This window comes from Bufo bufo, chromosome 1, assembly GCF_905171765.1.
Source record: "Bufo bufo chromosome 1, aBufBuf1.1, whole genome shotgun sequence".
Taxonomy (NCBI): Eukaryota; Metazoa; Chordata; class Amphibia; order Anura; family Bufonidae; genus Bufo; species Bufo bufo.
In genome coordinates, this window is record NC_053389.1 from 650,889,432 (window position 1) to 650,961,520 (window position 72,089).

Sequence of the window (72,089 nt, forward strand, 5' to 3'; positions counted from 1 at the left end):
CATTATTCCGGACTTCCTAAATCGAACCAACCTGGATAAACCGCAGTTATGGTCCTACCTAGCATCGACTAGAATTAGTGAAGTCACTCCTGATGTGGAGCTCTCCATCCTTGGAACGCTCCCGCGTACAATTGTTGACTCGCCTGGGTTTTTTCTCATGAAACCCCATATCAGAGCTGTGTGCAGAGAGTTGAAAGAGCAGTACTCCCTCCAAAGGTCTCTAACTGACTTTGAGAAATTGGTCTCCTCACCACTCCCTGTTTCTAGGAAAGTGGCGAAGCTCTATCCATTGGTGGGAGGCTTGGGTGAACCTCGGAAACCTCTGTATCTCAATGAGTGGGAAAAGGAATTGAACAAAGTTCTAGATGATGCAGAAGTCAAAAAGGTGCTAGCAAACTCACATGGATTCTCTACGTGTACTTGTCTACAGGAGAACCATTTCAAAATACTAACAAGATGGTACAGAACCCCTGACTTTCTCTTCAAGAAAGGTCTGTCTGCTACAAGATAGTGCTGGAGGTGTGGAGAGGGAATAGGTTCTTTGTCACATATTTGGTGGGACTGCCCCCAGATTAAGTCCCATTGGAGAGAAGTGGAAGCGTTAATCCAGAAACTTACAACCCCAGATTTCAAGCTTAAACTAGAGATGGTGGTCCTGGCCCTCCCCATACCCGATTATGCCCCATCCAAACGGAATCTAGTATAGCACCTTCTAGCAGCAGCCAAAATGGTAATTCCCCTAAATTGGCTAGACACGAATCCTCCTTCCATACCAGAATGGAAAGCTAAGGTCAACCAAATTTGTCGGTTCGAAGAGATGTCTGGGTAGATTAACAGGACTCATGATAAGTTCCTGAAGTTGTGGAGCCCTTGGAGATCTCTGGCGGAGGTGACCCCTGGTTGGAAAAAAGCATCATCTGTCGATGTACCCCTCCCCTTCCATCCCTGCTTCCCCTTGACTTTTTCTTCTCTTTATTCTTTCTCCTCCACATACTTTCTTTCTTGCCTCTTATTTCTGTTTCCCTCCATGAGCTCAACACTGATTTCTTGGGGAGAAAGTCAGATCCGCTGAATCTCTCTCTCTTATAGTGCCTCCCATTTTAGAGGGAACTGAACAACAATAGCAATAACAATAATCCATGTCTGTTTATGATTTGATCATTATGCCTATCACTGTATGACAATGGATGCTAATTCTTCATGGCTATTCCTGTACATGTCATGTTACTCTGTCTTTCTTAATTGAAAATTGGAAAATAAAGAATTCATAAATATCCTTCTAAAAAAAAAAAAAAAAAAAACAACCTCTTTTTTACAATCATGTTTCCTGGCTGCTGCTGTCCTGTGCACTTAGTTGCCAGCTTCTTGTGGGTGAATTAGGGCTTGTATTCATTATACTTCTGTCTTCAGCACTTCTAGGGTTAATGCTACGTGAGCTGCTGCTGCATGTGTCCACATGCTAATCAGCTGCTCCTATATATACCTGGCTGTTTCCTTCAGTCCTTGCCTTAACTATTGGTCTCTACTAGTGTTGAGCGAACTTCTATTTTAAGTTCGGCGTCTAAAGTTTGGCTTCCGGTTAGCGGAGAATCCCGATATGGATTCCGAATTACGTTGTGGTCCGTGGTAGCGGAATCAATAATGGTTAATTATTGATTCCGCTACCACGGACCTCAACGTAATTCGGAATCCATATCGGGATTCTCCGCTAACCGGAAGCCGAACTTTAGACGCCGAACTTAAAATAGAAGTTCGCTCAACACTAGTCTCTACAGATCTTGCTAGGGTCTCGCTTGCTTGCTTATATAAGAGCTATAATGCATTTGTCTCTCTGTGTACCGACCTTGCATGATTCCTGAATTCTTATTGTGCCGCAGGCCCTGACCTTTGGATTGTTTCTTGGATTCATAAAAACTCTAATGCTAATCTTGCAAATTTAGGTCGATTTAAAAAAAAAAAAGACAGAAAAATGCTCTTGCAGTTCTTTAACAGCCTTTGTCTTTAAACCAGTATACAGACCATAACAACTATAATAACTTTACTAGAACATATTTCTAAAATTGCTAAAAATGGTATACTTGATGAACTCCATTCCTTACACAACATCATTGGGCTGATTCATTTGAAGTACTCTTATTTTAAGATTTTATTCTAGAATGAGAAAAGAGAGTACCATAACAAGCAGCACTTGCTGTTCGTGAGATTCTATGCAAGAGCCCTGGGGCTTCCTAAAAAAAAGACACTATTCTGAACTCTGACTTTTTATTTCAGATTTCTAAGATAATAAGTCAGACTTTATATCTCTGATTTTTGTTTTAGAAGGCCTCGGGGCTCTTCTGTGAGTTTCAGTTAGGAGGGAAGTAAGATCAATCCTCTTGAAGAGAGCGACATATAATAACAAAGAGAAAGAGCAGTAGTAAAAATAGTAGTAAAAATGCTAACCAAAAAAAAAAAAACCATTAACAAAACTTTATTAATAATTTGAAAAAAATATATAAATATTGACACATAAAAAAACTGTATTTGCTTTCGGACAAGGCGATTATATATGAGATCATTTTGCAAATGGAAAATCAGTAATTACTTTTGTCACAACAATACAACAATGAATTCCCTAGGATAAGTATAAGTGCCTGATCTCGGGAGGTCTGACTGAGGAGTACTGCCCAATATAATGCAGTGGACACACATGCATGCCTGCAGCTCCAAACAAACAAGGAACATAGGCCCCTTCTAATGCCTCATTCACACAATCAGTGTTCGGTCAGTGATTTACATCAGTGATTTTGAGCCGAAACCAGGTGCGGCTCTAAACACAGAACAGGTGCAGATCTTTCTCTTATACCTAATCTGTGTGTAGGCTTCACTCCAGGTTTTGGCTCAGAATCACTGATGGAAATCACTGACCAAAACACTGACGTGTTAATAAGACATAATGATCAGCAGGACCGCCTATTATTTCGATAGAGGATAAGTTGTTTTCATGGGACAACCCCTTTAACCCCTTAGGGACGCATGACGTACCAGTACGGCATGTTTCCTGAGTCCTTAAGGACCCATGACGTACCGGTACGTCATGGCTTTAAAATGCGATTAAAGCGCCGCGGGGGTTAATTGAAACGGGATGCCCGCTGAAATCATTCAGCGGGCATCCTGTCACAACGCCGGGGTGGGGGGTCATGTGAATTCAGACCTGCGGTTTGCAGCGCTTTCTGCAGTTTCTGATCCCCGGATCAGAAACTTTAAAATGCCCAAAATGTAGATTTTTTCACCCCCCCCTGAATGATTTTATGCCGGCGAGTGGTGCAGGGTGGGGGGTTGCAGGCGGTGCGGGAGGCGGGCGGTGCGGCAGGCGGGATCACGATACCCCGCCCTCCTCCTCTTGAATATTCATTGGTGTCCAGTGGGTATAACAGAGTGTCAGCACATTGCTGACACTCTGGTATAAACGGCTGACATCTGTGTTGTGATGTCAGCCGTTTAACCCTTTCCATACCGCGGTCCATACGGACCGCTGTATGGAAAAGGTTAACAGTCAGGGAGCTCCCTCCCTCTCCCATTGGGGGGCTGCTGTGCCTTTGCAGCCCCCAGACAGGATGGGGTCACAGAGGGAGGGAGCCCCCTCCTTACCCTTCCCCTTCTGCTCAGTTGTGGCAGACGGGGAAGGTTCCCATGGCAACAGGATGCCTTCTCAGGCATCCTGCTGTCTATGGTGCTGAACAGATCTGTGCTAAAGGCATAGATCTGTTCAGACAAAGTGTAAGTAAAATACAGTACAATACACTATATAGTGTACTGTAATATACAGACATCAGACCCACTGGATCTTTAAGAACCAAGTGGGTCTGGGTCAAAAAAATGTAAAAAAAAGTGAAAAAAGTAAAGATAAAAAAAAACACATTTATCACTGAATAAAAATTAAAAAAATTAAATACACTACACATATTAGGTATCGCCGCATCCGTAACGACCTTATCTATAAAACGGTCATGTTACTTTCCCCGCACGGTGAACGCCATAAAAATAAAATAAAAAAAACTATGAGAAAATTGAGCTTTTGCCCACCTTACTTCCCAAAAAAGGTAATAAGAGTGATCAAAAAAGTCGCATGTACGCCAAAATAGTACCTATCAAACTGTCATCTCATCCCGCAAAAATCATACCCTACCCAAGATAATCACCCAAAAACTGAAAAAACTATGGCTCTTAGACAATGGAAACACTAAAACATGATTTTATTTCCCAAGAATTAAATCATTGTGTAAAACTTAGATAAATAAAAAAAAGTATACATATTAGGTATCACCGCATCCGTATCGACCGACTCTATAAAAATATCACATGAACTAACCCCTCAGGTGACCACCGTAAAAAAAAAAAAAAAAAAAAACGTGTAAAAAAAGCCATTTTTTGTCATCTTACGTCACAAAAAGTGTAATAGCAAGCGGTCAAAAAGTCATATGCACCCCAAAATAGTGCCAATCAAACCGTCATCTCATCCCACAAAAAATGAGACCCTACCTAAGATAATCACCCAAAAACTGAAAAAACTATGGCTCTCAGACTATGGAGACACTAAAACATGATTTTTTTTGTTTCAAAAATAAAATCATTGTATACATATTAGGTATCACCGCGTCCGTGACAACCTGCTCTATAAAAATACCACATGATCTAACCTGTCAGATGAATTTTGTAAATAACAAAAAAAAGAAAGTGCCAAAAAAGCTATTTCTTGTTATTTTGCCTCACAAAAAGTGTAACATAGAGCAACCAAAAATCATATATACCCTAAACTAGTACCAACAATACTGCCACCCTATACCGTAGTTTCTAAAATGGGGTCACTTTTTCGGAGTTTCTACTCTAGGGGTGCATCAGGGGGGCTTCAAATGGGAAATGGTGTAAAAAAAAACAGTCCAGCAAAATCTGCCATCCAAAAACCGTATGGCATTCCTTTCTGCGCCCTGCCGTGTGCCTGTACAACAGTTTACGACCACATATGGGGTGTTTCTGCAAACTACTGAATCAGGGCCATAAATAATGAGTTTTGTTTGGCTGTTAACCCTTGCTTTGTAACTGGAAAAAAATATTAAAATGGAAAATCTGCCAAAAAAGTGAAATTTTGAAATTGTATCTCTATTTTCCATTAAATCTTGTGCAACACCTAAAGGGTTAACAAAGTTTGTAAAATCAGTTTTGAATACCTTGAGGGGTGTAGTTTCTTAGATGGGGTCACCTTTAACTGCCACCCTATCCCGTAGTTTCTAAAATGGGGTCACTTTTTTGGAGTTTCTACTCTAGGGGTGCATCAGGGGGGCTTCAAATGGGACATGGTGTAAAAAAAAACAGTCCAGCAAAATCTGCCTTCTAAAAACCATACGGCGCACCTTTCCCTCTACGCCCTTTCCCTCTTTCCCCCTTCCCTACCTTGAGGGGTGTAGTTTCTAGAATGGGGTCATTTTTGGGTGGTTTCTATTATGTAAGCCTCACAAAGTGACTTCAGACCTGAACTGGTCCCTTCTGGGTGGCTTCTAAACTTCTAAGCATTGTAACATCCCCCAAAAATAAAATATCATTCCCAAATTGATCCAAACATGAAGTAGACATATGGGGAATGTAAAGTAATAACTATTTTTGTAGGTATTACTATGTATTATAGAAGTAGAGAGATTGAAACTTGGAAATTTGCAATTTTTTACAAATTTTTGGTAAATTTGGTATTTTTTTATAAATAAAAATGATTTTTTTTAACTTCATTTTACCAGTGTCATGAAGTACAATATGTGACAAAAAAACAATCTCAGAATGGCCTGGATAAGTCAAAGCGTTATAAAGTTATCAGCACTTAAAGTGACACTGGTCAGATTTGCAAAAAATGGCCAAGTCCTTAAGGTGAAATAGGGCTGAGCCCTTAAGGGGTTAAGGCTCATGCACACGGCCATTGTTTGGTCATGCCCATATTGCGGCCTGCAAACATCGGGTCCGTAATATGCAGGCACCGGCCACGTGCACCCCGCATCAATGATCTGGACCCATTCACTTGAATGGGTCCGCAATCCAGAGGGTCGGTGCAGAACGGAAGCATGTTCTATTTTTTTGCAGTGCAGACGGATTACGGACCCATTCTAGTTGAGCATGAGCCCTTAATGTTTCATGGTCATACAGATATTGCAATTAAAACATTAACCTTCCATATTGATAGAATTAATAAAAATTTACTCCCTGCATCAAATAGGCTTTTCCCATAGTACATGATGGTTAAAAATTAAATAAATAAAGATTATTATTTTAATAAAAAAACACCAACATAAGCCTCAACGCAATAACATTGCATGCCCCAAAACACAATATATAGTTGCAAGAAAAAGTATGTGAACTCTTTGGAATGATATGGATTTCTGCACAAATTGGTCATAAAATGTGATCTGATCTTCATTAGAGATGGCCCGAACTATCCGACGGCGAACAGTTCCCGGCGAACATAGCTTGTTCGCGTTCGCCTCTGCCGGGCGAACACATGCGATGTTCGGTCCGCCCCCTATACATCATCATTGAGCAAACTTTGACCCTGTACCTCACAGTCAGCAGACACATTCCAGCCAATCAGCAGCATACCCTCCCTCCCAGACCCTCCCACCTCCTGCACAGCATCCATTTTAGATTCATTCTGAAGCTGCAGTCTTAGTGAGAGGAGGGAGACTGTAACTGCTGCTGATTTAATTGGGAAATCGATAGCTAGGCTAGTGAATTCAGTGTCCACTCCAGTCCTGAAAGACTCATCTGATCTCTGCTGTAAGGACAGCGTCCTGACAGCACCCCAAAAAGCCCTTTTTAGGGCTGCAACATTAGTCTGCTTTTTTTTTTTCCTTTATATACATATTGCAGTTGCCTGGCCTGCCTGTGTGTGAAGAGCTGCAGGCCCACAGACTGTAGTGTGCCCACTGCCAGTGCTCACCCCTGTCATTCCGTGTGGCACAGGACTTTGCTTAAAAAAAGGCACTTAATTTTTACACTTTAATCTAAGGTTAGTTGCCTGCCAGTGTGTGTCAGGCTGACTTCCACTGACTGTAGTGTGCCCACTGCCAGTGCCCACCACTCATACCGGCTGGCACAGGACTTTGCATAAAAAAGGCATTTAATTTTTACACTTTAGTGTAATTTCAGCTGCTTGCCTGCTGCTAGTGTGTGTCAGGCCGACTTCAACTGACTGTAGTGTGCCCACTGCCAGTGCCCACCCCTGTCATCCCGTGTGGCACAGGACTTTGCTTAAAAAAAAGGCACTTCATTTTTACACTTTAATCTAAGGTTAGTTGCCTGCCAGTGTGTGTCAGGCTGACTTCCACTGACTGTAGTGTGCCCACTGCCAGTGCCCACCACTCATACCGGCTGGCACAGGACTTTGCATAAAAAAGGCATTTAATTTTTACACTTTAGTGTAATTTCAGCTGCTTGCCTGCTGCTAGTGTGTGTCAGGCCGACTTCAACTGACTGTAGTGTGCCCACTGCCAGTGCCCACCCCTGTCATCCCGTGTGGCACAGGACTTTGCTTAAAAAAAAGGCACTTCATTTTTACACTTTAATCTAAGGTTAGTTGCCTGCCAGTGTGTGTCAGGCCGACTTCAACTGACTGTAGTGTGCCCACTGCCAGTGCCCACCCCTGTCATCCCGAGTGGCACAGGACTTTGCTTAAAAAATAGGCACTTAATTTTTACACTTTAATCTAAGGTTAGTTGCCTGCCAGTGTGTGTCAGGCTGACTTCCACTGACTGTAGTGTGCCCACTGCCAGTGCCCACCACTCATACCGGCTGGCACAGGACTTTGCATAAAAAAGGCATTTAATTTTTACACTTTAGTGTAATTTCAGCTGCTTGCCTGCTGCTAGTGTGTGTCAGGCCGACTTCAACTGACTGTAGTGTGCCCACTGCCAGTGCCCACCCCTGTCATCCCGTGTGGCACAGGACTTTGCTTAAAAAAAAGGCACTTCATTTTTACACTTTAATCTAAGGTTAGTTGCCTGCCAGTGTGTGTCAGGCCGACTTCAACTGACTGTAGTGTGCCCACTGCCAGTGCCCACCCCTGTCATCCCGAGTGGCACAGGACTTTGCTTAAAAAAAAGGCACTTCATTTTTACACTTTAATCTAAGGTTAGTTGCCTGCCAGTGTGTGTCAGGCCGACTTCAACTGACTGTAGTGTGCCCACTGCCAGTGCCCACCCCTGTCATCCCGAGTGGCACAGGACTTTGCTTAAAAAATAGGCACTTAATTTTTACACTTTAATCTAAGGTTAGTTGCCTGCCAGTGTGTGTCAGGCTGACTTCCACTGACTGTAGTGTGCCCACTGCCAGTGCCCACCACTCATACCGGCTGGCACAGGACTTTGCTTAAAAAAGGCATTTAATTTTTACACTTTAATGTAATTTCAGCTGCTTGCCTGCTGCTAGTGTGTGTCAGGCCGACTTCAACTGACTGTAGTGTGCCCACTGCCAGTGCCCACCCCTGTCATCCCGTGTGGCACAGGACTTTGCTTAAAAAAAAGGCACTTCATTTTTACACTTTAATCTAAGGTTAGTTGCCTGCCAGTGTGTGTCAGGCCGACTTCAACTGACTGTAGTGTGCCCACTGCCAGTGCCCACCCCTGTCATCCCGAGTGGCACAGGACTTTGCTTAAAAAATAGGCACTTAATTTTTACACTTTAATCTAAGGTTAGTTGCCTGCCAGTGTGTGTCAGGCTGACTTCCACTGACTGTAGTGTGCCCACTGCCAGTGCCCACCACTCATACCGGCTGGCACAGGACTTTGCTTAAAAAAGGCATTTAATTTTTACACTTTAATGTAATTTCAGCTGCTTGCCTGCTGCTAGTGTGTGTCAGGCCGACTTCAACTGACTGTAGTGTGCCCACTGCCAGTGCCCACCCCTGTCATACCGAGTGGCACAGGACTTTGCTTAAAAAATAGGCACTTAATTTTTACACTTTAATCTAAGGTTAGTTGCCTGCCAGTGTGTGTCAGGCTGACTTCCACTGACTGTAGTGTGCCCACTGCCAGTGCCCACCCCTGTCATACCGAGTGGCACAGGACTTTGCTTAAAAAATAGGCACTTAATTTTTACACTTTAATCTAAGGTTAGTTGCCTGCCAGTGTGTGTCAGGCTGACTTCCACTGACTGTAGTGTGCCCACTGCCAGTGCCCACCACTCATACCGGCTGGCACAGGACTTTGCTTAAAAAAGGCATTTAATTTTTACACTTTAATGTAATTTCAGCTGCTTGCCTGCTGCTAGTGTGTGTCAGGCCGACTTCAACTGACTGTAGTGTGCCCACTGCCAGTGCCAACCACTGATACCGGGTGGCACAGTAGCTTGCCGATAAATAAGGCATTTAATTTTTAGACAGTAGTCTAAATTCAGTTGCTTGCCTGCTGCCAGTGTGTGTCAGGCCCGCTTCCACTGACTGTAGTGTGCCCACTGCCAGTGCCAACCACTGATACCGGGTGGCACAGTAGCTTGCCGATAAATAAGGCATTTAATTTTTAGACAGTAGTCTAAATTCAGTTGCTTGCCTGCTGCCAGTGTGTGTCAGGCCCTCTTCCACTGACTGTAGTGTGCCCACTGCCAGTGCCAACCACTCATACCGGGTGGCACAGTAGCTTGCCGATAAATAAGGCATTTAATTTTTACACTTTAGTGTAATTTCAGTTGCTTGCCTGCTGCCAGTGTGTGTCAGGCCCGCTTCTACTGACTGTAGTGTGCCCACTGCCAGTGCCAACCACTGATACCATCTCCCCGTTCGAAAAATCTATTCAATAAATGGCACCCAGATTGGGGACGTTAGAGGGATTAAACTGATGAGAATAGTACTACAGAAAATACCACTCATATCGGGTGTGACAGTAAATTGCACGGCGCAGACGCAGTCACCGTGGATAAAAACAAAGGGGAGGGAGCCAGCGTTTTTTTTAACCATCTCCCCGTTCGAAAAATCAATTCAATTGACCTTTCGGGGACCCTTGGTGTTGTACGTGGCTGGGTGGAGGAAGAAACCTTCAATGACATCACCGGGACGTGGCTAGCTTGGTATCCAACCTTGTGCAAATGGGGAGTTTGCGGTTGTGCAAATGAACTGTTTGCGGTGCATTAAAAGGGGAGTTTGGTCTGTCAATGTCTGTGATGCGGGCGTAACCCTTACACTACCTGATCGATACAACATCATACCTGATCGTATACACACACTGGATGTTTTAAAGCACGTTATTCCAAACAATTTAGGAATGTTAGTTGATTTATGCCCTTTATGGATTAAAACCCGACTCTGCGTCCACTACGTAATTTTCCATGGGAGTTTTGCCATAGATCCCCCTCCGGCATGCCACAGTCCAGGTGTTAGACCCCTTGAAACAACTTTCTCATCACTATTGTGGCCAGAAAGAGTCCCTGTGGGTTTTAAAATTCGCCTGTCTATTGAAGTCTATGGCGGTTCGCCCGGTTCGCCAGTTCGCGAACATTTGCGGAAGTTCTCGTTCGCTGTTCGCGAACTGAAAATTTTATGTTCGCGACATCACTAATCTTCATCTAAGTCACAACAATAGACAATCATAGTTTGCTATGGTGCATGATGGGCTCCGATATTTTCCTGACAGGGATATATTGGCAAAAGTCTCAGCTTTTAATATCTGCATTTATGACTAGCCAGTATAGTCAGTGGCATATCCGTTTGGTGCATTTTTTCTGTGATTTATATGATCATACAGTATTTTCATCCGCACAATGCTCCATTTTGTGTAGGATGCCTTTGTGGTGCATGTGGACCGCGCCGACATCCTCCACCGTATACATTTTTTTGCTGGGGATAGTCGTTTGCTGCGGTCCACATGCGGTGGGGCTGCTCCCCCAATGAAAAACACGCTACAGTGTTAGGGGTTGAGCAGCTCCCCCAGATTTGCCACTATATTTCTGTGTTTGTGTCTTATTTTATATGTAGTGTATGTGGCATTCAAACACTCTCTTTTGCACCTGGTAACCTCCATCACATGGTCTGATATGGGTGTGGCTTACAGTCATGCTTTGTTCACATTGCATTAGTTGTCCTGCTATGCAGTTGTGTGGAAGCTTGGCTGTGAGCTGGATTACATCACCTTCAGACCTTGTTCACACCATAGGTAGCTTAGTGGTAGGACCCCTTGCCATGCTGAGTGACCGTGACGTGGTGCATGATGGGCTCCGATATTTTCCTGACAGGAATATATTAGCAAAAGTCTCAGCTTTTAATATCTGCATTTATGACTAGCCAGTATAGTCAGTGGCATATCCATTTGGTGATTTAAACTAATAATACACAAAGAATTACATTTGACCATGTTTTTATTGAACACACCATGTACACATTCACAGTGCAGGTGGGAAAAGTATGTGAACCCCTAGACTAATGACATCTCCAAGAGCTAATTGGAGCGAGGTGTCAGCCAACTGGAATCCAATCAATGAGATGAGATTGGAGGTGTTGGTTACAGCTGCCCTGCCCCATAAAAAACACACACCAGTTCTGGGTTAGCTTTTAACAATAAGCATTGCCTGATTGCACAAAAGAGCTCTCAGAAGACCTACGATTAAGAATTGTTGACTTGCATAAAGCTGGAAAGGGTTATAAAAGTATCTCCAAAAGCCTTGCTGTTCATCAGTCCACGGTAAGACAAATTGTCTATAAATGGAGAAAGTTCAGCACTGCTGCTACTCTCCATAGGAGTGGCCGTCCTGTAAAGACTGCTCAATGAGGTGAAGAAGAATCCTAGAGTGTCAGCTAAAGACTTACAAAAGTCTCTGGCATATGCTAACATCCCTGTTAGCGAATCTACGATACGTAAAACACTAAACAAGAATGGATTTCATTGGAGGATACCACAGAGGAAGCCATGGCTGTCCAAAAAAACATTGCTGCACGTTTACAGTTTGCACAAGAGCACCTGGATGTTCCACAGCAGTACTGGCAAAATATTCTATGGACAGATGAAACCAAAGTTGAGTTGTTTGGAAGAAACACACAGCACTATGTGTGGAGAAAAAGAGGCACAGCACACCAACATCGAAACCTCATCCCAACTGTGAAGTATGGTGGTGGGGGCATCATGGTTTGGGGCTGCTTTGCTGTGTCAGGGCCTGGATGGATTGCTATCATCGAAGGAAAAATTATTTCCCACGTTTATCAAGACATTTTGCAGGAGAACTTAAGGCCATCTGTCCACCAGCTGAAGCTCAACAGAAGATGGGTGTTGCAACAGGACAATGACCCAAAGCATAGAAGTAAATCAACAACAGAATAGCTTAAACAGAAGAAAATACGCCTACTCGAATGTGATTCAGACCAGACATTCCAAGAATATTGCTGAACTGAAACAGTTCTGTAAAGAGGAATGGTCAAGAATTACTCCTGACCGTTGTGCACGTCTGATCTGCAACTACAGGAAACATTTGGTTTAAGTTATTGCTGCCAAAGGAGGTTCAACCAGTTATTAAATCCAAGGGTTCACATACTTTTTCCACCTGCACTGTGAATGTTTAGATGGTGTGTTCAATAAAAACTTGGTAACATTGAATTCTTTGTGTGTTATTAGTTTAAGCAGACTGTGATTGTCTATTGTTGTAACTTGATGAAGATCAGATCACATTTTATGACCAATTTGTGCAGAAATCCATATCATTCCAAAGGGTTCACATACTTTTTCTTGCAACTGTATAACCTACAACAAGCTCTCTAAGGGAATAAAGGACTCACTCCTATAAAGTACGGTATGGATAAAAATTCAGGTTTTATTGAAACATACAATAATAGACTAATAAAACTGCATGATATATGGGACCAAGAACATAAGATAATGGAATAATATGAATGAAATTCTGTACTGAGTGTAAGACCCTCCTTGTCACACCGTTCCCCCCAAAACCTGGTATCACATGTCTACTCAATTGTGAGCAACAATACAATAGCAATGCAATATAACCCAAAGTGCCTAACGCACATCAGTATACCAAGATACTTAGATAGGGGAAAAAATCCCCCTCACTCCTAAATCATTGTAGAACTAATGGGAGGAAGACCCAAAAGGTGTCACCATAGTATAGCAATATAAAAATAATTACCCACCAGTAGACATGTTGAGGGAGCATGGATCAGAGGGTCAGAAGAAAACCTTGATGTACATTTCGCACTAGACGTCGTCATGAGGTCATTATTATGATTATTATTATTACAAGTCAAATGTCAAGTTCATGCTTATATGTTCATATTAGATGGCTAATATTATATGAGCCCAATGTATACAAAGTAAAGGCTGTATTAGACAGCCCGATTCTGTAGGCGATTGTCGGGAATTTAGCGTTCCTTGACAGCAATTGCCTGCTCGCTAGTGGAGAAGACTGCAGCTATTACATGCAACAATCTTCTCCACAGTATAGGGAGAAGAGATTGTTATACCATTGCTCTTCCCTACACTGAATCATTGTTTGCCGGCAGCAGATCGTGATTAGACACCATGATCTGCCGCCTGCAAATGATAATTTTTAAACCTGTCAAAAGATTTGGATTGCCGATGAACGAGCTTTTGCTCCTTCATCAGGTAATCAGCGGCAGTATTACACTGCCAGATGATCGCTAACGAGTGTTAGTATGAATGCTTGTTAGCGATCATCTGGCAGAAAATCTGCCTTTGTAATACAGACTTAAAGCTCCATGGTGACGCGGTCATATTCTTTTTTGATGGTTGCAAGGGCAAGGTTCCGGTGATGTATTTAGCACATAGGTTATTGTATAAGCTGTGGTATTGTCATGATTTCATTTTTAATCATCTTGACACCATATGCGACCCTGCTATGGGCAATTGCTGCAACTTTTGTCTTTAATTACATTTTATCTGGACAAGAACTCACATTTCCCCATACAACTTGTCTCCCTGTATGTGATTGAGGTGTTTGGAACCCCAATTTACTAGATGTATACTATACTTTGTTGCAGACTTCATCTGGATTCTATATATCCAACCATTTGTTGTAATTTCTGTACCATACCAGGGGGAACTGATGCTGGAACTGATCCCATTTTCATCTATGGAATTGTTATTGGCATCCATCACATCATTTTTAGCATCTAACAGAAAAACGCAGTATGTAGTGTTTTTTTTCTGTCTGGTGCTTTCAGGCAATAGATATCGGACTGGTACACAAAGGGGGAGATTTATCAAAACTGGTGTAAAGGAAAACTGGCTTAGTTGCCCATATCAACAAATCTGATTCCTCCTTTCATTTTGCAGATTCCCTTTGGAAAATGAAAGGTGGGATCTGATTGGTTGCTATAGCCAATTCTCCTTTACATTCGTTTTGCTAAATCTCCCCCAAAGTGTTCAAACATGTCATCAGTTGTGTCTTGCTCCACCATAAAATGTCTGACCAAACACAACTAATATATGTGGAGCCAGCATTAGGTTGTATTCACACGTAGCAGATTTTGTTGAGAAATTTCTGTGACTGAAAATCTTTTCCATTCATCTAAATGGGGCTATTTTAAAGGAAACCTCACGGATTTCTGCAAACCTATTCAGATGAATGAAACCGTTTCAGTCACAGAAACTTCTTTAAAACATTTGTTACAGTGTGGAATTTGTATTGAAAATCTACAAAAAAATCTGACCTGTATGAACACGGCCTACAGATCTAAAGCCATTAAAGGGGTATTGCCACTAATAACATACAACAGAAGTGTATTTTATACTTGTGAAATCCTAACAGAAACACTGACTGTAAGCTATGTAATCAGGGTAGATACCTCTGTCTATGAAAGGCAAATATGACTTAACTGAACTCAGGCCATGTTTGGTGACTACATCATGTGTCAGAAGCGATTTTCCAGCATGTTAGGAGATGAGTATATTTCTTCTTTTTCACAAAGTGTCTCGCAGACTGCTCCTTAAAACAACCCCATTCATTCATGCTCCATAACCTCTAACCTGCTTTACCTTTCTAGAGACAGCTGTCAGCCGGTGCTGATGTACATGTGGGACACCGGACTTATTAGTGTATATGAAGCGGTGACTGACACCCTGACCCCATCAAGTCCTCATTTTTGTGTACACACCTCACACCTATTGCACTGAAAGCTTGTGCAGTAGAATATAAACTTACTTGCTGTTAAGTAGCAATTGCGATGCTTGTGAATCTCTTCACAAGAGAAAATAAAACTTGATAACTATATTATGACAGAACTTTGTTAAATCTATAATTGTACATTTTATTAATTTATTACACCAGACTGAAACTAAATCCTGAAATATGTTTTGCTTGGTGTGGTTTCTGTGGGTTTAGCTTTATTTGGTCAATGGAAAAATGGAGAAAAATGTTATACTCATTTGTACTTAAAGGGTTTCTATCACTTCGTATGCCATAATTAGCTCTCAGACACTAGCGATCCGCTAGTGTCTGCTCTGGCCAACCATCCTAATATAAGAGCTTTTTGGGCAGCCGTTTTGCTAAAAAAATAACTTTTATAAATATGCTAATGAGCCTCTAGGTGCTATGTGGGCGTCATTAGCACCTAGAGGCTCCGTCTACCTTCATACACAGCCACCGCCCAGCGCGTCCCTCCAGCCCGCCCATCTCCTGATGAATGCAATCCTCCGTGTGACGCAACGGACGAATTCTCGCGCATGCGCCGTGCGCGGCTGTATTCGGCGCATGCGCAGAGAATGTCTGACCGCTTCCCTGCTCAGACATCTCCACTGCGCCTGCGCCGATGAAATCATAGTGCTCCAAGGAACAGGCGCAGTGGAGATGTCTGAGCAGGGAAGCGGTCAGACATTCTCTGCGCATGCGCCGAATACAGCCGCGCACGGCGCATGCGCGAGAATTCGTCCGTTGCGTCACACGGAGGATTGCATTCATCAGGAGATGGGCGGGCTGGAGGGACGCGCTGGGCGGTGGCTGTGTATGAAGGTAGACGGAGCCTCTAGGTGCTAATGACGCCCACATAGCACCTAGAGGCTCATTAGCATATTTATAAAAGTTATTTTTTTAGCAAAACGGCTGCCCAAAAAGCTCTTATATTAGGATGGTTGGCCAGAGCAGACACTAGCGGATCGCTAGTGTCTGAGAGCTAATTATGGCATACGAAGTGATAGAAACCCTTTAACCACCTCAGCCCCCAGTGCTTAAACACCCTGAAAGACCAGGCCACTTTTTACACTTCTGACCTACACTACTTTCACCGTTTATTGCTCGGTCATGCAACTTACCACCCAAATGAATTTTACCTCCTTTTCTTCTCACTAATAGAGCTTTCATTTGGTGGTATTTCATTGCTGCTGACATTTTTACTTTTTTTGTTATTAATCGAAATTTAACGATTTTTTTGCAAAAAAATGACATTTTTCAATTTCAGTTGTAAAATTTTGCAAAAAAAACGAGATCCATATAGAAATTTTGCTCTAAATTTATAGTTCTACATGTCTTTGATAAAAAAAAAATGTTTGGGTAAAAAAAAAATGGTTTGGGTAAAAGTTATAGCGTTTACAAACTATGGTACAAAAATGTGAATTTCCGCTTTTTGAAGCAGCTCTGACTTTCTGAGCACCTGTCATGTTTCCTGAGGTTCTACAATGGCCAGACAGTACAAACACCCCACAAATGACCCCATTTCGGAAAGTACACACCCTAAGGTATTCGCTGATGGGCATAGTGAGTTCATAGAACTTTTTATTTTTTGTCACAAGTTAGCGGAAAATGATGATTTTTTTTTTTTTTTTTTTTTTTCTTACAAAGTCTCATATTCCACTAACTTGTGACAAAAAATAAAAACTTCTATGAACTCACTATGCCCATCACGAAATACCTTGGGGTCTCTTCTTTCCAAAATGGGGTCACTTGTGGGGTAGTTATACTGCCCTGGCATTCTAGGGGCCCAAATGTGTGGTAAGGAGTTTGAAATCAAATTCTGAAAAAAATGACCTGTCAAATCCGAAAGGTGCTCTTTGGAATATGGGCCCCTTTGCCCACCTAGGCTGCAAAAAAGTGTCACACATCTGGTATCTCCGTACTCAGAAGAAGGTGGGGAATGTGTTTTGGGGTGTCATTTTATATATACCCATGCTGGGTGAGAGAAATATCTTGGCAAAAGACAACTTTTCCCATTTTTTTATACAAAGTTGGCATTTGACCAAGATATTTATCTCACCCAGCATGGGTATATATAAAATGACACCCCAAAACACATTCCCCAACTTCTCCTGAGTACGGAGATACCATATGTGTGACACTTTTTTGCAGCCTAGGTGGGCAAAGGGGCCCATATTCCAAAGAGCACCTTTCGGATTTGACAGGTCATTTTTTTCAGAATTTGATTTCAAACTCCTTACCACACATTTGGGCCCCTAGAATGCCAGGGCAGTATAACTACCCCACAAGTGACCCCATTTTGGAAAGAAGACACCCCAAGGTATTCCGTGAGGGGCATGGCGAGTTCCTAGAATTTTTTATTTTTTGTCACAAGTTAGTGGAAAATGATGATTTTTTTTTTTTTTTTTTTTTCAGACAAAGTCTCATATTCCACTAACTTGTGACAAAAAATAAAAACTTCCATGAACTCACTATGCCCATCAGCGAATACCTTGGGGTCTCTTCTTTCCAAAATGGGGTCACTTGTGGGGTAGTTATACTGCCCTGGCATTCTAGGGGCCCAAATGTGTGGTAAGGAGTTTGAAATCAAATTCAGTAAAAAATGACCTATGAAATCCAAAAGGTGCTCTTTGGAATGTGGGCCCCTTTGCCCACCTAGGCTGCAAAAAAGTGTCACACATCTGGTATCCCCGTACTCAGGAGAAGTTGAGGAATGTGTTTTGGGGTGTCTTTTTACATATACCCATGCTGGGTGAGATAAATATCTTGGTCAAATGCCAACTTTGTATAAAAAAATGGGAAAAGTTGTCTTTTGCCAAGATATTTCTCTCACCCAGCATGGGTATATGTAAAATGACACCCCAAAACACATTCCCCACCTTCTCCTGAGTACGGAGATACCAGATGTGTGACACTTTTTTGCAGCCTAGGTGGGCAAAGGGGCCCATATTCCAAAGAGCACCTTTCGGATTTCACTGGTCATTTTTTACAGAATTTGATTTCAAACTCCTTACCACACATTTGGGCCCCTAGAATGCCAGGGCAGTATAACTACCCCACAAGTGACCCCATTTTGGAAAGAAGAGACCCCAAGGTATTCGCTGATGGGCATAGTGAGTTCATGGAAATTTTATTTTTTGTCACAAGTTAGTGGAATATGAGACTTTGTATGAAAAAAAAAATAAAAAAAAAATAAAAAAATCATCATTTTCCACTAACTTGTGACAAAAAATAAAAAATTCTAGGAACTTGCCATGCCCCTCACGGAATACCTTGGGGTGTCTTCTTTCCAAAATGGGGTCACTTGTGGGGTAGTTATACTGCCCTGGCATTTTCCAGGGGCCCTAATGTGTGGTAAGTAGGTAAATGACCTGTGAAATCCTAAAGGTGCTCTTTGGAATGTGGGCCCCTTTGCCCACCTAGGCTGCAAAAAAGTGTCACACATGTGGTATCGCCGTATTCAGGAGAAGTTGGGGAATGTGTTTTGGGGTGTCATTTTACATATACCCTTGCTGGGTGAGAGAAATATCTTGGCAAAAGACAACTTTTCCCATTTTTTTTATACAAAGTTGGCATTTGACCAAGATATTTCTCTCACCCAGCATGGGTATATGTAAAATGACACCCCAAAACACATTCCCCACCTTCTCCTGAGTACGGCGATACCAGATGTGTGACACTTTTTTGCAGCCTAGATGCGCAAAGGTGCCCAAATTCCTTTTAGGAGGGCATTTTTAGACATTTGGATACCAGACTTCTTCTCACGCTTTGGGGCCCCTAGAATGCCAGGGCAGTATAAATACCCCACATGTGACCCCATTTTGGAAAGAAGACACCCCAAGGTATTCAATGAGGGGCATGGCGAGTTCATAGAAAAAAAAAATTTTTGGCACAAGTTAGCGGAAATTGATATTTTTAATTTTTTTCTCACAAAGTCTCCCGTTCCGCTAACTTGGGACAAAAATTTCAATCTTTCATGGACTCAATATGCCCCTCACGGAATACCTGGGGGTGTCTTCTTTCCTAAATGGGGTCACATGTGGGGTATTTATACTGCCCTGGCATTCTAGGGGCCCTAAAGCGTGAGAAGAAGTCTGGAATATAAATGTCTAAAAAATTTTAAGCATTTGGTTTCCGTGAGGGGTATGGTGAGTTCATGTGAGATTTTATTTTTTGACACAAGTTAGTGGAATATGAGACTTTGTAAGAAAAAAATAAAAAAATTCCGCTAACTTGGGCCAAAAAAATGTCTGAATGGAGCCTTACAGAGGGTGATCAATGACAGGGGGGGGTGATCAATGACAGGGGGGTGATCAATGACAGGGGGGTGATCAGGGAGTCTATATGGGGTGATAACCACAGTGATTGATCATGCCCCTGTAAGGCTTCATTCAGACGTCCATATGCGTTTTGCGGATCCGATCCATCTATCAGTGGATCCGTAAAAATCATGCGGACGTCTGAATGGAGCTTTACAGGGGGGTAATCAATGACAGGGGGGTAATCAATGACAGGGGGGTGATCAGGGAGTCTATATGGGGTGATCACCACAGTCATTGATCATGCCCCTGTAAGGCTTCATTCAGACGTCCGTATGCGTTTTGCGGATCCGATCCATCTATCAGTGCATCCGTAAAAATCATGCGGACATCTGAATGGAGCTTTACAGGGGGGTAATTAATGACAGGGGGGTAATCAATGACAGGGGGGTGATCAGGGAGTCTATATGGGGTGATCACCACAGTCATTGATCATGCCCCTGTAAGGCTTCATTCAGACGTCCGTATGCGTTTTGCGGATCCGATCCATCTATCAGTGCATCCGTAAAAATCATGCGGACATCTGAATGGAGCTTTACAGGGGGGTAATTAATGACAGGGGGGTAATCAATGACAGGGGGGTGATCAGGGAGTCTATATGGGGTGATCACCACAGTCATTGATCATGCCCCTGTAAGGCTTCATTCAGACGTCCGTATGCGTTTTGCGGATCCGATCCATCTATCAGTGCATCCGTAAAAATCATGCGGACATCTGAATGGAGCTTTACAGGGGGGTAATCAATGACAGGGGGGTAATCAATGACAGGGGGGTGATCAGGGAGTCTATATGGGGTGATCACCACAGTCATTGATCATGCCCCTGTAAGGCTTCATTCAGACGTCCGTATGCGTTTTGCGGATCCGATCCATCTATCAGTGCATCCGTAAAAATCATGCGGACATCTGAATGGAGCTTTACAGGGGGGTAATCAATGACAGGGGGGTAATCAATGACAGGGGGGTGATCAGGGAGTCTATATGGGTTGATCACCACAGTCATTGATCACGCCCCTGTAAGGCTTCATTCAGACGTCCGGATGCGTTTTGCGGATCCGGTCCATCTATCAGTGCATCCGTAAAAATCATGCGGACATCTGAATGGAGCTTTACAGGGGGGTGATCAGGGAGTCTATATGGGGTGATCACCACAGTCATTGATCATGCCCCTGTAAGGCTTCATTCAGACGTCCGGATGCGTTTTGCGGATCGGATCCATCTATCAGTGCATCCGTAAAAATCATGCGGACATCTGAATGGAGCTTTACAGGGGGGTAATCAATGACAGGGGGGTGATCACCACAGTCATTGATCATGCCCCTGTAAGGCTTCATTCAGACGTCCGGATGCGTTTTGCGGATCGGATCCATCCATCAGTGCATCCGTAAAAATTATGCGGACATCTGAATGGAGCTTTACAGGGGGGTGATCAGGGAGTCTATATGGGGTGATCACCACAGTCATTGATCATGCCCCTGTAAGGCTTCATTCAGACGTCCGGATGCGTTTTGCGGATCGGATCCATCTATCAGTGCATCCGTAAAAATCATGCGGACATCTGAATGGAGCTTTACAGGGGGGTGATCAGGGAGTCTATATGGGGTGATCACCACAGTCATTGATCACGCCCCTGTAAGGCTTCATTCAGACGTCCGGATGCGTTTTGCGGATCGGATCCATCTATCAGTGCATCCGTAAAAATCATGCGGACGTCTGAATGGAGCTTTACAGGGGGGTAATCAATGACAGGGGGGTAATCAATGACAGGGGGGTGATCAGGGAGTCTATATGGGGTGATCACCACAGTCATTGATCACGCCCCTGTAAGGCTTCATTCAGACGTCCGGATGCGTTTTGCGGATCCGATCCATCTATCAGTGGATCCGTAAAAATCATGCGGACATCTGAATGGAACTTTACAGGGGGGTGATCAATGACAGGGGGGTAATCAATGACAGGGGGGTGATCAGGGAGTCTATATGGGGTGATCAGGGGTGATCAGGGGCTAATAAGGGGTTAATAAGTGACGGGGGGGGTGTAGTGTAGTGTAGTGGTGCTTGGTGCTACTTTACTGAGCTACCTGTGTCCTCTGGTGGTCGATCCAAACAAAGGGGACCACCAGAGGACCAGGTAGCAGGTATATTAGACGCTGTTATCAAAACAGCGTCTAATATAGTACCTGTTAGGGGTTAAAAAAAACACATCTTCAGCCTGCCAGCGAACGATCGCCGCTGGCAGGCTGGAGATCAACTCTCTTACCTTCCGTTCCTGTGAGCGCGCGCGCCTGTGTGCGCGCGTTCACAGGAAATCTCGGCCATCGCGAGATGACGCGTATATGCGTGACTCTGCGCAGGGCTGCCACCTCCGGAACGCGATCCTGCGTTAGGCGGTCCGGAGGTGGTTAAAGGGACTCCCATCAGAAAATATTATCTATTAAGGTCAATAGTCATAGAAAACACATTTTTTTTTAGAATTTCTCAGCGTGCACACTTGCTTGGCAGCTTTCAAAACTACCATAGAAGTGAATGGAGCTTGCTGGGAGTTGTAGTTTCCTAACATTTGTGGTACCATAGCGTCACTGCCTTCTCAAACAGCTGATCAGTGGTGGTTTCTGGTGTCAGATCTTCTCTGATCGGATACTGATGACCTATCTACTGTAGTAAGTCTCGGAAAACCTCTTTAACTTCAAAGTTCAACCTAGCATTATTGAGGACTCATATCCAATATTTACTACTGTTTTTGAATAACCAACATATTTATCACATTCCTATTCATAACTTTTTAAGATATTGTCTACATTAGAATGATATGTTACATAAAAAGATAATAAATGATATCTTACAATAAATGAGAATAAGGATACTTTTAGGATCCAGGACTCTTATTGACGTCTCCAGCAATTTAATGTTTTCATTATACTGCAGTTATCTCTGATGCATGTACCAGCTCCGCACATGAGGAGAACTTTTGCACTCCAGATATCATCAACATGAATTTCTATTAACCTACAGAAAAAAATGAAAATATTAAATCTCTGCTAATGCATGCTTTCTACATTGTAGTGTCTTGTGCCAATAATTGCCATTACTTTTTTACAGCAAGTTGGAGATTCCTCGATGAATTGATTTATAATTGGACAAAAATTGTATGAAGTATGAAAAGTTTACCAAAATGTTGCGTGTGGCATGATGGCTCAGTGTTTAAAGGGGTTTTCCAAGACTTTTATACTGATGACCTATCCTCTTGATCGGTCATCAGCATCCAATCGGTGGGGGTCTGACAACCCCGTTAATCAGCTTTTTGGAAAGGTACTGACACTCTCTGTAGTGCCGTGGCCTTTTCACAGCTTTGCCTAAGCCAGTGATGCCTAACTTCCAGCACTCCAGCTGTGGTAAAACTTTGACTCCCAAGATGTCCCCTTGCTTGGCTGTTCTCAGAACTACATGAATGGAATGGAGCATGCTGGGAGTCATAGTTTCACCACAGCTGGAGTGCCGGAGGCTAGCCATCACTGGCCTAGGCCATGTGAAGTCACGCTCATTGGTCACATGGCCTAAGAGCAGCTCAGCCCTATTGATGTGAATGGGGCTGAGCTGCAGTACCAAGCCCTGTGCTTGGTAAGCTAAGAGAAGGTTGTGGTACTACTGCAAATGCCAGTGCCTTCTCAAAGAGCTGATCAGCGGGGATCCTGTGTGTTGCACCCTCTCCCATCAGATACTTATCAGTATAAAAGTCTAAGAAAACCCCTTTAGGACTGTTGCTTTACAGAACTGGTGTATAGTATTGAGCACAAATATTCGAATCGCAAATTTTAATCGCGAATATCTCCATTTCGAGAATTTGCAAATATTTAGAATATAGTGCTATATATTCGTATTCGCGAATAGTGTTGAATATTCTAATCGCGAATTTATCGTGAATATATTACATTGCCCATTTTCACAATCAAGTAAACAATGACCCGAGATCACGAATTCTCGAATTTGCAAATTTATGGCGAATATTCGGCCAAAAATTCGCGAAATATTGCGAATTCGAATATTGCCTATGCCGCTCATCACTACTGGTGTACGGGGTTTGAATTTGACCAAGGAAAACATCTGCAAGGTGTTTGTATGTTATTCCCTGTGGGGGGTCTTGTCTACACTACACAAATATTTTGATAGGTTAATATAGGGTTTAGATTATGGTACAGGGACCAGTGTGAGGGATGATAAGCTTTGTTTTGTTCATATGCTGCAGTATGCATACAAATAAATGTAATCGACCCACTTGATCGACTTTAAAGGGGTTGCGCATTGCAAAGATATTGCTAACCTATCCTTATCCATATCAGATCAGTGGGGGTCTGACTCTAAGCACTCCCGTTGATCAGCTATATGAAGAGAACGCAGCAGTCATGCAAGCGCTGCCTCCTCTTCAAAATTACTTATGCGCCATCTCATTTGCAGAAGCAGTGCAGTATATTTACAACTGCTCATCCCATCCACCTGAATGGGACAAGCAGTTGTAATTACACTGTGCTGCCTCTACAAATGGGACTATACACAGGTAATTTTGAAGCGAAAACGCCAGCGGCGCTTGCGAGAGCACTGCTACCTCTGATCGCCGGGAGTGCTGGGAGTCGGACCTGCCCTGATCTGATATTGATGACCTATCCTGAGAATAGGTCATCAATATTTTTGCACTGTACATCTCCTTTAATCTGATGTTAAAACCAGCAGCAAGTGTTCAGAGCAAGAAATCTTTTTGTAGCATTTTCACCTTTGGTCTATACATGAGGTTCCTGAATGGAAAACATCTATGTATAATTTTCAAATTTCTTAATAGGGAAATTTTTTAACCAGAAAGACCTTTTTATCCCCACCCAGACAAGAGCAGACTTATCATATATGTAACCTGTGTACCTGCATATATTATTGATTGAATCATATAAGCATGAAATTAGAGATAAGCAAATTTCTTAAAATTTGATGCTGGTCTCTCTCACTTTCTCTCTCTTTCAACTAAATTCACCAAAATCTAATCACGCAAAATTCTGGTTAGCTAGAATCAGAACGTTTTGAAAAATTCGGGTTTATTTTCAAAAATGTACAATTTGCTCATCTCTACTGAATTCTAAAATGATTGAGCTTGCAGTTATAGTATGCCTTCACGTCATATGTATGTATTAATTATTTTACATAGGATCATCAGATCATTGCCATTTCACTGCCACATATTCTGTTGACATGCCAATGTCACCTCCACAGCTTTTCTTAAAATGTTTTCAGCTTTGTCTTTTACAGGAGCATCAGATCACTCTCTCAATGGATTTGTACCTTGACATAATTTTGCCATTATCTTGACATCAAACTCTGACTTATATGATATTATGTTGACATTACATGCTGTCTTGATTTTCTCTCTAAGGACAATTTTAACACTCTTTTTGACATTTTGTTTCCTGACAAAATTATCACTCAAAATTGCCATTGTGGTTTTTTTAATATTGGGTTTGAGATTTTTTTGTGAAAAGCATTTCATGTTAAATATACAGTACATGTAATTACCTTGCTGGGCATCAAAAATACCAAATAGAAGTTAAAACACCTACTTTCGAAAATTAAAGAACCCTTACGACAAACTGGCAGCTGCTTTATTTGTGTTTAATCTTACCTATACATTACAACTATTAATCTTAAGCAAGTTATAGAAGAGCAATTATCTGCTGGCCCATAAATGTTCTCCAATATCTGCTAATTGTTTTGGGCTAGAATGTCTCATTTTTATTTGGTTATAAAAAGGTTTTAATGGCATCTCTGCTCACAATACAAATATGATTCGCATTAAAATTAGTCCAATGCTTTTAAAGGGAGAACTCGAAGCCAAAGTGAGAATCCAAGTCAGAGGTCATGACCTTCAGTATTGATTCGGTCTCTCTAATTTTCACAGCTTGCTGAGGTTTGTTCTTCCAACCTGCTGGTGTACATTAGAGCAGAAATCCATAACACAGCCATGTTCATCCAAGCACAGGAAGAAACTAAATTAAATGTTAAAAAACAATCTGAGGATGGAGTTGGGGGCAATTCATCATGATCCAAGATGTCAGGTAGGTAGGATGACCAGCAGTTCCTCAGCCAGTAGAACCCATATATAATATGGAAGGGCCACAATGTCTCATTTGTCAGGTGCTGAGTGTTATGTCCTGAAACCATTAAACAATGATTCAGCTATGCTGAGCTCTATGCCATAGGTCCATCTAAACTGTATTGGTCAATTTCATTCACATGCACTTGCATCTATCTATCTATCTATCTATCTATCTATCTATCTATCTATCTATCTATCTATCTATCTATCTATCTTTCTATCTATCCTTAACCCGATATCACTCACATAGCCATTGTTAATGTTCTCTAATTAACTTTTGGTTCTTTGTACATAAATGTCTTTTAAATTATACATATTACATCATTAGAAATATATTTCACAGATTGATCTGCTTATCTTTTTAGCACAAGCAAAATTAAACCTCACCGTAAAAGTACAGTACAAGAAGAATAAAGTATAAGCAAAGGGCTTGTCACTTTCAAAAGATTGCAATTACAAATAAAATGCTCTAAAATATGACAAAAATGGAAAGCTAAAGTTCGTGTTAATGTTCAGAGTGATGACCATTGGATGGCATGGTAACTCAATAGGGTAGTAAAGAAAAAGACAATTACATTCACCCACTGCAAAAGTTAAAAATATTCCTACTCTATAAATCAGTATCAAGTCATTCTGGCATTATTAACCCAGTGGAGAGGGCCAGTACCAGTGTGTCATGGCCATCCATATGTCCTTGTACTTTGCTAGCAGTACATCGGTTTTTGGTCTGGATTTCAACCTATAAGTGTGGTCTAGGTAGCAAAACAAACACTATTAAACTACAAACCAACCTGATAGAAATCTTTTCCCCTAACCCCTATACCTGCCAATGGTACATACATATTATTTGGGACTGGGTGTTATTTCCTAAACTACTCGACAGCATTTTTCATTTGTTCACTGGATGTAGATCAGTGTGCCAATTGGAGAATTTGCTTATATGTGAATAGTACCCTTGCTTTTATATCACTTTCTCAAGGAGCTTATTAAAGGGGTTGTCCAGACAGTATTTTTATTTTTTTTATGTTTTCACCTTTTTATTACAAAAGTAATACCTTACGGTTCCCACAATGCTTCCTGGGTCCTCTACCAGTCTATTTACTTTGTGGGTCCTCTCAACAAAAGAAATGTGTCTATTTAGCAGATCAATGGCCGCAATGGTGACCTGCTAAAGCTAGTGATTGGCTGAGTAGTTACATTTCCGTGTAGATAGACAAAAGGGAGAAAAGACCCCCAGGAATGATCAGAACAATGATCTGTGAGATGTGTATGTGATATTTTCTGTAAACTTTTTTTTTTAACAAATCTTCTCGCTCTACTGGGCTTGCTGCACTAAGTGGGCTTCTGAATAAGTGGAGTTTAAAGAACCGGCGTTTAAGACAAGGAGCAAGAAACTAAGGTTTGATAGATTTTCCTTGTGTGTTGCTAACTTGATTCTAGAAAGTTCTCCAGCTACAGCAGGCAGTGTCTAACTCTAACTCATATTTACTATTTTCCTTCTTTAATGTACATCCCCATTTAAACATGTGCTCCATGGACAATGCCACTAAGGCCTCTTGCACACAACCATATGGCTTTTTCAGTATTTTGCAAAAAATACGGATGACGTCCATGTGCATTCTGTTTTTTGCGTAACGGAACAGCTGGCCCCTGATTTTTACAGTACTATCCTTGTCCGTTAGGCCTTTTGCACAAGATTTTTTTTTTCCTGGTTCCGATCCCTTTTTTGCGTTCCGAATACGGACCGTATACGGAACCATTAATTTCAATGCATCCGCAAAAAAAAAAAAGGTAAAATAGTACTGTTCTAGAGTTGAGCGGACACCTGGATGTTCGGGTTCGACGGGTTCGGCCGAACTTCAGAAAAAAGTTCGAGTTCGGGACCCGAACTTGACCCCGAACCCGAACCCCATTGAAGTCATGGGGGACCCGAACTTTTGAGCACTAAAATGGCTGTAAAAATGTCATGGAAAGGGCTAGAGGGCTGCAAATGGTATCAAAATATGGTTAAGAGCATGGCAAGTGTTCTGCAAACAAAAGTGGATAGGGAAATGACTTTAAATAACATAAAATACATAAAAATTTAAAATTATAATCTTGATCTAGGAGGACGAGGTCCATATGGAGTAGGAGGTTGAGGAGGCGGTGCATGTGGCGGTGTAGGTGGAAGCGGCGGTGGATGAGGAGGAGGTAGCCTACACTGCTTTTTGGTTAAAAAAAAATTAAATTTGGGTCCACCCCAAAACATTGTGATAAACCCCTCCAGTCGTGCTAAACACACGTTTAACACAATACACTGGCTGCAGGGCAGGCCAGCACCTCCAAGGCGTAAAGGGCAAGCTCAGGCCATGTGCCCAATTTGAAGACCCAGGAGTTGCAGGGAGCAGAACCATCAGTCAGTTCGTGTAGGCATGTGCAAACATACTGCCCCACCATGTCGCACGTCCCCGTGATGTTCACGATCCAATTGGATATCTGCTCTATCAACTTTTGATGTTCTTTTCTGCGTCTACCATGTTGATCACGCCGGAGAGGAAGAGTGAGAAAGAGAGACCACATCCAAGGGAGGTCAATGAATGAAATGATGTCCAAGTTAAGGAGGTGGCGCGCGGCAATTACCCACTCCCGACTCGGGGAGGTAGTGACGATAAATAACAATACAGGACTCTTAAGATGCCCTGGTATTTGAATGATTAATTTAAAATTACAGGGACTGTCACTGTGGTATTTTGGATTAGGAATCGTTAGACATGAGAGGCCCTGCTGCCACTTTGATGACTCTAGATAACTTCTGCCAGATCGCATGTTCGCGTTCGCCGCAGCGGGCGAACATATGCGATGTTCGGTCCGCCCTCTATTCGTCATCATTGAGTAAACTTTGACCCTGTACCTCACAGTCAGCAGTCACATTCCAGCCAATCAGCAGCAGACCCTCCCTCCCAGACCCTCTCACCTCCTGGACAGCATCCATTTTAGATTCATTCGGAAGCTGCATTCTTAGTGAGAGGAGGGACAGTGTAGCTACTGCTGATTTAATAGGGAAATCGATAGCTAGGCAAGTGTATTCAGTGTCCACTGCAGTCCTGAAGGACTCATCTGATCTCTGCTGTAAAGACAGCACCCCAAAAAGCCCTTTTTAGTGCTAGAACATCAGTCTACTTTTTTTTTTTTTTCCTGTGTAATCAAATTGCAGTTGCCTGCCTGCCAGCGTGTGTGTCAGGCTCACAGCCCTGCAAGTGCATAGTGTCACCAGCGCAACTCATATCTGGTGTCACATTCGATTACATTTAAAGAAAAAAAACAATTTTGACTGAATAAATAGCAGTCAGTTACACACGTGTTTGTGTGTTTAAGGCCCAGTGCATTGCATAGTGTCACTTCAGCGCCATTCATATCTGGTGTCACATTCGATTCCATTTAAATAAAAAAAACTATTTTGACTGAATAAATAGCAGTCAGTTACACACGTGTTTGTGTGTTTAAGGCCCAGTGCAGTGCATAGTGTCACTTCAGTGCCATTCATATCTGGTGTTACATTCGATTCCATTTAAATAAAAAAAACTATTTTGACTGAATAAATAGCAGTCAGTTACACACGTGTTTGTGTGTTTAAGGCCCAGTGCAGTGCATAGTGTCACTTCAGCACCATTCATATCTGGTGTCACATTCGATTCCATTTAAAGATACAGTCAGATGCAAGTGAAGCAGTTGATGATGACGATGTGTCCGTGGATGTCACGTGGGTGCCCGCTCGAAGAGAAGAAGAACAGGGGGAAAGTTCTGATGGGGAGACAGAGAGGAGGAGGAGACAAGTTGGAAGCAGGGGGAGGTTGTCGCAAGGAGCTAGTGGCACAGTCAGACAGCATGCATCGGCACCCGGGGTCAGTGAAACAGCACGCCAATCAACTATCTGGCGGCACATTAGATTGCACGCGCAGTGCCCCAAATTTGAAGTAGGAGGACCGACCAAGCATCTTTTTCCATCTCCCCGTTCCTAAAATCGATGCCATATACACGTCCCCTAATAGGGGACGTAACAGGGATTAAACTGATAAGAATAGAACAACATAACACACCACAACTATCTGGCGGCACATTAGATTGCACGCGCAGTGCCCCAAATTTGAAGTAGGAGGACCGACCAAGCATCTTTTTCCATCTCCCCGTTCCTAAAATCGATGCCATATACATGTCCCCTGATAGGGGACGTAACAGGGATTAAACTGATAAAAATAGAACAACATAACACACCACAACTATCTGGCGGCACATTAGATTGCACGCGCAGTGCCCCAAATTTGAAGTAGGAGGACCGACCAAGCATCTTTTTCCATCTCCCCGTTCCTAAAATTGATGCCATATACACGTCCCTTGATAGGGGACGTAACAGGGATTAAACTGATAAGAATAGAACAACATAACACACCACAACTATCTGGCAGCACATTAGATTGCACGCGCAGTGCCCCAAATTTGAAGTAGGAGGACCGACCAAGCATCTTTTTCCATCTCCCGTTCCTAAAATCGATGCCATATACACGTCCCCTGATAGGGGACGTAACAGGGATTAAACTGATAAGAATAGAACAACATAACACACCACAACTATCTGGCGGCACATTAGATTGCACGCGCAGTGCCTCAAATTTGAAGTAGGAGGACCGACCAAGCATCTTTTTGCATCTCCCCATTCCTAAAATCGATGCCATATACACGTCCCCTAATAGGGGACGTAACAGGGATTAAACTGATAAGAATAGAACAACATAACACACCACAACTATCTGACGGCACATTAGATTGCACGCGCAGTGCCCCAAATTTGAAGTAGGAGGACCGACCAAGCATCTTTTTCCATCTCCCCGTTCCTAAAATCGATGCCATATACACGTCCCCTGATAGGGGACGTAACAGGGATTAAACTGATAAGAATAGAACAACATAACACACCACAACTATCTGGCGGTATATTAGATTGCACGCGCAGTGCCCCAAATTTGAAGTAGGAGGACCGACCAAGCATCTGTTTCCATCTCCCCGTTCCTAAAATCGATTCCTGATAGGGGACGTAACAGGGATTAAACTGATAGGAATAGAACTACTTAACAGTTAACACACCTTATAATAACGCAGAGAGAGGCAACGCAGAGAGAGGAGTCTGAAGAAGAGGAGTCAGAGGAGGAAGGTGGCTTTGAGGAGGTGGAAGACCAACCACAGCAGGCGTCCCAGGGGGCTTGTTGTCACCTTTCAGGGACCCTTGGTGTTGTACGTGGCTGGGTGAAGGAAGAGACCTTCAATGACATCAGTGAGGACAAGGAACGGGACATGGCTAGCTTGGTATCCAACCTTGTGCAAATGGGGAGTTTGCGGTTGTGCAAATGGACTGTTTGCGGTGCATTAAACGGGGAGTTTGGTCTGTCACTGTCAAGCGGGTGTAACCCTTACACTACCTGATCGATACAACATCATACCTGATGTTTTTAAGCACGATATTCCAAACAATTTAGGAATGTTAGGTGATTTATGCCCTTTATGGATTAAAACCCGACTCTGCGTCAACTACGTAATTTTCCATGGGAGTTTTGCCATGGATCCCCCTCCGGCATGCCACAGTCCAGGTGTTAGTCCCCTTGAAACAACTTTTCCATCACTATTGTGGCCAGAAAGAGTGCCTGTGGGTTTTAAAATTCGCCTGCCTATTGAAGTCTATGGTGGTTCGCCCGGTTTGCCCGTTCGCAAACATTTGTGAAAATTCGCGTTTGCCGTTCGCATGTCCCTGTAACGTCCACCATCCATTTGGATATCTTCTATATCAACTTTCGATGTTATTTTCTGAGCCTACCATGTTGATCACGGTTATCGGTGAATCAGGGTTTCACGCCGGAGAGGGAGCATGAGAAAGAGAGACCAAATCCAAGGGAGATAAATGGATGAAATTTTATTTTGATCGAGCGGAAATATGGGAAAAGTTATTAAAGCAGAAGGATTGAAGGAAAGGGACAATTAAAGATGAATTTTTGAAATTTAAGTCCCTGTCACCTATGTAGAGTAGGGGTTTGTCATCGCCAGAAATGGGTTAATGTCACCCACCAATGGAACAGATTATTTTTAAAAATTTCTGTCCCTGTCAGAACAGGGGTTTATTCACGTCAAAAATTGTAAAATGTCAACCCAAGAATGTAACAGAAAAATTTCTGAAATGTATTAACCTGTCTACTAGGTAGAGCAGGGGTCTATCACAGATAAAATTTGTTTAATGTCACCCGAAAATGTAAAAGAAAAATGTGTGAAATTTATTAAGCTGTCAACTAGGTAAAGGAGGGGTATATCACAGCCAAAAATTGGTTAATTTCACCCGAAAATGTAACAGACAAATTAGTGATTTTTTTTTACCTGTCTACTATGTATAGCAGTGATATATCACACCCAAAAATTTGTGAATTTCACCCGAAAAGGTAACAGACAAATTAGTGATTTTTTTTTACCTGTCTACTAGGTATAGCAGTGGTATATCACAGCCAAAAATTAGTGAATTTCAGACGAAAATGTAACACACAAATTAGTGAATTATTTTTACCTGTCTACTAGGTATAGCAGTGGTATATCACATCCAAAAATGGGTGAATTTCACCCGAAAATGTAACAGACAAATTTGTGTATTTTTTTTACCTGTCTACTGGGTAGAGCAGTGGTATATTACGCCCAAAAATTGGTGAATTTTACCTGAAAGTGTAACAGACAAATTGGTGATTTTTTTTAACCTGTCTAAGAGGTATAGCAGTGGTATATCACACCCCAAAATTGGTGAATGTCACCCGAAAATGTAACAGACAAATTAGTGAAATGACATAAAATAAAATATGTACAAATTACAAAATATATATTTGATTTATGAGGTGGAGGTCCATATGGAGTAGGAGTTTGAGGAAGTGGTGGACGTAGCGGTCTAGGTGGAAGCAGCGGTTGAGGATGAGGTAGCCAACACTGGTTTTTGGTTTTAATTATTTTTTTAAAATTAGGGTTTACTCCAAAAGAGTGTGAAATATCCAAAATACAAGAATGAGCAATTGCGCTGTAGTATAACAATGTCTGGTTAAGGCCGGTATACATGTCTATTCTGCACAAGGTACGGATAAGTCCTGTGGGATCCATGCCTGGTTCATTTTAATGAACGTGAGCTTGTCCACATTGGCTGTTTGTGATAACGCCCCCTGTCTAGCTAAACACACGTTCAGATAATACACTGGCTCCAGGGCAGGCCAGCACCTCCAAGGCATAAAGGGCAAGCTCAGGCCATGCGCCCAATTTGGAGACCCAGAAGTTGAAGGGGGCAGACCCGTCATTCAGTACATGTAGGCGTGTGCACACATACTGCTCCACCATGTTGGTGAAATGCTGATTCCTGCAAAGACGTTCCATATCAGCTTGTGGTGCTGGTTGTTGTGGCGTGCTGACAAAGCTTTTCCACATTTCGGCCATGCTAACCCTGCCTTCTGAGGTGCTGGCAGTGCCCCAGCTGCGTTGGCGACCTCTTCCTCATCCTCTGCCTTCGCCTTGTGCTTCCACTGTGCCCCCGCTGTCAGGTGGGAATGCCACCAGCAGCGCGTTTACCAGCGTGCGCTTGTACTCGCACATCTTACGATCACGCTCCAGTGATGGAATTAAAGACGGTACGTTGTCCTTGTTATGGGGATCCAGCAGCGTGGCCACCCAATAATCAGCACAAGTTAGAATGTGGGCAACTCGGCGGTCGTTGCGAAGACATTGCAGCATGTAATCGCTCATGTGTGCCAGACTGCCCAGAGGCAATGAAAAGCTGTCCTCTGTGGGAGGTGTATCGTCTGTGTCTTCTGTATTTCCCCAGCCATGCACCAGTGATGGCCATGAGCTTGTCTGGGTGCCACCCTGCTGTGAACAAGGTTCCTCCTCCTTCTTCTCCTCCTCCTCATCCTCCACCTCATTATCTTCCAGAACTGTGCCCTGGCTAGACAATTGTGTACCTGGCGTTTGTTGGTGCAGGAACCCACCCTCGGAGCCAGTTGGGAATGACTGTCCAGAAACCCTACAAAATTATCCCTTTCCTCCTCCTCCTCCTCCTGTGCCACATCCTCTTCCATCATCGCCAGCAGCGTTTTTTCAAGGAGGCATAGAAGTGGGATAGTAACAATGAGAACGGCGTTATCGGCACTGGCTATGTTGGTGGAGTACTCGAAACAGCGCTATAAGGAACACAGGTCTCGCATGGAGGCCCAGTCATTGGTGGTGAAGTGGTGCGGTTCTGCAAAGCGACTCACCCGTGCGTGCTGCAGCTGAAACTCCATTATCGCCTGCTGCTGCTCGCACAGTCTGGCCAGCAGTTGAAGTTCCACCTTGTGGGCACGTCGCATATGAGGCGGTGAGAGGGAAGGCCGAAGTTATGCTGCAGCGATGACAGGCGAGCAGCAGCAGAGTGAGAACGCCGAAAGCGCGCACAGATGGCCCGCACTTTTTGCAGCAGCTCTGACATATCGGGGTAATTTTTAAGGAATCTCTGCACCACCAAATTGAGCACATGCGCCAGGCAAGGGATGTGCGTCAAACCGGCTAGTCCCAGGGCTGCTACGAGATTTCACCCCGGGCTTGAGGCTGACTGGCACCAACCACTCATCGGTCTGTTGTTCAAGGCCCGTCCACAGCTCCTGCGCGGTGTGGGGTTTGTCCCCCAAGCAGATACGTTTTAAAACTGCCTGCTCTCATTTACCCCTCGCTGTGCTGAAGTTGGTGGTGAAGGTGTTACGCTGACCGGATGAGGAGGCGGTAGAGGATGAGGAAGCGGAGTAGGAGGAGGAAGCAGCAGGAGGCAAACTAAAGCACCCTGCAATCCTCGGGGGTGGAAGGACATGCAGCAAACTGCTATCCGCCTCAGGCCCAGCCGCCACTGCATTTACCCAGTGTGCTGTTATGGAGCTATAACGTCCCTGACCGTGCTTACTGGTCCACGTGTCCGTAGTGAGGTGCACATTGCCACAGATGGCGTTGTGCAGTGCATACCTGATCTTGTCCCACACTTGGTTGTGCAGAGAAGGGATGGCTCGCCTGAAAAAGTAGTGGCAGCTGGGCACGACGTACTGTGGGACAGCCACCGCCATAAGGCCTTTAAAACTCTCCGTCTCCACCAGACGGAATGACAGCATTTCAAAGGCCAGTAATTTTGAAATGCTGGCATTCAGGGCCAGGGATCGCAGGTGGGTAGGGGGGTACTTCCTCTTCCGCTCCAGTGTTTGGGAAATGGACAGCTGAACGCTTCCGTGGGACATTGTGGAGATGCTTGGTGACCCAGATGGTGGTGTTGCTGACAGATCCTCTGTTTGCGGGGTGGCAGGTGGAACTGTCACTCCAGAGGTAGATGAAGAGGCCGAGACTGCAGCAGAAGAGGAAGCAGGAGGAGCCAGAGACCTTTCTTGATTTTTGAGGTGTCTACTCCACTGCAGCTCGTGCTTTGCACTAAGATGCCTAGTCATGCAGGTTGGGCTCCGGTCGAGAACGTTTAAGTCTCGCTTCAGGCACAGAGTGCAAACCAGTGCCACTCATGTCTTGTCGTCATCAATTTTTCTGAAGAACTGCCATGCCAGGGAACTCCTTGGAGCTGGCTTTGGCGTGATCGGTCCCTTGCTGTGGTGAGCAGTAGCAGGCATACTGTCTAGGGGACGGCCGCTCCACTTTTGCACCCTGCTCCCTCTTCTGCTGTGGTGGTGGCTCTGTGCGACCACCACCTCTTCCTCCGAACTACACAGGTCACTCGCATGACCTTGATTCCATGTGGGGTCGAGGACCTCATTGTCCTCCACATGATCTTCCACCCAGTCTTTACCCCTGCCCTCCTTGTCGGTCTGCACACTTTCGAAAGCCCCAGCAGTTGGCACCTGTGTTTCGTCATCATCCGAGACGCGCTGCGATGGTCCTCCCATGTACTCATCTTGAAACATAAGTGGTTGGGCATCTGTGCACTCAATCTCTTCCACTTCTGGGGCAGGGCTAGGTGGATGGCCCTGGGAAACCCCGCTAACAGAGTCATCAAAAATCAGAAGAGAGTGCTGCATGACTTGGGGCTCAGACTGCTTGGCTGATATGCAAGGGGGTGAGGTGAAAGACTGATGGACATCGGCTGCAGGTGCCAAGTCTGATCTTTCAGCAGGAAACTGGGTGGGATACAATGTGAAGGAACTGGAGGCACTGTCAGCACCCCAATCTACTATCGCCTGTACTTGTTCTGGCCTCACCATACGTAGAGCCGCATTAGGCCCGACCAAACACCGCTGCAGGTTCTGTCGCCTACTCGTACCTGCGGAAGGGGTTTCACTTGTGCATGTAGCTGGCACAGATCGACCACGTCCTCTCCCTGCAACAGGAGCTCCACCAGCAGTACCACGACCTGGGCCACGTCCCTTATTTGATGCTCTCCTCATATTTCTCAAATTTAGGATCTTGCCCTAAATGGGTGTTTTATTAATAGCAGAATAGAACCACAGTATGTAAAGGGTGTATCTCACACGTACAGATCCAGACTAGTCCGCAATTAAAGATTTTAGAACAAAATTTGTGTTTTTCTAATAGCAGCATAGAACCACAGTATCTAAAGTGTGTATCTCACAAGTACAGATGTAGACTAGGCCGCAATTTAAGTTTTTTGCCCAAAATGGCTGTTTTTCAAATAACAGAATAGAACCACAGTATCTAAAGTGTGTATCTCACATGTACAGATGTAGACTAGGCCACAAATTAAGATTTTTGCCCAAAATTAGTGTTTTTCTAATAGCAGAATAAAACTACAGCATCTAAAGTGTGTATCTCACACGTACAGATTCAGACTAAGCCGTAATTAAAGATTTTTGCACAAAATTAGTGTTTTTCTAATAGCAGAATAGAACGACAGTATGTAAAGGGTGTATCTCACACGTACAGATGTAGACTATGCCGCAATTCATTTTTTTTTGCCTAAAATGAGTGTTTTATTAATAGCAGAATAGAACCACAGTATCTAAAGGCTGTATCTCCCAATGACATATGCATCAAAGTTTTTTTTGTCTAAAATGGGTGTTTTTTCTTTAAACAGAATATGAAAGCAGTATATAACGCTTGAATTTCACACGTGCAGATGCAGCAAGGACTGTAAAATTGTGTATTTTGCACAAAAAGGGTGTTTTTGTAAAACCCAGAAAATTATAGCTGTATATCTAGCTTAAATTGTACACTGACTAATGCGGCAGAGGCCCAAAATGAAGGTTATTGCCAAAAATGGGTGTTTTTTCAAAGCCAGAAAATTATTGAACTATTTCAAGCTTGTTTTTAACAATCACAGATGCAGCAAGGGCTGCAAATTTATTTATTTTTTTCCCAAAATGGGTGTTTTTTTAATAACAGAATGTGACAGCAGTATATAACGCTTGAATTTCACATGTGCAGATGCAGCAAGGGCTGTAAAAAAGTGTGTTTTGCACAAAAAGGATGTTTTTTTTTTAAAACAAGAAAATTATAGCTGTATTTCTAGCTTAAATTGCATACTGACTAATGCCGCAGAGGCCCAAAATTAAGGTTATTGCCAAAAATGGGTGTTTTTTCAAAGCCAGAAAATTATTGAAGTATTTCAAACTTGTTTTTAACAATCACAGATGCAGCAAGGGCTGCAATATTAAGTATTTTGCCAAAAAAGGATGTTTTTTTTTACTAATAGAATATTACAGCAGTATATAACGCTTGAAGATGCAGCAAGGGCTGTAAAATTGTGTATTTTGTCAAAAAGGGTGTTTTTAAAAACCCAGAAAATTATAGCTGTATTTCTAGCTTAAATTGCACACTGACTAATCCTGCAAAGGCCCCAGATGTAGGATATTGCCAAAAAAGGGTGTTTTTTTTGTTAAACCAGATTATTATTGCACTATTTCAAGCTTGGATTTGAATGTCCCAAAAGCACAGATGCGGTTCTAGTGCACTGAGTTTGCATAAAATGGCCGCTGCCGCTCCCACCTAAATAACAGATGGATAAAAGTTATTTTTCTCTGTCACTGGGCTCAGGGCAGGGTAAAAAGATTGTGCACTGCACCCACACAACTAAATCTATGTAGATCGCTGAGTTCAATTGGAGTTCTGATAACAGATTCTGTCCTATTCTCTCCCTCGCAGCAGCAGTATCCTCTCCCTACACTAAGCACAGCAGAGTGACGTGCAGCGCTACGTGACTCCAGCTTATATAGAGGCTGGGTCACATGCTGCACTGGCCAATCACAGACATGCCATTAGTAGGCATGGCTGTGATAGCTTCTAAGGTCACACAGTTAAACGCTTGCTGATTGGCTGCTCAGCAGCCTTTCAAAAAGCACTAAGAAATCGCCGAACACCGAACCCGAACTTTTACTGAAATGTTCGGGTTTGGGTCCAGGGTCCAAAAATCCTAAAGTTCGGTATGAACCCGAACTTTACATTTCGGGTTCGCTCAACCCTAGAGTGCAGCAAAGGTCAGACAGATGCTGGTGGTAGGGCATTCTATTATTAGGAGGACAGACAGGGTCATCTGTTGTTGAGACTGTGAATGCCGAACAGTGTGTTGTCTGCCGAGTGCTCGGGTTTGGCATATTGCGGATCGGATTGACAGATTGCTGGATTGGGCTGGGAAAGACCAGGCGGTCATGGTACACATTGGCACCAATGACAAAATCAGGGGGAGATGGAAGGTCCTTAAAGAAGATTTTAGGGAACTAGGAGAGAAGCTCAAGTCCAGGACCTCCAAGGTAGTGTTTTCAGAAATACTACCAGTGCCACGAGCGTCACCAGAGAGACAACGGGAGCTTAGGGAGTTAACCACCTCCGGACCGCCTAACGCAGGATTGCGTTCCGGAGGTGGCAGCGCTGCGCAGAGTCACGCATATACGCGCATGCGCATCGTGGGCCGGCAAAATTAAAAGAAGTATTTCGTCACCAGCCTGCCAGCAACGATCATTGGCTGGCAGGCTGGCGATTTTCAAAAAATCCAATCCAAAGTCATATAACAGATCATATTAGTAAATATGATCTGTTATATGGCTTCTCTGCTTCTCTGCTGGTCCTTTTCGTCGGTTGGATCCAGCAGAGAAGCAGACATCACTGTGAGTACACCAAACACTTCACTGTAGCCCCTGATCACCCACCTGCACCCCAATTAACCCTTTGATCACCCCTTTGATCGCCCCTGTCAATCACTAGTGAAAGGAAAAAAAGTGATCAGTGTAAACTGTCACTTTTTTTTTTCACTGGTATTGGCTGTTAGGTTTTAGGGATAGTTTAGGCCCCTTGGTTAGGTAGTTAGCGTCAGTTAGCGCCCACCCCACCGCACCGCAGTCACTTTTATTCGCTGTTTAGCGTATCGCTAATCAGCATTTGTACTTTTATAGTATCTGTAAGTGATCAAAACTGATCACGGTCAGATCTATAATAGTATTAGTGTCACTTTAGTTCGCCCTCCACCCAAAACGCAGTGTTTGCCCGATCAGGCCTGATCGGTCGCCCACACGTGCGTTCACCCACGCCCGCCCCACCGCAGTGACAAAAAATATATATTTTTTGATCACTGCACATTCATTTTACACGCACTGCGGCGATAAAAAAATCAGTTTTGATATTTTTTATCAACCGCAGCAGCCTCCGGTACTTCGCTAGCCTCCCCTTTGTAAGACAGGTTTGCTTTTTTTCTTGGGTAGTCTCAGGGAATACCCCTAAATTTAGTAGTCCAAAATGTCAAACAGGGGGTATTCTTCTGAAGAGGCCTACAGGATTCTGACCCAGTCGGATGAGGAGTGGGAACCCTCATCTGACGAATCTAGCGGGTCAGAATATGAACCTGTGGAAAGCAGTGGCTCTCTGACCCAAAGTTCGGACGAGGAGGTGGAGGTCCCTGGCAGCACCAGGCGTACCCGGCCCCATGTCGCTAGACCACAGGTTACGCAGGATCCGCTTCAAGAGCAGCAGAGTGGGGCTGTCGCTGCCGGATCACGTGGTGAGGCATACACCAGCAGCGCAGCCCTTCCTGGACCTAGTACCAGCACTGCCGTACAACCTGGTGAAGTAGCGAGCACCAGAAGGGCAGTTGAAGCTGGTACGGTGGCACGTGCAATAGTTACCCCGTCGCAGCCACCGCACAGACAGGCCCGTAGAGCCCCTAGAGTCCCTGAGGTGCTGGCAAATCCTGATTGGCAGTCACCAACTTCAGCCGCACCAGTAGTTCCCCCTTTCACCGCCCAGTCTGGAGTTCGGGTTGAGACGGCTCAAATCGGTTCGGCCCTGGGATTTTTTGAGCTGTTCTTGACTGCGGAGCTCTTGGACTTAGTCGTGGCAGAGACCAACCAGTATGCCACACAATTTATAACCGCTAACCCGGGAAGCTATTATGCCCAGCCTTTCCGGTGGAAACCAGTCCAAGTTTCCGAACTTAAATTTTTTTTGGGCCTTCTCCTCAACATGGGCCTGACAAAAAAGCATGAATTGCGGTCATATTGGTCAACGCACCCAATTCATCACATGCCCATGTTCTCTGCTGCTATGTCCAGGACACGATTTGAGACCATCCTGCGTTTCCTGCACTTTAGCGACAACACCACCTCCCGTCCCAGAGGCCACCCTGCTTTTGACCGGCTCCACAAAATTCGGCCCCTCATAGACCATTTCAACCTGAAATTTGCAGATTTGTATACCCCTGAGCAAAACATCTGCGTAGACGAGTCCCTAATACATTTTACCGGGCGCCTTGGCTTCAAACAATACATCCCAAGCAAGCGTGCCCGGTATGGGGTCAAATTGTATAAGCTCTGTGAAAGGGCCACAGGCTATACACACAAATTTCGGATCTATGAGGGAAAAGATCAGACCCTGGAGCCGGTCGGTTGCCCTGACTACCTGGGGAGCAGTGGGAAGACAGTCTGGGACTTGGTGTCACCCTTATTCGGCAAGGGGTACCATCTTTATGTGGACAATTTCTACACAAGTGTGGCCCTCTTTAGGCATTTGTTTCTAGAACGGATTTGCGCCTGTGGCACCGCGCGAACTAGTCGCGTGGGCTTCCCCCAACGGCTTGTAACCACCCGTCTTGCAAGGGGGCAGAGGGCTGCCTTGTGTAACGAAGAACTGCTCGCGGTGAAATGGAGAGACAAGCGTGACGTTTACATGCTCTCCTCCATTCACGCAGACACGACAATCCAAATTGAGTGAGCAACCCGTGTCATTGAAAAGCCCCTCTGTGTCCATGACTATAATGCGCTCATGGGAGGGGTGGACTTCAATGACCAGATGTTGTCTCCGTATTTAGTTTCCCGCAGAACCAGACGCTGGTATAAGAAGGTGTCTGTATATTTGATTCAATTGGCGCTGTACAATAGTTTTGTTCTCTACAGTAAGGCTGGGAGAACAGGATCCTTCCTCAAATTCCAGGAAGAGATCATCGAGAACCTCCTTTACCCAGGAGGTTCCGTGGCCCCATCCACCAGTGTAGTTAGCCGTCTACACGAGCGACATTTCCCCAGTGTCGTTCCTGGTACCTCAACCCAACCGTCACCCCGAAAAAGATGTCGTGTCTGTAGCAGGAGTGGAATAAGGCGTGACACCCGCTATTTCTGTCCTGACTGTGCTGACCACCCTGCCCTATGCTATGGAGAGTGTTTCCGGAAGTACCACACACAGGTACACCTAGCATAGGGATCACATCTCACCAGGACAGGCACACAGGGCTATTAGGGCCCATTCACTCACAGCTGCTGCAAACCTCTCCTTTCACCTGGGATAAAGTGCATAACGTACTTCGCCACATCTTTGGGCGATTTGCGCTTTGCACATTGTCCCATGGGGAAGGAGAGGTTTGTTCTATAAAGGTAAAAAAAACTAAACAAAAAAAAAAATACCGGTAAGTAAAAAAGTTAAACGTTCAGTTAAAAAAGTTGAAAAAAAGTTTCTATGTTCTGTTCAACAGTTAATAAAGTTATTGCTTTGCGGCCTGGTTTTTTGTTTTTTGTTTTGTTTTTTTTACCTTTCAGGTGGACCAACCGATCGACCAGCTGCAGCACTGATGTGCATTCGGACAGAAGCATTGCGCTGCTGTCAGATTACACGCAAGTCGGTGTATGCGGCGCTGCAAGACGAGATTTCTCCTCTGCAGTAAAAGATACGTTTGCCGAGGCATATGAGCTGAGGAGGTGGCGGTGTTCATATACTTTGGCAAACACTTTGTATATATAAAAAAAAAAATCCCGGCAATGATTTATTCATCCACATCGATTGATGTGAATGGAGAAATCTGGTTTGCCAGGGCATACGAGCTGAAGTGGGTATGGATGTTGGGCGGAGCTCCTATGTCCTGGCAGACGCCTTTCCCCTCCTTTTTCTTTTTTTGGCAGAGATTTTTTCATCCACATTGATCGATGCGAATGAAGAAATCTGTGCCGTTCATTTTTTTCTTTCAGCCCAGAGGCTGAACGGAAAAAAAAAATCTCATTACCCGTATGCTCAATATAAGGAGAATAGCAGAAACTCCTAATGCTGGGCATACATGTAATGATTGCGGAGACCCTCAAATGCCAGGGCAGTACAAACACCCCACAAATAACACCATTTTGGAAAGAAGACACCCCAAGGTATTCGCTGAGGGGCATATTGAGTCCATGAAAGATTGAAATTTTTGTCCCAAGTTAGCGGAAAGGGAGACTTTGTGAGAACAAAATCAAAAAAATCAATTTCCGCTAACTTGTGCCAAAATTTTTTTTTTCAATGAACTCGCCATGCCCCTCATTGAATACCTTGGGGTGTCTTCTTTCCAAAATGGGGTCACATGTGGGGTATTTATACTGCCCTGGCATTTTAGGGGCCCCAAAGCGTGAGAAGAAGTCTGGTATCCAAATGTCTAAAAATGCCCTCCTAAAAGGAATTTGGGCACCTTTGCCCACCTAGGCTGCAAAAAAGTGTCACACATGTGGTATCTCCGTATTCAGCAGAAGTTGGGGAAAATGTTTTGGGGTGTCATTTTACATATACCCATGCTGGGTGAGATAAATATCTTGGTCAAATGCCAACTTTGTATAAAAAAAATGGGAAAAGTTGTCTTTTGCCAAGATATTTCTCTCACCCAGCATGGGTATATGTAAAATGACACCGCAAAACACATTCCCCACCTTCTCCTGAGTACGGAGATACCAGATGTGTGACACTTTTTTGCAGCCTAGGTGGGCAAAGGGGCCCACATTCCAAAGAGCACCTTTCGGATTTCACAGGTCATTTACCTACTTACCAGACATTAGGGCCCCTGGAAAATGCCAGGGCAGTATAACTACCCCACAAGTGACCCCATTTTGGAAAGAAGACACCCCAAGGTAATCCGTGAGGGGCATGGCAAGTTCCTAGAATTTTTTATTTTTTGTCACAAGTTAGTGGAAAATGATGATTTTTTTTTTTTTTTCATACAAAGTCTCATATTCCACTAACTTGTGACAAAAAATAAAAATTTCCATGAACTCACTATGCCCATCAGCGAATACCTTGGGGTCTCTTCTTTCTAAAATGGGGTCACTTGTGGGGTAGTTATACTGCCCTGGCATTCTAGGGGCCCAAATGTGTGGTAAGGAGTTTAAAATCAAATTCTGTAAAAAATGACCTGTGAAATCCGAAAGGTGCTCTTTGGAATATGGGCCCCTTTGCCCACCTAGGCTGCAAAAAAGTGTCACACATCTGGTATCTCCGTACTCAGGAGAAGGTGGGGAATGTGTTTTGGGGTGTCATTTTACATATACCCATGCTGGGTGAGAGAAATATCTTGGCAAAAGACAACTTTTCCCATTTTTTTATACAAAGTTGGCATTTGACCAAGATATTTATCTCACCCAGCATGGGTATATGTAAAAAGACACCCCAAAACACATTCCTCAACTTCTCCTGAGTACGGGGATACCAGATGTGTGACACTTTTTTGCAGCCTAGGTGGGCAAAGGGGCCCACATTCCAAAGAGCACCTTTCGGATTTCACAGGTCATTTTTTACTGAATTTGATTTCAAACTCCTTACCACACATTTGGGCCCCTAGAATGCCAGGGCAGTATAACTACCCCACAAGTGACCCCATTTTGGAAAGAAGAGACCCCAAGGTATTCGCTGATGGGCATAGTGAGTTCATGGAAGTTTTTATTTTTTTGTCACAAGTTAGTGGAATATGAGACTTTGTATGAAAAAAAAAAAAAAAATCATCATTTTCCACTAACTTGTGACAAAAAATAAAAAATTCTAGGAACTTGCCATGCCCCTCACGGAATACCTTGGGGTGTCTTCTTTCCAAAATGGGGTCACTTGTGGGGTAGTTATACTGCCCTGGCATTCTAGGGGCCCAAATGTGTGGTAAGGAGTTTGAAATCAAATTCTGTAAAAAATGACCTGTGAAATCCGAAAGGTGCTCTTTGGAATATGGGCCCCTTTGCCCACCTAGGCTGCAAAAAAGTGTCACACATCTGGTATCTCCGTACTCAGGAGAAGTTGGGGAATGTGTTTTGGGGTGTCTTTTTACATATACCCATGCTGGGTGAGATAAATATCTTGGTCAAATGCCAACTTTGTATAAAAAAATGGGAAAAGTTGTCTTTTGAAAAAGATATTTCTCTCACCCAGCATGGGTATATGTAAAATGACACCCCAAAACACATTCCCCACCTTCTCCTGAGTACGGAGATACCAGATGTGTGACACTTTTTTGCAGCCTAGGTGGGCAAAGGGGCCCATATTCCAAAGAGCACCTTTCGGATTTCACAGGTCATTTTTTACAGAATTTGATTTCAAACTCCTTACCACACATTTGGGCCCCTAGAATGCCAGGGCAGTATAACTACCCCACAAGTGACCCCATTTTGGAAAGAAGAGACCCCAAGGTATTCGCTGATGGGCATAGTGAGTTCATAGAACTTTTTATTTTTTGTCACAAGTTAGTGGAATATGAGACTTTGTAAGAAAAAAAATAAATAAATAAAATCATCATTTTCCGCTAACTTGTGACAAAAAATAAAAAGTTCTATGAACTCACTATGCCCATCAGCGAATACCTTAGGGTGTGTACTTTCCGAAATGGGGTCATTTGTGGGGTGTTTGTACTGTCTGGGCATTGTAGAACCTCAGGAAACATGACAGGTGCTCAGAAAGTCAGAGCTGCTTCAAAAAGCGGAAATTCACATTTTTGTACCATAGTTTGTAAACGCTATAACTTTTACCCAAACCATTTTTTTTTTACCCAAACATTTTTTTTTATCAAAGACATGTAGAACAATAAATTTAGAGCAAAATTTATATATGGATGTATTTTTTTTTGCAAAATTTGACAACTGAAAGTGAAAAATGTCATTTTTTTGCAAAAAAAATCGTTAAATTTCGATTAATAACAAAAAAAGTAAAAATGTCAGCAGCAAAGAAATACCACCAAATGAAAGCTCTATTAGTGAGAAGAAAAGGAGGTAAAATTCATTTGGGTGGTAAGTTGCATGACCGAGCAATAAACGGTGAAAGTAGTGTAGGTCAGAAGTGTAAAAAGTGGCCTGGTCTTTCAGGGTGTTTAAGCACTGGGGGCTGAAGTGGTTAAATAAGTGGCCCAAAAGCTGGTGCAGGAAGGAAGAGTTTGAGTTCATGGAGAACTGGGGCGACTTCTCTGTCGGTTACAGGCTCTACAGTAGGGACGGGCTGCACCTTAATGAGGAGGGTGCAACTGCTTTGGGGGAAAAATGGTTAGATGGCTGGAGGAGCTTTTAAACTAGGATCTGGGGGGAGGGTGGGGGTCATACTAATAAGGGGGTAGATAGTGTAGATAGAGAGTGGGATATAGGAGGGGAAGTGGGGATTTAGTGGGGGCTGGGGTTAGTGAGGAGAGTTAGGGAGAAGACTAAGCAGAAGTGTACACCAATGAAAAATAAAGCTTCTGGTAACAAGAACCTGTTACATATAAACATCAACCAAGGTACCAAAAAAAATCATGGATTTTCACTTTACAGGTAATAGTAATATAAAATGTATTTTCTAAATTTCCAGAAGCTAGCAAAATGGGGGAGCTGGAGGCTATGGTACTAGAAGAACACATAGATGTAGTTGGTGTAGCTGAGAGATGGTTGGACTCTTCGCTTGACTGGGCTGTTAATATTGAGGGTTTTACACTATTTAGATAAAACAGGGTCGATAGAAAAGGTGGTGGTGTGTGCCTGTATGTGAGGAGTGCCATCGGGTCCCCATGGGGCTGTGGGGGACCCGATGGCATGTAAGGCAGCGCGATGCCTTCCTGAGGCATCTGCGCTGCCTTCCGGTGAAGAGCTTGTGAGATCCAGCCCCCTGGATCTCACAGGCCCCGGAAGCTGTATGAGTAATACACACAGTATTACTCATACAGCCAATGCATTCCAATACAGAAGTATTGAAATGCATTGTAAAGGAATATACCCCAAAAAGTTCAAGTCCCAAAGTGGGACAAAAAATTAAGTGAAAAAAAAAGTTAAAAAATAAAGTTTTCCCCCCAAAAAATTCTAAGTTTCAAGTAAAAATAAACAAAAACGTCATTTTCCCAAAATAAAGTTAAAAAAATTGGTAAAAAGTAGGAAAAAAAAAAAAGTATACATATTAGGTATCGCCGCGTCCGTATCGACTGGCTCTATAAACATATCACATGACCTAACCCCTCAGATGAACACCATAAAAAATAAAAAATAAAAACTGTGCTAAATAAACCATTTTTTTGTCACCTTACATCGCAAAAAGTGCAACAGCAAGCGATCAAAAAGGCGTTTGCCCACCAAAATAGTACCAATCTAACCGTCACCTCATCCCGCAAAAAATGAGCCCCTACCTGAGACAATCGCCCAAAAAAAAAAAAACTATGGCTCAGAATATGGAGACACTAAAACATCTTTTTTTTTTTTGAAAAAAGCTGTTATTGTGTAAAACTTACATAAATAAAAAAAAGTATACATATTTGGTATCGCCGCGTTCATATCGACCGGCTCTATAAAAATATCACATGATCCAACCTGTCAGATGAACACCGTAAAAAATAAAAAATAAAAACTGTGCTAAATAAACAATTTTTTGTCACCTTACATCACAAAAAGTGTAATAGCAAGCGATCAAAAAGTCATATGCACCCCAAAATAGTGCAAATCAAACAGTCATCTCATCCCGCAAAAAATGAGACCCTACCTAAGATAATCCCCCAAAAACTGAAAAAACTATGGCTCTCAGAATATGGAGACACTAAAACATGATTTTTTTTTTTGTTTCAAAAATTATATTATTGTGTAAAACTTACATAAATAAAAAAAAGTATACATATTAGGTATCGCCGCATCCGTATCGACCGGCTCTATAAAATATCACATGACCTAACCCCTCAGATGAACACCGTAAAAAAAAAAATATATAAAAACTGTGCTAAATAAACATTTTTTGTCTCCTTACATCACAAAAAGTGTAATAGAAAGCGATCAAAAAGTCACATGCACCCCAAAATAGTGCCAATAAAACCGTCATCTCATCCCGCAAAAATCATACCCTACCCAAGGTAATCGCCCAAAAACTGAAAAATGTATGGCTCTCAGACTATGGAAACACTAAAACATGATTTTTTTTGCTTCAAAAATTAAATCATTGTGTAAAACTTACATAAATAAATAAAAAAGTATACATATTAGGTATTGCCGCGTCCGTATCGACCGGCTCTATAAAAATATCACATAACCTAACCCCTCAGATGAACACCGTAAAAAAAATATAAATAAAAACTGTGCTAAATAAACAATTTTTTGTCACCTTACATCAGTTATTGTGTAAAACTTACATAAATAAAAAAAAGTATACATATTTAGTATCGCCGCGTTCATATCGACCGGCTCTATAAAAATATCACATGATCTAACCTGTCAGGTGAACACCGTAAAAAATAAAAAATAAAAACTGTGCTAAATAAACAATTTTTTGTCACCTTACATCACAAAAAGTGTAATAGCAAGCGATCAAAAAGTCATATGCACCCCAAAATAGTGCAAAACAAACAGTCATCTCATCCTGCAAAAATCATACCCTACCCAAGGTAATCGCACAAAAACTGAAAAAATTATGGCTCTCAGACTATGGAAACACTAAAACATGATTTTTTTTGCTTCAAAAATGAAATCATTGTGTAAAACTTACATAAATAAAAAAATTGGATACATATTAGGTATCGCCGCATCCGTGACAACCTGGGGGGCTTCAAATGGGACATGGTGTCAAAATAAACAGTCCAGCAAAACCTGCCTTCCAAAAACCGCATTCCTTTCCTTCGGCGCCCTGCCGTGTGCCAGTACAGCGGTTTACAACCACATATGGGGTGTGTCTGTAAACTACAGAATCAGGGCCATAAATATTGAGTTTGGTTTGGCTGTTAACCCTTGCTTTGTAACCGGAAAAAAAATATTAAAATTCAAAATCTGCCAAAAAAGTGAAATTTGAAATTGTATCTCTATTTTCCATTAATTCTTGTGGAACACCTAAAGGGTTAACGATGTTTGTAAAATCAGTTTTGAATACCTTGAGGGGTGTAGTTTCTTAGATGGGGTCACTTTTATGGAGTTTCTACTCTAGGGGTGCATCAGGGGGGCTTCAAATGGGACATGGGGTAAAAAAAAACAGTCCAACAAAACCTGCCTTCCAAAAACCGTATGGCATTCCTTTCCTTCTGCGCCCTGCCGTGTGCCCGTAAACCGCTGGGTTTACAACCACATATGGGGTGTTTCTGCAAACTACAGAATCAGGGCCATAAATATTGAGTTTGGTTTGGCTGTTAACCCTTGCTTTATAACCGGAATAAAATTATTAAAATGGAAAATCTGCCAAAAAAGTGAAATTTTGAAATTGTATCTCTATTTTCCATTAAGGCCTCATGCACACGACCGTATTTTTTTGCGGTCCGCAAAACGGGGTTCCGTTTTACCGTGATCCGTGACCGTTTTTTCGTCCGTGGGTCTTCCTTGATTTTTGGAGGATCCACGGACATGAAAAAAAAAGTCGTTTTGGTGTCCGCCTGGCCGTGCGGAGCCAAACGGATCCGTCCTGAATTACAATGTAAGTCAATGGGGACGGATCCGTTTGACGTTGACACAATATGGTGCCATTTCAAACGGATCCGTCCCCATTGACTTTCAATGTAAAGTCTGGAGTCCCTTTTATACCATCAGATCGGAGTTTTCTCCAATCCGATGGTATATTTTAACTTGAAGCGTCCCCATCACCATGGGAACGCCTCTATGTTAGAATATACTGTCGGATATGAGTTAGATCGTGAAACCTCATTTCCGACAGTATATTCTAACACAGAGGCGTTCCCATGGTGATGGGGACGCTTCTAGTTAGAATATACTACAAACTGTGTACATGACTGCCCCCTGCTGCCTAGCAGCATCCGATCTCTTACAGGGGGCCGTGATCAGCACAATTAACCCCTCAGGTGCCGCACCTGAAGGGGTTAATTGTACTATCATATCCCCCTGTAAGAGATCAGGGCTGCCAGGCAGCAGGGGGCAGACCCTCCCCCCCCTCCCCAGTTTGAATATCATTGGTGGCCAGTGCGGCCCCCCCCCTTCCTCCCTCTATTGTAATAATTCGTTGGTGGAACAGTGTGCCCTCCCCTTCCTCCCTCTATTGTAATAATTCGTTGGTGGCACAGTGTGCCCCCCCCTTCCTCCCTCTATTGTAATAATTCGTTGGTGGCACAGTGTGCGCCCCCCCCCTTCCTCCCTCTATTGTAATAAATCGTTGGTGGCACAGTGTGCGCCCCCCATTGGCCCCCCCCTCCCTCTATAGCATTAACAACATTGGTGGCCAGTGTGCGGCCTCCCATCTCCCCCCCGCCCCGATCATTGGTGGCAGCGGGTTACTAGCAATAGTACAATAGTAAAAGATTCATACTTACCTGGGAGCTGCGATGTTCGTGTCCGGGCGGGAGCTCCTCCTACTAGTAAGTGACAGTTCATTTAGCAATGCGCCGCACAGACCTGTCATTTACCAGTAGGTGGAGCTCCCGGCCGGACACGAACATCGCAGCAGCATCCAGCAGCAGGTAAGTATGAATCTTCTACTATTGTACTATTGCTAAGTAACCATGGCAACCAGGACTGTAGTAGCGTCCCGGTTGCCATGGTTACCGATCAGAGCCCCAGCGATTAAACTGGGACTCCGATCGGAACTCCGCTGCCACCAATGATGGGGGGGGGGAATGGGAGGCCGCACACTGGCCACCAATGTTGTTAATGCTATAGAGGGAGGGGGGGCCGATGGGGGGCGCACACTGTGCCACCAACTAATTATTACAATAGAGGGAGGGAGGGGGGGGGCGCACACTGTGCCACCAACGAATTATTACAATAGAGGGAGGGAGGGAGGGGGGCGCACACTGTGCCACCAACGAATTATTACAATAGAGGGAGGGGGGGGCCGCACTGGCCACCAATGATATTCAAACTGGGGAGGGGGGGAGGGTCTGCCCCCTGCTGCCTGGCAGCCCTGATCTCTTACAGGGGGCCGTGATCAGCACAATTAACCCCTTCAGGTGCCGCACCTGAAGGGGTTAATTGTGCTGATCACGGCCCCCTGTAAGAGATCGGATGCTGCCAGGCAGCAGGGGGCAGTCTTGTACACAGTTTGTAGTGTATTCTAACTAGAAGCGTCCCCATCACCATGGGAACGCTTCTGTGTTAGAATATACTGTCGGTTCTGAGTTTTCACAAAAAAGCTTTTATGCAGACGGATCTTCGGATCCGTCTGTATAAAAACTAACCTACGGCCACGGATCACGGACACGGATGCCAATCTTGTGTGCATCCGTGTTCTTTCACGGACCCATTGACTTGAATGGGTCCGTGAACCGTTGGCCGTGAAAAAAATAGGACAGGTCATATTTTTTTCACGGCCAGGAAACACGGCTCACGGATGCGGCTGCCAAACGGTGCATTTTCCGTTTTTTCCACGGACCCATTGAAAGTCAATGGGTCCGCGAAAAAAAACGGAAAACGGCACAACGGCCACGGATGCACACAACGGTCGTGTGCATGAGGCCTAATTCTTGTGAAACACCTAAAGGGTTAACAAAGTTTGTAAAATCAGTTTTGAATACCTTGAGGGGTGTAGTTTATAGAATGTGGTCATTTTTGGGTGGTTTCTATTATGTAAGCCTCGCAAAGTGACTTGAGACCTGAACTGGTCCCTAAAAATTGGGTTTTTGAAAATCTCTGAAAATTTTCAAGATTTGCTTTTAAACTTCTAAGCCTTGTAACATCCCCAAAAAATAAAATACAGTATCATTCCCAAAATTATCCAAACTTGAAGTAGACATATGGGGAATGTAAAGTAATAACTATTTTTGGAGGTATTACTATGTATTATAGAAGTAGAGAAATTGAAACTTAGAAATTTGCTATTTTTTACACATTTTTGGTAAATTTGGTATTTTTTTTATAAATAAAAATGCATTTTTTTTACTTAATGTTACCAGTGTCATCAAGTACAATATGTGACGAAAAAACTATCTCAGAATGGCCTGGATAAGTCAAAGCGTTTTAAAGTTATCAACACTTAAAGTGACACTGGTCAGATTTGCAAAAAATGGCCTGGTCCTTAAAGGGACACTGACAGGCCGTTAGAGCATATAAAGTGAAATATATTCTTCTATTGGTCTTAATATGATAAATTAAACTATACCATTATCACCCCTCGCTGTCTTTCCGTTACTTATAAAAAATGTTTTTATCAATATGCTAATCACCTTACTTTGCGCCCAAGGGGCTGTCCCTCATTCAGTGCTGTGCCCAGCCGTGCCCCAACTGCCGTCTCCTAGAGCCGCCCAGCTCATTAGTATTCACTGCACTGGGCGGCTTTTTTTTCTCCCGACGCGGCGAAATCCTGCACATGCACAGTACTATCTTCTACTGGAGCTGGAGGGTGCCGGGGACCTTATCCGGCGCAGGCACGGAGCGACAAGATGAGGCTGATGCCAGGAAGATAGTACTGGGCATGCGCAAGATTTCGCCGCGTAGGGAGAAAATAAAGCCGCCCAGTGCAGTGAATACTAATGAGCTGGGCGGCACTAGGAGACGGCAGTTGGGGCACGGCTGGGCACAGCACTGAATGAGGGACAGCCCCTTGGCGCAAAGTAAGGTGATTAGCATATTGATAAAAACATTTTTTATAAGTAACGGAAAGGCAGCAAGGGGGGATAATGGTATAGTTTAATTTATCATATTAAGACCAATAGAAGAATATATGTCACTTTACATGCTCTAACGGCCTGTCAGTGTCCCTTTAAGGTGAAATAGGGCTGAGTCCTTAAGGGGTTAAGCATGCATGGGATAGGCATAAGGCCATCCTTCATATAAGATAGGACCAGGGGCTATCCATAGTATTCAGTATATTGGGCAGACTAGATGGGCCAAATGGTTCTTATCTGCCGACACATTCCATGTTTCTATGTTTCTATATAGCTGATCGCACTTAGAAACCGGGTGAATTAGGGGCTTCATCATCATCGGGAGAAGAGGGTGGCAGCTTTCCGGTGAGGCAGCAGCGGAGTCAGAAAGTCGCTAGCGAGACCGGGAGTCAGCAGGGTGGCAGCAGTGGGAGGTCGGGAGCCAAATGTGCCCGGGGTAGACCACCCGCTTCACAGGAGCCTATATGCAGGGGTGACGGAAGCAGCGGCGGTAGCAGTCAGTCAGTGCGGAGTGTTGAGGTAAAATCACCTACTCAGCGGTGTGATAGTTTTTTGTTAAGCCCCTAGAGGAGGTGAACATTGCCATTTGTAGAACCTGTGGGCAGAAGGTGAAGCGTGGGCAGGGTGCCAGGGCACCACGGCCCTGTGTCAATATATGCAGCATCACCATAAAGTGGCCTGGGAGAACTGTGGCTCCGATGTGGTGGTCCAGCCTGCTGCAGCAACCGCTGCATCACCCAGTGGCAGGCCGCCAATTTCAGGCAGTCAAGGCTCCACCACCTTGGCCGAAGGGAGCTGTCTGTCCTTCCCCTCATCTGCTGGTCCTGCTCCTCCTGCTTCTCCTTCTCGTCAGTCATTCCATCAGAAATCGATCATCAAAGCGATTGCCAAGAGACAACAGTATGCATGCAGCCATCCAACGGCACAGAAGCTGAATGTGCTCCTGACCAAGTTGCTGGTAATGCAGTCCCTCCGTGGTGGACTATGCACCTTTCAGAGAACTGATGGCTTGTGCCGTGCTGAGGTGGAGAGTCCCAAGCCGTCATTTCTTTGCCAAAAAGGCAGTACCAGCCCTGCACACATACGTAGAACAGAAGGTGGGCCAGTCCTTGAGTCTGTCGGTGTCTATCAAAGTGCACCGCAGCTCCGACGTGCGGAGCTGTAACTACGACAGGGACGATACATGTCCTTTACGGCCCACTTGATGAATGTGGTTGCTGCACAGCCACACCAGCAACTTGGCCAGGTGACTTTGTTTCTGCCTCCACGTTCTCACTCCGTTGGTCCTGTGACAATGCCCCCTCTGCCTCATCATCCTCCACCGTGTCCTAAGCCTCCACTGCAGGGACAATTCACAGTGCCCCTCCAGCATACCACATGTGCAAGGCATGGCGGTGTCCATTTCCTGGGAGAATGGAGTCACAGAGGGGAGGATCTGCTCCATGTCCGTCATCAAGAAATTGAATCCTGGCATGGTAGCTCATGCGTGACACCTGCCGTTTGCTCAGGCCCTTTGAGGAGGCCAGGTTATTTGTCAGTCGCCAGAACTACGGGATGAACAACGTCATTCCACTGCTTCATGTCCTGGAACAGATGCTGGTAAATCTGGCTGGTCAGGGGACTGGAGATGTGGCACCTAGATCTCACATGAGCCCTGTGGGGGCTGAACTGAAGGAGGAGGAGGACATTGTAGCACAAGCAATGTGTAGAGAAATATGTGTTTTTTCTACACAGGTAACAGGAGAGGAGGAACATAATCAGCCAGAGGAGCTAAAGGGCAATGAGAAAGATGAGGCAGAGGACCCAGTGGAGTATGCAGTGGAGATGGAGGCAGGGGGGCCCTCTGCTCTCACGTTTCTCTGCCATGGCTGCTGTGGCAGGGTGAGGGGGTAGGAGCAGTTCCAGCTCCATCAGCAACATCTTGAGTCTAGAGTCGCTGATGAGCAGCTTTCTTCACCCGCCTAGTGAAGAAACTACTCAGCAGCAGCTAGACCTGGAGTAGGACCTGAACCAGCAGGTGGTGGCGTACTTGGACAGCACCCTGCCACCCCACATTGAAGATCCGCTGGACTACTGGGCAGCCAAACTGGATTTGCGGCCGCAACTAGCGGAGTTTGCTTGAGAAAAGCTGTCCTGCAGGCCAGTAGTGTGGCATCAGAGCAGGTGTTTAGTGCGGCGGGGGCCATAGTTACCCCAAGAAGAACTCGCCTGTCCACCCAAAATGTGGAGAGACTGACCTTTGTCAAGATAAATCCGGTGTGGATTAGCCAGGATTTCCACCCACTAATGCCTTATACACCAGACTAGATCATCCATGGTGCCACATCAACACTTTGACAAAAGAGACCAGTTTCTTCTGGCTATCTGCCTCAGCACCTATTCTGATGCTGCCACCCGCCTGATGCCACACATCTGATGCCAAGTGCTCCTTCTTTCACCCATCATCCTTAGCTGGTACTGGTATTGCCACCCACCTCTTCACTCTGTCAACGGGTCACTCTGTGGTCTCCTGATGCTGCTGCCACCTCACCACTCAGGTCTCCTGATGCTGCAGCTGCCACACTGTCATTGTGCCACCCTGTGGCCTTCTCCATATGTTGCTGCTGCCTCCACCTTCAATCTCTGTCATTGTGCCACCCTGTGGCCTCCTGATGCTGCTGCCACCTCCACACTGTCATTGTACCATCCTGTGGCATCCTCCTGATGCTGCTGCCACCTCCACATTCTGTCATTGTGCCACTCTGTGGCCTCCTGATGCTGCTGCCACCTCCACACTGTCATTGTGCCACCCTTTGACCTCCTCCTGATGCTGCTGTTGCCACCTCCACACTGTCATTGTGCCACCGTGTGGCCTACTCCTGATGCTGCTGCTGCTGCCACCACATCCACACTCTGTCATTGTGCTACTCTGTGGCATCCTGATGCTACCGCCACCTCCACACTGTTATTGGGCCACCCTGTTTCCTCCTCTTGATGCTGCTGCCGCCACCTCAATGCTCTGTCATTGTGCCACTCTGTGGACTCCTGATGCTGCTGCTACCACCTCCACACTGTCATTGTGCCACTCTGTTTTCTCCTCCTGATGCTGCTGCCACCTCCACACTCTGTCATTGTGCCACTCTGTGGTTTCCTGATGCTACTGCCACCTTCACACTGTCATTGTGCCACCCTGTGGCCTCCTCTTAATGCTGCTGCAGCTGCCACCTCCGCTCTCTGTCATTGTGCCACTCTGTGGCCTCCTGATGTTGCTGCTGCCACCTCCACACTGTCATTGTGCTACTCAGTGGCCTCCTTCTGATGCTTCTGCAGCCACCTCCACACTTTGTCATTGTGCCATTTTTGGCCTCCTGATGCTGCTGCCACCTCCACACTGTCACTGTGCCACTCTGTGGCCTACTGATGCTGCTGCCACCTCCCGACTCTGTCATTGGGCCACTCTGTGGTCTCCTCATGCTGATTCCACCTCACCACTATCTCATAGGGCAACTATGTGGATTTCTCTTGCTGTTCCCACCCTCCCCCCTTCATGACTATGCCACTTTTTTGCCTTGCGGTCTGGCTGACATCATCATTTATTTGACCCTTCTTCTGATCTGTCAAAAGTAAGGAAAATGAGATTCACAACAGATCTTGCCTATGTAACAGCTGTAAGGCCTGCATGACATGGTCCCTATTTTGCACCAGAATTGGCTTATGACTTGGTAGCCAAATGCAGGTGGGTACAAAACACAGTGGGTACAAAACACAGAAGACATGAGTGGGTACAAAACACAGAAGACATGCAAATATTCTATTCACTTGTCTTCTCTGTTTTGGATCCACTCCAGTTTTTTTGGCTTTAGCAATACTGATGGATTACTGACTAAATGCTGACCGAGTGAAGGCAGATGCTCCACAGACAGGAACCATTTTTTGGGGGTTATTGTTCTGACAGATAAGAGGAAGGGCAAAATAATCAGTGACATCAACACAAACTTACTGCTGACACCCACTCCATTCTGACGAGAGGATTTACTTGTATAAGCATGTAATAGAACAGTTTCTGTAGAAATCTATGTGGAATCAGTGAATTGGTGTACACTCTTTCATGCTATACCAGGATCTAGCCAGTGGGCCTCTGCACATTTTTTTTATACCTGGCGCTAACATTGACTTGTAAGGCTGAGTTCACACTTGAGTTATTTGGTCAGTTTTTGCCCCGTGACTGCCTAAATAAGTGAAGTGTGCAGTGATTCTAAGAGTGACGCCTGTCATCTACATGTCATACTGACTCACAGTATTGTTTCACTACCACAGCAGACTCCCTATGCATGTTACTGCAAGGCACAGTGTTCTACACCACTATAAAGGCCCTCTGCAGCCAGGAAATAGCCATTTTCTAATGCACAAAGAAATTTGGAAAAATTTAAAATTTTTGGAAATCACATTTTTGAGAAATTCGCTCATCTCTATTGAGGATGTTGAAACCTTATGGGTGGAAGTTCAAAGGAATATAAAAACTGAAAAAATAATACTTGGTGTAATCTATAGACCCGCTAACATCACAGAGCAGATAGAAGCTCAACTGTATAACCAAATAGAGCGGACTGCACAGGCTGGTACAGTGGTCAAAATGGGAGATTTTAATTTCCCAGACATTGACTTGTGTCATGGTTCTGCCTCAACCGCAAAGGGGAGAAAATTTCTCAACTTGCTGCAGGACCACTTTATGGGCCAGTTTGCAGAAGCACCCACTGGGGGCAATGCTCCGTTGGATCTAGTAATTTCTAATGATGCCGAGCTTGCTGAAAATGGTACTGTTCGAGAAACACTAGGTAATCGTGACCACAATATAATTATATTCCCCTAAACTATAAGAAGCAAACTCTTTCAGGCAGAGCAAAGACACAAAATTTTAAAAAGGCTAATTTCCCTGGGTTGAGGGCAGCATTTCAGGGCATAGACTGGGAGCAGCTACTTTCACATAATAACACTGAGGATAAATGTAAGAGCTTTAAATCCACATTGAGTAATTGCACTAAAAAATGTATTCCTTTAGGTAACAAGTGTATAACGGCTAAAATTAAACCCTCCCATGGCTTAAATCTACTGTAAAAAGGTCAATAAATGACCAAAAAATGGGATTTAAAAAATACAAATCTGAGGGGTCAGATGTAGCCTTTGAAGTTGACAAAGGACTTAAAAGGAAAAAGGAGACTAAATTTGCAAAAATACAAAACGAACAGCAGGTGGCAAAAGAGAGCAAAACAAATCCCCCAAAAAATTTTAAATATATAAATGCTAAAAAACCAAGGTCTGACCAGGTAGGTCCCCTAAATAATGATAAAGGGGGGTTGATCACTGAAGATAAGGAAAAGGCAGAGTTACTAAATGTTTTTTTTTACTCTGTATATACAAAACAAGAGAAAGGAGCTGATATCTGTGGTGCTGGGGCTATTAGTACATCCAGTAATATACTCAGTTGTCTAACTGTAAATATGGTCCAAGCTAAGTTAAATAAGGTAAATGTGAACAAGGCTTTGGGTCCAGATGGATTACACCCAAGAGTGCTTAAAGAGCTCCGTCCAATCATTGCTGTGCCCCTGTTTATAATTTTTAAAGATTCTCTAGGTACTGGTACAGTGCCAAGTAATTGGCGCAAGTCAAATGTGGTGGCAATATACAAAAAAAGATCTAGGTCCTCCACAGGTAATTATAAACCTATTGGCTTGAAAAGTATAGTTTGTAATTGGATTGAAAACTGGTTGAAGGACCGTGTCCAGAGAGTTGTGGTCAAGGATTCCTATTCAGAATGGTCCCGAGTTATAAGTGGTGTACCCCAAGGTTCAGTGCTAGGTCCTCTACTATTTAATTTATTTATTAATGGTATCGAGGATGGGATTAATAACACTATTTCTATTTTTGCAGATGACACTAAGCTATGTAATACTGTGCAGTCTGTGGAAGATGTGCATAAAATACAAGATGACTTGAACACTCTGAGTGATTGGGCATCAACTTGGCAAATGAGGATAAATGTAAAGTTAGGCATCTTGGTAGTAATAATCTCCATGCATCATATGTCCTAGGGGATGTAATACTGGGAGAGTCACTTATAGTGAATGATTTGGGTGTCCTTGTAGATGGTAGATTAAATAACAGCATACAATGTCAATCAGCTGCTTCTAAGGCCACCAGGATATTGTCATGCATTAAACGAGGCATGGACTCATGGGGCATGGATGTAATATCACCACTCATCTTGAATATGCAGTTCAGTTCTGGGCACCAGTCCATAGAAAGGACTCTCTGCAGCTGGAAAAAGTACAGAGGGGAGCAACTAAACTGATAAGGGGCATGGAGGGTCTTAGTTATGAAGAAAGATTAAATTAATTATACTTTGTATTTATTTAATCTTGAGAGGAGACGTCTAAGGGGGGACATGATTAGCCTATACAAATATATAAATGGGCCATACAAAAAATACTGTGAAAAACTGTTCGATGTCAAATGCCCTCAAAAGACAAGGGGGCACTGCCTTCGACTGGAGAAGAAAAAGTTCAGTCTCCGGAAGCGTCAAAGCTTCTTTACTGTAAGAACTGTGAATCTGCGGAATACACTTCCTCAGGAAGTGGTCACAGCAGGAACAGTGGACAGTTTTAAAAAGGGTTTAGATGAATTCTTAAAAGTAAATGACATTAATGCCTATGAAAATGTGTAGAAATCTGAGTCTTGCTTCCTTCTGGGATTTGCGTTCTCACCTATCCCTTAGTTGAACTTGATGGACTTATGTCTTTTTTAAACCATATTAACTATGTAATTATACATACTAGCCAGTGTTGGATTTATATCTCCTGAACCTTAAGTCACAAGTTTTAACAGAAACTTATAGTATATGGCAGATATACTGCCTATTAAATGTATACTACTGCAACAACAACTGTTTGCTGTTCAGTGATTCTACTGAATCTAGCCAGTTTTGATCATGCTGAACTTCTGACAGCACTAGGCAGTGGTTGGGATAAGCAGGACAAACAAATCTTTTGTACAGCTTATATTATGAGGAGTAGTTGAATATGAACCTCTATTCTGCCAGGTTCTGCTCCCACAGTGCACTGTCGATGGTGCTTCATTGTGAAATGCTCTCTATATTGAGCTGATTCACTGCCCTTCCCCTCTGCTCTGAGTGACAGCTGTAGCGGTTTTCTGGTTGGATGCTACAGCAGATAGCACTTCACAGTGAAGCTCCACCTCCAGTGCACTTGCAAGAGCACAACCTGGCAGAATAAAAGTTCTTATTTTTGCTAATCTTGATAATAAAAGTTCCAAAAATGTGTGTTATACTGTTCTTTATTCCAGCAGTTTAACGTGGACAAATGTGCTCAACCACCTTTCATGTACAGTCAGGTCCATAAATATTGGGACATCGACACAACTGTAACATTTTCATCTCTATACACCACCACAATGGATTTGAAATGAAACTAACAATATGTGCTTTAACTGCAGCTTTAATTTGAGGGTATTTACATCTAAATCAGATGAACGGTGTAGGAATTACAACAGTTTGCCTATGTGCCTCCCACTTGTTAAGGGACCAAAAGTAATGGGACAATTGGCTTCTCAGCTGTTCCATGGCCAGGTGTGTGTTATTCCCTCATTATCCCAATTACAATGAGCAGATAAAAGGTCCAGAGTTGATTTCCAGTGTGCTATTTGCATTTGGAATCTGTTGCTGTCAACTCGCAAGATGAGATCCAAAGAGCTGTCACTATCAGTGAAGCAAGCCATTATTAGGCTGAAAAAACACAACAAACCCATTCAGCCAAATGCTTCAGAACTCATTGGACAGCGCATCACAATGCAGATGGACAATGACCCAAAGCATACTGCAAAAGCAACCAAAGAGTTTTTTAAGGGAAAGAAGTGGAATGTTATGCAATGCCCAAGTCAATCACCTGACCTGAATCCGATTGAGCATGCATTTCACTTGCTGAAGACAAAACTGAAGGGAAAATGCCCCAAGAACAAACAGGAACTGAAGACAGTTGCAGTAGAGGCCTGGCAGAGCATCACCAGGGATGAAACCCAGCGTCTGGTGATGTCTATGCGTTCCAGACTTCAGGCTGTAATTGACTGCAAATGATTTGCAACCAAGTATTAAAAAGTGAAAGTTTGATTTATGATTATTATTCTGTCCCATTACTTTTGGTCCCTTAACAAGTGGGAGGCACATATGCAAACTGTTGTAATTCCTACACCGTTCACCTGATTTGGATGTAAATGCCCTCAAATTAAAGCTGACAGTCTGCAGTTAAAGCACACCTTGTTCGCTTCATTTCAAATCCATTTTGGTGGTGTATAGAGCCAAAAATGTTAGAATTGTGTCGTGTCCCAATATTTATGGACCGGACTGTATGTGGCTGCAATATGGTGAAAAGTGGGGTCCAAGTCATAAAGGTACATTAGAGGTCCCCATTTACTCTAAACTGTCCTGATCATCTAATGTATCAATTAAGCCAATGAAGTTTAGAAATATAGATCTATAATAAATACATTTGTCTTAGACACAAAAGTTAGAAGAGTCTAAATAAATCCATAATGATTTATTTGGGGACAATATGGATCTGTACTACAGATCTACTCTTCCCACAGAAGGCAATGGAGTCTAAAATATGGATCCATATTCTTCTACTCTATTGACTCTCTAGACTCTATTGAGCTATGGAGAGAATATGTATTATCCTTTTTGCTGCTTGGTCTACACTACAGAAATCTACACTTGGTATTGCTATATTATACTACACTGTAACATATACCGCATACCTTATTGTACTCTACCAAAATCTACCATATTAAACTATGTATTCTATACCATAATTTGTCATGCCAATTGAATTACATTCAAATGCAGATTTACAAGATTAATCTCTGTGTAGAGTCAGAATTAAATAAAATGGAACACGGTATATTCAATATTCTGGTGTGATTTTTAAGAAGCCTCTCCATTAATTCTGCATGTGACAAAGAGGAGGGGGTGATATTGAGAGATTACAATGAAAGCTTGTTGCTCATTTCCTATGGGAGCCATGCTTTTTAAATTAATGCTATTTCTTTCATTGTGAAAACCATGTTAGGTTGCCAGTCAGTTTAGCACCGTTTTTAATGACTAGGATGGTCATTTTTATTGTGGAAGTGTCAAATTATTCCCTAGAGGACAGAACCTTCATGGATATGATTCCTCCAAGTGCAGCCTACTTAGGATAGGATGTTGTGCTGTAGGCAAATGTAACAAAGCAAGTGAAGGAGATGAATAGCTACTCTGCCATTTTTAAAAATATATTATATAGATAATCAGGAGAAGCTTCAAACAGGCAATGGTCGATAAGATAGACCTGATGAACTGCATGAAATTATGGTGCCCCTTAAGAACGCTTCTGTCAATCATCAAACAGCAACCTGAATTAAGCATCTTATTAAGTCAACTATCTTCCAGCTTATGTGTACACCTAGATTTACTAAACATTAGAAGGATACATGGACATTATTGGCTCTTAATTGATAGACGGGTCTTAATTGGGAAAAAAAAAACATATAGACCATAGTTATGTTCTACTTTCATTATGTATAGAGTAAATGATTAGGCTTTCTGTGTGTAAATTAGAAATTGATGCTGTTGCCCAACATTCACTCATTAATGATGTTTATTATTCACATATAACGTCTAGTTAAAAATAAATAAAGAAAAAATAAATATCATTAACATATTAGGTGACCTTTTAAATATTGATGCACCCCTGGAACATTGCACTGGTCTCTCACCTAGTGCAGCGTGCAACAGATTCCCCCAAAAAGCTACTCTGTTGATAAATCTGCTATAACATTAAAATCAAACCTGCCATTGTCTCCTTAAAACATAGAGGAATTTCTCCATTCTTATATGGCAGAGCTATCTTTATGTCCAGAATAATCGATTGGTTTAGACAACCACCACATAGGTACTGGGTAGATATGGAAGCTAATAATTTCCCGGCATCCCTTAGGAGACATTTAATAGGGCCAATAGACCTTCCTCTAACCCAAACCAACTCTATGGTCAGGGCCACTACAGATACATGGAACTGGTTTCAGGCATCCACAAGGGGGGTCCCTCTGCCCTTTCCGCTGATACAGATGAGAGATCTGTTTAGCACTGCCCCACTAGAATTGAGACAATCTCTTTCCATAGGCACCTGCAAACTGGAGATCCCAGTACTTTCCCTCTTTAATGAGAAGGGATCGGAATTAGATGTAGAAACCCTTATATCCATGATTCCAGATGTAAAGTCTCATCTACCATTGATATCCTTTCTCTGAGCATTCATATCTAAATATATTCCAAAACAAGCTCTGATTAGACCTGTAACCTGGTTCAAAAGCTTGATAGATAATTTATCCACATTTTTGCTGTGAACAGTGTAATCTGTAAATTGTGTGATCTGCGCTTCAATACATTGTGTTGTTGTCAGGCCCAGATATAGGGAAAAAATAATAATACAGAAAACACAATTTTCCCCTCCCCACGACAGCACCACTGAGAGATGGCTCCGCCTCCATAAACAGGAAACCTGTAGCATAAAAAAGGTGGAGCCACTATCCCACCTCAGTGAGGTTTCCTGTCCCTGGAGCAGGAGACTTGTAGTTTTTCTTCTAGGGACCCATGACCAGGAAATCCTAGGAAAGCCTAGAGGGTCATGTGGTCTTACCAGCCCAAGAGACCGAGTGTCGGGCCCTTCTCTCTTAAGAGGATCAGGGGGATGGTCCGGGCCGTTCCTCAATCTTCAGGGCTGTTGCACAGGTCCCTCAGAGGAGTGAGACTGCGTGGGGGCCGCAGGACACAGGATGGAGGCTGCTGGAGGGACATGCCAGAGGGCAGTGTTCCGAGGCGCACACGTGAAGTCTGCATACTGACTGCAGGAGCAGTGGAGCGCGCCGGAAACCGGAAGTCGCAGGAAAGACATCACAGGTAAGACGTGCGTTCCACAGGTCAAGTTCCGGTCAGGTGACCAGAAATAAAAGCAACATGGGAGAGTCGGCGTTCTCAGAGCTGGGGGCACCATTGGCTGCATTAGGTTAAGTTTGGCTGCTATCCCTTAACCACTCTGGGAGATCAGATTAGTTCTTTTCCAGCAGGCAGAGCTCAGACTCTGGATCGGCTACTGGTGAGGACCTAAGTGTGATGGTTTCTGGCACAGCCGGCTCCCAGGGAACATGTGGAACTCTCTAAGGAGAGGTGCTGTTCCCTGCTCCAGCTTAATTTTGCTTTGAAACCTCTATGCCCCCAGGAGTAACATGGAGGAGGACAAGAGGTCGAAAGAAATGGAGACAGAAAGGCAGACGCCGGTATAGAAGCTTCTGAGGGGGTAAGGTACAATTGCTGGTATAAGAGAATACTGATATGTGGTTGTGCATATGCCGTTTTTTTCCTTAGATGGCGCCAAAAAAGGTCATGGCGAAAAGGAAAAATAAAGAATGTGCCTTTATGTAGATGCCCCTTGTTGTCCTTCTATCTTAAAAAGTTGTGCCAGCAGTGTATCGAGAAGATGCTGGCAGAGGAATCCCCAAGTTTTATGAAGGATATTAGGGCCTTGATTAGATCTGAGGTTAAAGATTCTCTTAAATCATCTAAGAAGTCTAAAAGATCAGAGGAACAGGTGGATTCAGAGGTGGAATCTTCAGGTGATAGTGAAGATAAGGACGAAGGGTCCGAGGATTCGTTTTCCTCAGAGGAGGACAGTGAGAAAAAATTTCTATTTCCAGTAGGTGACACGGATAAACTACTTAAAACTATTAGGGCTACTCTAGAGCTAGGGGATGTTAAAGAAGACAGATCGGTAGCGGACGCAATCTTTGAAGGGTTACGCGAGAAGAAGAGAAGATGTTTTCCCTTACATAAAAGCATAACAGCCCTAATAGAAAAGGAGTGGAAAAAAACAGATAGGAAGGCCTTTGCAACCAAAAATTTTAAGAGGAAATATCCCTTTGAGGAAGAAGCCTCTACATGGTGGGATAAAGCACCTAAGTTGGACGTAGCAATATCTAAAATTTCCAGAAGGTGCTCCCTGCCGTTCGATGATAAGGGTTTCTTAAAAGACCCATTGGATAAAAAGATAGATTCCTGTCTCAAGAATACATGGGAGGCATCCACCGCATCCTTCAGACCTAACATAGCAGCAACAGTTACTGCCAGATCTTTGGCCATTTGGCTTGACAGACTAGAGGGGCAGATAAGGGATAAATGCCCTAGAGATCAAATTCTGGCCTCTTTGCCGACTTTACAGAAGGCGGCAGATTTTTTATCTGATGCTTCGGTTGAGGCGGTCAGATTGTCGGCCAGGTCTGCTTCCATTTCGAACTCTGCCTGTAGAGCCTTATGGCTTAAGAACTGGAGAGGAGGAGACATGGCTTCCAAACAGCGTCTATGCAGTATTCCCTGCCAGGGACAGTTCCTGTTTGGCCCAGAACTCGATGCCCTTCTAGAAAAGGCAGCAGACAGGAAAAAGAAATTGCCACAGGAGTCCTCTTTCTCACAGTTTAAGAGTTATAGGCGTCCCTTTCGTAATTCCTCTAGGTTTCAGGGAAAGAGGCAGTCGGGGGACAGAGATCAGTTTCCCAGGGCCAGAGGTTCAGGGAGTAAGGGCTTCATGTTCGGGAGTTCCTCCTCTCAGAAAGACAAACTTGTAGGATGACAGGCCGAACTGGATGGACAAATGTCTTTTTTCGGCCTTATGTACTATGTTATGTACTATGTTACTAAATGACGCCAGGCTGCAGGTAGGAAGAAGGCTAAGATACTTTCTCTCTGCCTGGGAAGAGATTGCAGGAAGTTGGGTCAGAAATATTGTGGCAGAGGGCTTAAAATTACAGTTCAGAGGACATTATCCACAAAGGTTTGTGGTCACAAGAAAGTCCACAAACTTGTCAGCAGAAGTGGACCTGCTAATATACAAAAAAGTGTTGATACCAGTACCAGAAGCGGAGTGGGGGAAGGGCTTCTACTCGACGCTTTTCCTAGTAAAAAAAACTGACGGTTCTTTTCGGTCAATTATAAATTTAAGACAACTGAACAAGTCTCTAGTTGCAAAAAGATTCAAAATGGAGACCATAAAGTCTGCAATTCACCTAGTCTTTCTGGGATGTTTCATGGCAGTATTGGATTTGAAGGATGCATATCCCTCCCGCATATCCCTCCAGATGTATCCTTCTTTCCAGAGATTCCTACGAGTAGCAGTAGTAGGGAACGAAAGGACCAGACATATCCAGTTTCAGGCTATGCCCTTCGGGCTGTCAAGTGCACAAAGGACTTTCACCAAAGTATTGGCGGAGGTAGCCTCATTAATTCGCAAAGAGAACATTCTTTTCCTGCCCTACCTGGACGATTTCCTGATAATCGCGAATTCCAGGGAAAAGTGTCAGAATTCTATTCAGCGGGTGATTCATATTCTGGAAGGTCTAGGATGGATAATAAATTTATAGAAATCCAGATTAGAACCCAGCACAAGCCAGATATTTTTAGGTTTACAGCTGGACTCCTTGCAACAGAGGACTTTTCTTCCGTTAGAAAAGATAGAGAAAGTGCGGAGCGAAGTTCTAAAAACTCAGGAAAATCCACGTATGTCTGTCCGGAAGGCAATGTCTCTACTGGGATTAATGACAGCTTGTATTCCAGCAGTGCAATGGGCGCAATTTCATTCAAGACAGCTTCAAGGAGAAATCTTGGAGATAACAAGATGGGAAGGGATAACCTTGGACTCCCAGATGATGCTCTGCAGGAGGACTCTTATCTCCCTCAACTGGTGGTCAGAGGTAAAGAACTTAAACCAGGGTATCCCGTGGAATTACCCAGACCCTGTAGTAATCACGACTGATGCCAGCCCACGGGGGTGGGGGGCGCATTTTCAGGGTCAGTTGAGGCAGCGAAATTGGTCCTTGCTTCAGAGAGATTTCTCCTCCAACAGGAAGGAACTAAGAGCAGTATTGTTAGCCTTAAGAGCAGCCCTTCCAGAGATACAACACAAACACGTCAGAATCATATCAGACAACAGAACAGTGGTGTCATACTTGAATCGGCAGGGAGGTACCAAATCCCAATCTTTGATGAGGGAGATACAATTAATATTCTCAGAAATACAGTTTCAGGTAGCGCATATATCTGCTCTACATATAAAAGGGAAGGAGAATATTCAGGCTGACTTTTTAAGTCGTCATCGGTTAAGACGGGGAGAGTGGTCCCTGAACCCCTTAGTGTTTGCAAAGATTGTGAAGTTATGGGGAACCCCGGAAATAGATCTATTCGCCACCAGGGAGAACAGGCAGGTGGAGAAGTTTTGCTCCCTCAGCCCTCACGAATCCCCGTTTGGGGTGAATGCCTTTCTCCTAAAATGGAAGTTTCGCCTGGGGTATGCCTTTCCCCCGCTTCAGCTTCTTCCCAGAGTTGTCAGGAAAATAAGAGAAGAGAAATCAGACATGATAGTTATTGCCCCATTTTGGCCAAAGAGGGCATGGTTCTCTCTTCTCAGGTCCATGTCGGTTTTGGAACCTTGGGTTCTTCCCGAGATTCCGAATCTCCTGGTGCAGGGCCCAGTAGTGCACCCGGAGGTGGAGTCCTTGCATCTTACGGCATGGAGATTGAGAGGGCGCATTTAGTCAATGAAGGAAAAAAGTGACCAACACAATTTATGCCAGGATTTGGAAAAGATTCCTATCCTTTGCAGGCCTAGAGACCAATGTTTGGCCAGAAAAAATTTGTACTAGACAGGTTATCTTTAGGTTTAGCTAAAAGCACACTGAAGGTTCAGCTTTCGGCCCTCTCGGGATTAAGCGGTAGGAGCTTAGCTATGGATCCCTGGATAGTCAGGTTTTTCAAAGCAGTGGATAGGGTTGCTCCAGTTAAGGGACCTAGATTTCCCCCCTGGGACTTGAATTTAGTGTTGAAAGCATTGACCAGTCATCCATTTGAGCCTATCGGGGATACTTCTATCAAAATGCTTACCCTGAAATTGGTTATCTTGGTAGCTCTCACTTCTGCGCGAAGAATTAGTGAGATTAAGGCCCTGTCTATTAATCCCCCGGTTATGACAATACGTGAGGATAGAGTAGCGATGAGGCCGGAGCCTAACTTTATTCCTAAAGTCCCTTCCAAGACAAACAGATTACAGGAGATAGTTCTCCCAGTTTTTTTTCCAGAACCAAAGAATGAAGATGAAGAAAAATGGCATCTCCTGGATGTAAGAAGGTGTCTGATCCAGTACCTAGAAAAGACCAAGGACTGGAGAAAATCTTCATCATTATTTGTCTTGTACGCAGGGGCTAGGAAAGGTAATGCTGCCTCAAAGAGTATCATCGCTAGGTGGATTCGAGACCTAATTTTGTTAGCATACTCTTATTCTGGTTCTTCTCCTCCGCTATCCTTGAAAGCTCACTCTACTAGGGCGGTGTCTACCTCCTGGGCAGAAAGGGCCAGTGTGTCAATTGACCAGATCTGCAGGGCTGCCACTTGGGCTTCTCCCTATACCTTCTATAGGCACTAAAGGCTTCAGCTCGACTCTATCTCTGACCTCCTTTTTGGAAGAAAGGTGTTAGAAGCTGTTACCCACCCTTGATTTCTATGTAATCTCTCTCAGTGGTGCTGTCGTGGGGAGGGGAAAAATGATGATTACACTTACCGGTAATTGGATTTTCCTGACCCCACGACAGCACCCGTCTAATTGCCTCCCTAAGGTGGTGGTACTGTGTTGAGTGCACGTGGTGAGACGCAAAATAAATAAATAAAGTAAGCTGTATTAACCAAAAGTGGAGTCCCTCTCATGCTCTGTAAACTCACTGAGGTGGGAGAGTGGCTCCACCTTTTTTATGCTACAGGTTTTCTGTCCATGGAGGCGGAGCCATCTCTCAGTGGTGCTGTCGTGGGGTCAGGAAAATCCGATTACCGGTAAGTGTAATCATCATTTTTTTTTCCATAATCTATCCACATTTTTGTTGTCAACGGTGCAATCCGTGAATTGTGTGATCTGCACTTCAATACACTGTGTGGTTGTCAGGCCTAGATATAGGGAAAAAATTATAATACAGAAAACATTATTTTTTTTTCCATAATCTATCCACATTTTTGCTGTCAACGGTGTAATCCGTGAATTGTGTGATCTGTGCTTCAATAGATATAGGGAAAAAATTATAATACAGAAAACATTATTTTTTTCCATAATCTATCCACATTTCTGCTGTCAACTGTGCAATCCGTGAATTGTGTGATCTGCGCTTCAATACATTGTGTGGTTGTCAGGCCTAGATATAGGGGGAAAAAAATTAAATACCGAAAACATTATTTTTTTTCCCCTTTAATTTTCCCATTTTTGCTGTCAACGGTGAAATCTGTGAATTGTATGATCTGCGCTTTAATACATTGTGTGGTTGTCAGGCCCAAATATGGGGAAAAATTATAATACAGAAAACACTATTTTTTTCCCATAATCTATCCACATTTTTGCTGTGAAGAGTGTAATCCGTAAATTCTGTGATCTGCGCTTCAATACATTGTGTAGTTGTCAGGCCAAGATATAGGGAAAAAAATGTAAATAGAGAAAAAAAAATTCTCCCATAATCTATCCACATTTTTGATGTCAATGGTGTAATCCGTGAATTGTGTGATCTGCTCTTCAATACATTGTGTGGTTGCCAGGCCCAGATATAGGGAAAAAATTATAATACAGAAAACATTATTATTTTTTTCCTTAATCTATCCACATTTTTGCTGTCAACGGTGCAATCCGTGATTTGTGTGATCTGCGCTTCAATACATTGTGTAGTTGTCAGGCCCAGATATAAGGAAAAAGTATAATACAGAAAACACAATTTTTTCCCCCATAATCTATTTACATTTTTGTTGTCAACGGTGCAATCCGTGAATTGTGTGATCTGTGCTTCAATACAGTGTGTGGCTTTTAGGCCAAGATATAGAGGAAAAATAAATAAATACAGAAAACATTTTTTTTCTATAAACTAGCCACATTTTTGCTGTCAATGGTGCAATCCGTGAATTGTGTGATCTGCGCTTTAATACAGTGTGTGGTTGTCAGGCCCAGATATAGGGAAAAAATGATAATACAGAAAACATAATTTTTTCCCCATAATCTAGCCACATGTTTGATGTCAACAGTGCAATCCGTGAATTGTGTGATCTACGCTTCTATACATTGTGTGGTTGTCAGGCCTAGATATAGGAAAAAATATAAATATAAACTACAACAGAAAACAGTGTCTGTACCGCAGATTCCAATAATCTGGGCCTAAAGTAGTGTCCATATTCTGTATGTTTCTGTGACATATACTGTCCTGCATCCGAAAACTATTTCTTTAGGGCAAATTGCAAAAATCTGGGCCTAATCTAGTGTCCATATTCTGTGTGTTTCTGTGACATATACTGTCCTGCATCCAAAAACTGTTTCTTTAGGGCAAATTGCAAAAATCTGGGCCTAATCTAGTGTCCATATTCTGTGTGTTTCTGTGACATATACTGTCCTGCATCATAAAACTGTGTCTTTAGCGGACTGTAAAACAATCTGCGCCACATCTAGTGACAAAACCATTAATATGAAGAAGGCGAGCACTAAGGGACGGGGAAGTGGGCGTGATGCTGATGGTGCATGCAGAGGCTGTGGCCCTGGGCGCAAAAAAACTGTGCCTGCTGCCAGTGCACTAGAAAAAAAAAAACATCCACCATACCCAGCTTCATGTCCAACTTAGCTGGGCGATGCAGGACAACACTGTCCAAGTCGGACCAGTGCGAACATTTGATCGGTTGGATTGCTGAAGATAATGCTTCCAGTTGGTTAAGTACCACCCTCTATTTCACCAAGTCCAGTCTCTGTAGCCAAGAGTCTGGTCAACCGAATCCTCTCTCTGATCATCCTTCCTCCCACCATGGGGAGGCTTGCCAAACGAGTGATCCCACACTCGGATATTCCGAGGAGCTCTATCCAGCGCCAGTATTAAATTTAGCCATCGCGCCCAGCACGCTTGAAGAGGGACCTGAGATATTGTGCCCTGATTCCCAACCTCTTGAGCCTTCACAGTCTCAAGAAGATGACGGTGGTGAATGGCAATCATTTGTTCACGAGGTGGATGATGATGAGACACAGTTACCAATCACTGAGGATGTCGTTAGGTTAAGTCAGGAGGATGAGCAGAGTCAGGAAGTGGAAGAGGAGGTGGTTGACGATGAGGTTACTGACCCAACATGGGAATGTGAAAATCCGAGTGAGGACAGCAGTACAGAGGAGGAGGTATCCGCAGCACTGCAACAGGCTGAAAGAGGCAGTGTGGTTGCAAAAGGGAGAAGTCAGCCAACACCAAACAGGCGTTACACCGAGCACCACCATGCGTAAATCTCCCTTGCCAAGTGGTAGGTGTTCCGCAGTATGGCGCTTTTTTGCGGAAAGTGCAGACGACAAAAGAGTGGTAGTTTGCAACCTGTGCTGTACCAGAATGAGCCGGGCCGTGAACACTAGCAACCTCACCACCACCAGCATGATCCGCCACATGGCATCCAAGCACCCTAACAAGTGGGCCGAACGCCTGGGTCCACAATCTGGGTCTGCGGGTCACACCACTACCACCTCTTCCCCTGTGTTACGCACTGCTGGCCAATCCCCTGTCGAAGGCGCAGGCCCGGATGCCCCTCGCCCTGTACCTGGACCTTCGCATGAACCATGAGCAACAACATCCACTTCCCTGTCCCAGCGCAGCGTCCAAATGTACATAACAGTCATTTGAACGCCATAGCACTAAATGCGCAACTTTTGAAATTACTGGCCCTTGAAATGTTGCCATTCAGGCCTGTGAACACTGAGGCCTTCCACAGCCTGATGTCGGCGGCCGTCCCTTGGAACGCAGTCCCAAGCCGCCACTATTTTTCACGGTGTGCCTGGCCGCCTTACACCAGCATGTGTCCCAGAGCATCACCCATGCCCTGACCAACACAGTTACTGGGAAGGTCCACTTAACCACGAACACATGGACAAGTGCTGGTGTCCAGGGACGCTACATTTCCCTGACTGCACACTGGGTAAATGTGGAGGCCGGGAGTGAGTTGTACCCTGGGATGGCACAGGTGCTACCCAAGCCCAGGATTGCAGGCCCTACGTCCATCAGGGTCTCCGCCAGCAGCTATATTACTGTCTACAACCCCCACTTCTCCTCCTCCATCACCTCCTCCTCCACTTCCACTTCCAGCAGCAGTTAGCCATAAGTCGCTAGCTGGAAGCAGTGTAGCACTGCTGTGGGTAAGCGTCAACAGACCATGCTGAAGTTGATCTGTTTAGGGGACAATAACTACAGGATTAGTGATTTGTTGATTGTATTAAAACATAACTTTTACTAAAGAATTTAAGAAAAATAGGCCCAAAATACATAAATACATTGAATAGTCAGAGCGGCGGTATAACAGGTCATTGTGCACGGCGGCACCCAAACAATCAAAAAAAGGGGGTACTCGGCGGCACCCAAAATGAACCTGTACTCCTACCGCTCTGTTGTCTGCGTCCAGGGTGCAGAATGCGTCCAGATGGTACCAAGGTGATTGACTCCAATGACGGACGCTCGGCTGCTAAGGGACGGCGGGGTTCAAGTTCAGCCCTAATTTGGCCCTGTTGAGTGGTCTAAGGCTTGCCCTGATACTCATAAGGGATAGCAGCCTAACCACAGGTCTTGTCCTTATAAGGGCGACCCCGTCCGAAACCTTTCCTTGTGACCTGGCCCTATGTGGCCCTACTCTAGTCCCGCTCCCTACATGCACGTTTCAGCAAAAATCATCATCAGGGGAGATATATAGCTAGGACTCAATTACTTGAGACGACCGGGTGATATCAGATATAACACACCCAAATGATCGTCAATGGACTACTGGATGGAGTGCTGGATAATGCTCCCCCTTCCTTAGTTCGGGCATCCTCAGATAAGCCACGGGCAATAGATCGCACCCGCGTTCAGTTACGTGCCAGTATTTAAATGCCAGATGAGGCTGTCACCTGTCCGGCATGCTGCGTCATCTATTCGATGCGTATGACGAATCTAAGACCTATGCGCATGCGCACAGGCTAGGTGCGCGCACGCGCACCATCCCGGCCCCTCGGCGCATGCGCTCTGGTCCCCCCCCCCCGCTCGGCAGGGATCACTTGGGACGCCGTTCAAACTAGATGACGTGAATGCGTCCGAACGTCCTGTATTAACAGGGCG